Source organism: Sorghum bicolor, chromosome 2 (genome assembly GCF_000003195.3).
Source record: "Sorghum bicolor cultivar BTx623 chromosome 2, Sorghum_bicolor_NCBIv3, whole genome shotgun sequence".
Lineage (NCBI taxonomy): Eukaryota > Viridiplantae > Streptophyta > Magnoliopsida > Poales > Poaceae > Sorghum > Sorghum bicolor.
This window is the reverse complement of record NC_012871.2, coordinates 61,984,733-62,054,965: the sequence shown is the minus strand read 5'-3', so window position 1 is coordinate 62,054,965 and position 70,233 is coordinate 61,984,733. Positions and strand designations below refer to the sequence as shown.

Genomic DNA, 70,233 nt, shown 5'->3' with positions numbered 1-70,233 from the left:
TAAAATACCCCCTACTAATTTATAAATTATCCATCTTTGTTATGGCATGTCAGGGCAACACTATAAGGCAATTACGTCTGGTATGGCACGTCCAATGCCAAACTAATAAGATGGGCGTACGGCCCCACCCACTGTGAAATGGGTCACACGACCCTAGCCTTGACTCCCAAGACCAACCAGGCTCCCAGGAGCCTCAACCTTGAGATCCAGGATCGAGGTCTGTAGCGCCATGACCAGAAAATATGACCCACAACTTAGGGGTGGCTACCTACTCCCTCACTATTGCCACGATGCCACCAAAAGAATAGGAGAGATGATGAAGGCCATGGCAGGAGCACAATGCACAAGGTAGTTGGTGAACCACCACCATGCCAACCGTGTTGTTGTGATCGACACTGTAGCACCATGCCACACCACACAATGGCGTGGGGAGCAAGACCATGACAACGGCCATACCTAAACACATGATGATGCTTACTTATCCCTTCCTTGGGCTCTTGACCACTTGGGTCGGGACAACCCATCACACCACTTTAACCTGGCCCCAGTTGACAGTAGTTAACATCTATCATAACCCGTCAATGTAATTTGTATAAATATATGAATATGATCATCAACATAGGTTTAAGGTATTAAACTGATAAATTCAGCAAGTTTTGGTGAATCAATGATTTCAACAGGGTTTATCCAGAAAACTTTCAAGGAACACTTAATTGTCAGATTTAATCGTGTTTATTCACAACAAAAACAATTCCAGAAGACTCTATAAGGCATCAGAAAGCAACCTACCAAAGCAAACCCCAAGGAGATGACATGCGGGGCTGCGCAACCCTACCTGTAGGCCACCTAGCCTATGGGCCCCGTTGGTGAGTCTTCGCTTCGACGTTGGTTCTTCCACTGCCATTGAGATCCAGTCTACGCTATTGTTTTAAGTCGGTTTGATCCGAGGGCTCGAACTTGATGGCTCCCCTATATATAGCAGCCCCTACCTCCCTCCCCAAGGCATCTTCTTTAGAATCAATCTTCATATCAATTTCTTCAAAGCTTCCACAATTATCTGAGAAGATCAACTAGAGAGAATAAAATAGATCTCCAATTTTTCAAAGTTTTAGTATAGGCTATCTAGTTAGATTCAAGTAGAGTTGGGCTTTCTACTCAGGATTCTCGATTCATCATAGAGTATGGTAAAACCATTGTATCTCTTGTTTTTTGAAAGATCCGGTAATACGGCTTTGGATTATCATAAGAAAGAGTTAGCACAACAGTAGATTACATGCGCGAGGGGCGCGACCAGCCATGGCCTGTCTTTATGCTTAATCTATATTATGTTTCTATCTATTATGTTCCTAGTTTGCTTCACTAGTATGCTTGATATGGTCATAGTTGATAATGAATTTATGCATTGACTAGGGTCTTGGTGCACTCACACAACAAGTTTTAATTATTTGAAAGTTGGTCAAATTTTATTACCAAATCATGAAACCCAGAAGGAAGCATCTCAAGAATAATTTTAAATGCATATGCTCAAACAACACTCTTGGGGTCTACTTGTGCAACTATAGGGGTTTTTCCCAACATGCTCATTAACCAAACATGGGTTCGAATATTTTTTAAAAATTGCCTTTTCTGGTTCTTGAGAAATTTATGATTGTTACACTAAAGTATAAAAAATAGCTTCTAATGTAAAATATATGTACTGGTATCATTATCTAGCATTCTAAAGTATTATCATGCCAAAGTTATACAAAATAGCTTGATGACTTTATTGTAATCTAGGGCAAAAATCATTTTTTTTCTCGATCACATAAAATATTTGCGCGTCTGTGTATTAAAATAGAGAAAAAAAATCAGTACAACATGTCTTAACGGTGCCCTAGGGTCAGAAGAGTTGTACATGAACACTTGAATCCTCCCTAGTGTACTGAAAGTTATGCTATTATATTAGACACATATCAACCCAAAATGCGTCACCGGTAAGGAGGCTATGTCCAGGCTGCCGAATGGATACCCGTTTGCATGGATCCATGTCGCTGTCTGGTGGAAACAACACATAACATCTGCATATTACCATGGTTAAGGGCAAAAATTATTTTCAACGCTGCACTGTTTGTTGGTCTGAAAAGTCATGGCTGAAAGTACCATTCGTTGATACTGTTCGTTAATTTATTGTGAGAGAAAAATACCGCTGGCTGACAGAAAAAATACGGCTTATAAAACAAAAGCGAGTGGCTTGAGAATTGTCAAAAACAGTGACGGAAAATCGCAATGCATGATGACATGAAGTATAGCTTGGACGTGGATTCTGAGAGATTTCGCCTTGGCCTATATGCAAATCTTATATTTTTCATGCGACGGCTGGCTTTACTGTAACAGTGCAAGTAATATCGCAATTTACGCCTAGTTACTTGATGCCGACGGGTAAACTCAGATCAACCATGGACTACAACTAGTTAATGAAATCTCTTCTTGGAGAATCCAGAGAACCTTTGGAGAATCCGAGTCGCATTTGTATGCGTCAGTAATCTCAGCTTGCATTGGTTCTTCTTTTCTGAATACACCTATAAAAACCACATCGGGACCGCCAACACCAACAGTCCAACACAACACACCTCACGGCATTTCTCATTCTGCAAAGATGAGGAGAACCACCGCCTTCTTCCTCCTCTCGCTCACCATTCTGCTGGGCACATCACTCGCCGGCGTCACCGATGTGTCGCAGGAGGCTCAGCTCAGAAAGTTCCTGTCGTCCAGGGCCTTGAAAAGGCTGACGAAGAGGGCAAGCAGCGCGAACGATGATGCCGAAGAAACCGACCCATGGGCCGACCCCAACGCCTTCGCCCACCTGCCCGAACGCTGCAAGGGCCCGGCGAGCGGCAGCAAGGAAGCCGACCGGGTCCTGGGGCTGCCTGGCCAGCCGCCGCGCGTCAACTTCGAGCAGTACTCGGGGTACGTGACGGTGGACGAGGAGCACGGCCGCGAGCTCTTCTACTACTTCGTCGAGTCCCCCTACGACGCCGCCTCTAAGCCGCTCATCCTATGGCTCAACGGAGGTACACGTATGGCCGGCGGGGTCAGCAGCATATATATAGTTGTCGTCGTCGTCCAGGACGACGAGTTCGTTGTCTCACAGTACCGGCCGTTCCCTGGACGGATCGACGTGTGTTTGTGCAGGGCCAGGATGCTCGTCGCTGGGATTCGGTGCCATGAAGGAGCTGGGCCCGTTCCGTGTCAACCCGGACGGCAAGACCCTGAGGAGGAACAAGCACTCGTGGAACAACCGTACGTGAAGCTAGCGAGCGAGCCTGTTGGCTGTGCCGCCGGCGCCGCCGCGCGTACGTAGCATAGATCATGGTAGAATTTGGCAGCCGCGTGACTGATTAGAGTGCTTGCATTTGCATTGCTTTGCAGTGGCTAACGTGCTCTTCCTGGAGTCGCCTACGGGCGTCGGATTCTCTTTCTCGAGGAACGCCAGCGACTACGACACAGAAGGCGACCAGAGGACCGCCGAGGACACGTACGTGTTCCTGGTCAAGTGGCTGGAGAGGTTCCCCGAGTACAAGGGCCGCGACTTCTACATCAGCGGCGAGAGCTACGGCGGGCACTACGTCCCGCAGCTCGCCACAGTCATCATGTACATGAACCACTACCCGGGCCTGCTGACTCGCGTCAACCTCCAAGGCATCTTCGTGAGTGATGCATGCTTAGCCATCTATGCTACTACATAAATCTCTTTGAGACGGATAATTTAGATTAATGGAGGCGGGTATTACAACGGTCTCCAATCAAAAGTCACGGTTAATCCATGATTAACGGAGGCGGCTGCTTTTACCCACCTCCGTAAATCGAAATAAAATAATAAAAAAGACGAGCCTAATGCCTGTCCATACGAGCCCGATGTCGAGCCCAGCCATGCTGCCACCGTCCGCCCCTAGATCCGTGTCTAGACTCGCCGTCGGTGGAGCCCCTGCAGCGGGATCTGGTGGAGATGGGGATACCTCGCGCTGCATCCGCTTTCTCGCCATAGATCCAATGTCTCCGTTGCTAGGGCCTCCGCCTCTAGGACCTTTGTCGTGTCGGGTTCCTCCGTCGATGGAGCAGCTCGGGGGAGGAGGACGCGTTGGTGGAGTAAGTTTGGGGATGACACTAAGGCCACCGGATCCGTCGAAGGGAGGAGGGGCGAGCCGGATCTGCCAAAGAGGAAGGGGCGCCGCCCGGCGCAGGGGAGAGGGAGGGGCGCCACCTTGCCTTACTATTGGCACCGCGCTTGAGAGAGGAGAGCGGAGAGAAGGTGCACCACTCGGGGTCGCGGAGGGAAGAGGGAGGAGGGGCTTCGCTTGGGTTCATGGAGGAATAAGGGCCGCTCGACGGGGCCATTATCGGAATAGGAGGGAGGAGGCATGACAGAGAGCGAGAACTGAACGAGAAACCCTAAGTGTTTGTTTTTATACTCGAAGTGGTTATCAGCCTGGGACGGTTGGACTCAGCCTTTTTGTAGTAGGTAGGCCTATAGTACGCTCGTCTCCGAAAATAAATTTAAGGAGGCAGGCTCGTTAAGACGATCGTCTCTAAAAATAACTATTGTTAGAGGCGGTTGTCTTATAATGCCCGTCTTCGTAAATTGATTTTTCTAGGCAGGTAAAAGTGATTGTCTCCATAATTAAAATGTCTGCCTCCTTTAATCAGTCAGGATTTTAGAAGATGATTAAATTTTGTGACCGTCTCAATTAATAAAACTGCATCATCTTGTAAAATCATCATTTATTTATGTAGTAGTGCTACTTAACCGCGCGCGTCCCTTCGTCGTCGTCTGCTTGCTTGCTCATTCACTTAGGTTCCGTTCACTGCATGTCTCCGTCGATCTGAACTGGTGATCTTATGTGGCTTAACTATATAGTTCGGCAACCCGTTGCTTGACGACTACATGAACGATAAGGGGGAATTCGAGTTCCTGTGGAGCCACGGCGTGGCGTCCGACGAGGAATGGGCGGCGATCCTCGACAACTGCACCTTCACCCCCTCCGACGACTGGCCGTGCGTCGATTCGGCGCTCGCGGTCCGGAGAGGGAACATCGATAAATACAACATCTACGCGCCGGTGTGCCTGCAGTCCGACAACGGCACCAATTTCGCCAGCAGCCACGTACGTAACATATTGATCGGACACCTCTTCATTCTCATGTGATCTCACTACAAAGGCAACAACAACAAAAAAAAAATCTCCATTGTTCACTCACACGTGCTGATGAAGTGATGATTGCAATTTCTGGTGTGTCAGTCGTTGCCCGGCTACGACCCGTGCAGCATCCACTACATCGAGCCGTACCTTAACAACCACGAGGTGAAGCAAGCTCTGCACGCTCGGGTCGACACCAATTGGACAGGCTGCAGGTAAGTGCCGACGACCCCAATCCCAGTGCTTGCTTCGTGGCTGCGCCTTTATTTGCATTATTTACTCCATATTTCATAAAGCGGGGAGCCTTTGTTTGCATTCTCAGCCCCGTCTGATGCCTAGTGTACTCTTTTGTCTTGTTTGGTTCAGTCAAGTAATTTTTGACTGGAACGATGCCCCCGAGTCCATGGTGCCAATCATCAAAAGGCTGGTCAATAATGGGCTAAGAGTATGGATATATAGGTACTGATGAACTTATGCCGTCTGGCATAGACAATGAAAAGAACACATAATAGTCCAAATTTCGTCAGAATGAAGCATACAAGTGCATCACCATTTTCTCCCTGAAATGTTCTGCAGTGGTGATTTTGACTCCGTATGCTCAATCTTGGCGACGCGGTATTCTGTCAATGATCTCAATCTAACCATCACGACTAAGTGGCACCCTTGGTACACCCCTGACAGTGAGGTAATTAAAGAAGGCTTAGAATAGAAAAGAAATAGTTTCGATTCATATGTAATTGGGAATTTTTTTTTCATGTGGGATGCCAATGGATGCAGGTGGGAGGCTATATTCAGCAATACCAAGGAGGCTTTACGTTTGCGTCAGTGAGGGCAGCTGGCCATTTGGTACCTACTTTCCAGCCAAAGAGATCACTTGTTCTGCTCTACGCTTTCCTGAAGAACATGCTCCCTCCTGCTGATCCCAAGTACAGCCTCCCTACTGGTCTGTTGACCCCAAACTAAAGAACTGGGCATTCATTCAATAAATTCCCTGTAGGGGCTTCGACCCCTCCAGCTTCGTCAGAAAAACATTTCCACTTCAAGTTCCTTTTGGGATGATTGATCATGTCCTTTTTTCTTTACTTCCGTATTACAATGTCTCGTTGTGTATACACAAGCTTAAAGAATGAGTTAGTAGTACATTCAGTTCATGATCTTGTGGCTTAAACAACGACGTTTGCTGAGAAGCTTTGTAATGGGTGCCCAGTTGGTGTTCATCTCAAAATGAATAATGATAATTTCACAGCCTTCCTTTTGCAGGATGATTATCTTAGAACCACAGTCGTTGTATTTTTGCCTAAAGTTTGTGATGAGTAAGTTGAATTGTAAAAAAAAGTAATTTTTGGTGGATGTTGACTCCACAATGTTGTAGTACCCCATCGCCTGAGATTCGGGCTATTTAGCCAACAACTTTTTCTTTTTTATGACTATCCCATAACTTTTTTGTGACCATGCGTTTGCATGTTCTTTATTAAGAGGAAGTAGAATTTTAGATTACAGGAGCAGGCTTCCGATGGTAAATGAGATTTACCATCAGTTACCAAGGACCAATAAAACACTAGGCAATATTACAAAATCAAATTTGCCACAAAACGAAAAAGGCTCCCTCCAACTACAGCAGAGAAGCAGTGTGCTCAGCTTCCTGTACCGAGCCAGAGACCACTCTCGCCCCTCCTCCATGATTCAAGGCAACAAATTGACCGGTTGAGTCCATGGGCCTCTGAACATCCTAGTATTGCGCTCCTTCCATATGGACAAGCTGATCAAGAAGAACAGAGAGTCGAAACCCGATCTAGCTATCTTAAGCGTCGATTTCCTCTCCTGCAGCCACCACACAAAGATGTTATCATAGCTTACTGAAATGGCGTGGTCCAAATGCAGCTTCCTGAGCATGGCTGACCACAGCTCACTGCTGAAGACGCACATGAGGAGAAGGTGATCTAGAGTTTCAGGGCTTTGGTCGCAAAGCACACATATGTCAGTGTCCTATAAGTCGTGCCTCACCTCCTCTCAGCAGTCCAACATCTTCGGTGTAAAGTACTATTCTGTCCTTTTCTTTCCTTAGACTTGTTTTCCCCCTTGCCTTTGTTACCCGCTGTTCATTTTAATAAATTTCTGCAGGGACTACGGTCCCTCCAGTTTCCTAAAAAAGAAGAATTTTTTAACTTTTGAAGGTGTGCTAGTCTCTACAGTTGTTTAGCACCCAACGGTTACGATGAGTCAATGAACATGGTTGCGTAAACTGATGACGAAGAGTAGCACCCGTCATTTGACCAACACCAGTAGAGCTCCCAAACATGAACGAAATCTAGAAGCACCTGCGCCGTTAGAGTCCCGTCAATGTCTTGAACCCACGCCCTCTGGTGAAGTGCCTGAGCGATGTACCTACGGTGATGAAGGACCGCAAACAGTGACCAGAGGAGGGATGAATAGGAGCTTCAAATTTCTCTCAAAATATTTGGCCACTATCCTAAAAGCAAACCTCAAAAGCAAACGCATGCTCGAACGAAGAACACACGCACCAAGTGGCTTGGTACCTCTGGTGATGACCAAGAGGCACAAAAGAACAATCAAGAACCAGCCAAACCGAGCACTAGATGAAACACCAAAGAATCAGTGAAAACTATGATTTGCTGGACTGTCCATAATAAATTGCAGGACTACCCGTCTAAACTTGCCGCACTGTCCGTACTAAGTTACCGGACTGTTCATTGGTCAAAAATCATAAACCCGAGCCGAGAGGAAGAGTTTTGTTCATGGTCTGAAACACAAGCTCGGACTGTCCACTGATACAACTGTTATGCGGGGATAGAAGCTCTGAACTCGAGTCCGGACTATCCGGGGTTGAGTCCTGGACTGTCCGTGGGTCGTGTTCCACCAGCCTCGAAAATCGTCTCAAACACAAGATCACCTGATTTATGGCCAAATCAAAACCAACTGCCATTAAATTTGGTACACATGGTCACAAGGTAGTAGGTGAGTTATCTCTAAGAAATCATCGTCCAATTTGAAGCCAATCTAAGAGAAATCAAAGGAGAACGAAAAACATTGGTTTCAAACTCTAGAGCAAGAACCACCTCGATCTAATAGCTCGTGAGAAATTGGGTGATTTTCCTTTGGCAGAAAGATTCAACTCACGTCATAGCTCATTTCAACACAAAAAGAATGGATCAAAATGGTCTCAAAATGACAAATCAAGCCACACAAGAAAGAGGGCAAAGAGGAACTCACGAAGAACACAAAATACAATCTTCACAAACTGAATCCCGAAGGACACAAGGTGGTTAGGGCCATTCCTGCTATCAAATCTAAGTGTTTACACAAATCACATGATTTTGTGGACCTCTCAATAGAACCCTAAGGGGAGGGAGAAACCTAAGAATGACCAAATAAAAGAAGTGGAAGAGCTGAGCGTGATTGGGGCACCCCATCCTTATATATCAGGGCTACTACACACCTCAAAGTTTTCTTAGATATTTTGGAGTTCAACCACATAATCCCAGGACGTTATGGTCCAACCTAAGTAATCTTTATCCGACGGCCACCACATCCTTCATGAGATAGCTTCGCCTGAACGTGAACTCCTCGATGTCGCCACGTGTTGTTCGTTCCTCCTCGGAACCTCCGCCCAAGCTTTGAGGTCCAAACCAGCGGAACCCGCCACCGATGGTTTTGAGGCCCAAACCACTAAATCAGCCACATGTAGCATACTCCATATGCATCCCCATCACTTGACACATGTCACCGCTATTCTCGATCGGCCAGCCGCTAAGTCCTTTGAGCCTCGCTCGACTCGCTCGACCTTTGTCTTGACTCGGTCAACACGATCACTCTCATATACACTTGCGCTTGTCGATGTCCCAGATGTCAACCACCGTGGCTGATCACTTAGCCTCCTGGTCCCTCCGTCCAAGCCTCACGTCCGTTCGTCCATTCTTCACTGTATCAGCACGTCACGTCCCTACTTAACCTTCTCCTTATCGTCGACCACTGCTTCCAAACTCCACACCTGCGGACGATAAACCAGAGACATGTCATGTAGTCCAACTCATGTCATGGTTAGTCATCACATTGAATATTGCGGCACATACACAGGTTACATGTAAATCGCGAGACGAATCTTTTAAGTCTAGTTAGTCCATAATTGGACAATGTTTGTCAAATACAAACGAAAATGCTACATTATCAAAATACAAAAAGATTTTGCATCTAAAGAAGGCCTTAATTGCCCAGGTCATGTACTAGCTGCTACACTTGCTGCAAGCCACCAGCTCAAGCTCGTTCAGCGATCACAGAGAAACGAACACGAACTGCTGCTGCCTGGCTTACCGAAGGTGCACAGGAGCCAATTAGGCAAAGGCAGAGCTCTCCCTGGAAATCAAACCACATACCAACGAATAGAGAGAGGGAGCGATGGGATCTGGTGCCGTGCTCGGCTGCTGGGGAGCACGCACAGCAGGGAAGGCCGAGGGGCCAAGCCTGCTCGGTGCTGGGCTCTGCTCAGCGAGCAGCCCACCAAGGGCGAGCACTCTGCTGTGCTGGTTTGGTCGGGGCCGGAACACAGGGGACCGACGAACGTAAAGACGAACAGAGAAGAGGAGGAAGAGAAACGGACACAAAGACAAAAAGAAGGGCAAAGACTGAAGTAAATAACAAGTGCATAACCATTTCCCCCCTGAAATGTTCTGCAGTGGTGATTTTGACTCCGTATGCCCAATCTTGGCGACGCGGCAAAGTGGCAGCCTTGGTAAATAGTTTTGATTCAGATGTAATTTGGGATTCTTTTTTATGTTGGATGGCAATGGACGCAGTTGGGAGCCTCTATTCAGCAGTACCTAGGAGGCTTTAGAGCATCTCCAAGAGTTTGCCAAAACCACTCGCTATCCTTGTTTTTTTGGCAAAACTAGAAAAATCAAACTCCAACAGTTTGGCATATGGCTTGGCAAATTTTTCCAACTTGCCATCCACCGGTCGTTCACAGAGTGGCAGGGGACTTGCCATCCCGTGAATCGCCGGCCCCGCCTCCTCTGACGCGCGCAGATGGAACTTTCACCCTGCATTTGCTGCGCCACCAGGCCTCGTACTGCTTCATATATCCTGTCGCGACTCGAAGAACCAGCTGCGCCGGCGTCTTCCTCGTGAGGATTGGATCCAGATCCCATCGCGAAGTGCCTCCTGGACTCGAACAGACACAGTCACGGTGGTCGCCCTCCTCCCGATCCTGAGGTACATTATCCTTGATCTGATCTCAGTCCAACTCCATTCTTTGATTTGGTTCCCGTAGGGTCATATGCCTTGATTTGATTTAGCGATCATGGTTCATATGCCTTGAATGATTCCGCTGGCTTGCTGGCTTGCCTTGGACTCGCTGACTCGATGAACAGGATTGCGGCTGGATCAGATATCGATGTTGGGGGCCAGCGGAGGATGAGATTTGGGTGGCTGCAGGAAGCGGCGATGTGTGGCGGCGCGCGGCAAGGCGAGGAGTGTCGCGGGCGGCCAGTGAAGCGTCGAACAAAATTAGTTGACGGAGGTTTAGAAGTAGGCCTACTTTTTAAGTTTTAACAAGCTTATATGGCAAACTATTGGAGAGACTATAAAATTTCATTTGCTATATGTTTTAGCAACTTGTCAAATCATAAGATTTAGCAAGTGAATTTTGACAAACTCTTGGAGATGCTCTGTTTGCGTCAGTAAAGGCAGCTGGCCATTCGGTCCCTACTTTACAGGCAAAGAGATCACTTGTTCTGCTCTACTCTTTCCTGGAGAACAAGCTCCCTCCTAATGATCCTAAGGCCTTGTTTAGATGTGATTTTTTTTGGATTTCGCTACTGTAGCACTTTCGTTTGTTTGTGGTGAATATTGTTCAATCATGGACTAACTAGGGTCAAAAGATTCGTCTCGCGATTTACAGGTGAACTGTGCAATTAGTTTTTGATTTCGTCTATATTTAATGCTTCATGCATGTGCCACAAGATTCGATGTGATGGAGAATCTTAGAAACTTTTTGGGTTTTGGGGTGAACTAAACAAGGCCTAAGTACAGGCCCCCTACTGGCCTCTGACCGCAAACTGAACAACTGAGCATTCACATTTCCACCTCTAGCTCTGTTTTGGGATGATGATCAGGTCCTTTTTTCTTTCATTCCTTACAATGTGTCATTGCGTATACACAAACTTCAAAAATGAGTCAGTACATTGAGCTGTGGCTTAAACAGTGATGTTGCTTGCTGAGAAGCTTTGTAATGGGTGCCCAGTTGGTGTTCATCCCAAAACGAATAAAAAAATTTCACAACCTTCCTTTTGTTAGGGCCGGCGACACACCGACGCTATGAACTTACCGACTCTGGCGATGCCTGGAGCGCGGTCACCTGGGAACGAGAGAGAGCACGAAAGTTGACGCACAATACTTGCTGCAATGGGCGCAGCTTTACCAGATGCAACCTTTGTTCTTTTATCACGGGCTTACCCCGCATCCCTCCGCCGCACAACCAGCTGCACGGTGCGCCGTTATTTTCGAAATGCCCAGTGCGCGGCATGCACGACATGCTTGCTACGGCGGGGAGTTCTGATGGATGCGGTCACGGCGTCAATTGGGCAGTCTCCAACCAACCCGCGATTCCACGCTGAACTAAACATGTTTGTTACAAAACCAAACACCTAATGCATCTACATGCTGATACAAAAACCGTTTGACATGATTACAGGATGAGTTCAACACCTTTTACAGGAGGATTATCTTAGAATTATAGTCGTTGCATTTTTTGCATAAAGTTTGTGGTCAATGAGTTTAGTATTAAAAATGTGACTTTTTGGTGGATGTTGACTCCACAATGTTGTAGTACCCGATCGCCTGAGAATCGGACTACTTGGCCCATAAATGTATTTTTTTCTTCTAATAACTTCCTCGCTTCAGGTAAAAAGATTATATAAAGGTGTTGAGCCTTCAATCATAGAGCTCATCGTAATACATAAATGTGGGACTAATTGTCTCATCAAATGAATTGTCTACATAAATTTGCACATCTTCTTAAAAAAATCAAATGCGCATATCTCCAGAATATGTTCAGGCAAGGACAATGATAAAACACAAAACCGTTCAAGACTTAGTGCGTGAATCTTTTGATATGGATATGAAGTTTGTTATATTACCAATTAGTTTGTGGTTCAATATGGAGTACGTCAGTACGCTCATATGATGACCACCGTCTTCTTGAGAAAGTTAGGACTAATCGTGTTTTATTTTTTTTGAAGAATCAGGAGGAGCCAGCGGCTCCTACTGCGAAACAATATATATATATATAATAAAAGACAAGTTTACAGAAGAGTAATTTAAAGAAAAAAACAAAAACAAAAACAAAAGGCGAGCCTGAAACAGCTAAGAAGCTACAAAGGAGGATCAAGGTACATCAAAAGAAAGAAAGAAAGCCCATGGAGTTACAAATTCGAGAGGGGTAATTCTTGATTTAGTTCTGTGGAGAAGCAATACTATCTCAGAGGTGAAAATCCTTTTGCAATTAGGAACTGAGGGGACTTCATTTCTGAAGATAACATTGTTTCTGATCATCCAGATGGCCCAGCACCAGATGATGAAGATATCCAGGGAGAATTCTACTTGCAGTTTAGATTTCCAGGCCTGAAAGATCTGTGAGATTGTCAGGTGATTAATATAGGTGAAGCCCATTGTGTTCCAGCAATCTTTGGCGAATGGACAATAGAAGAGTAGGTGCATGACAGTTTCTTCAGGGGGGTGTTGACATAACACACATTGGTATGTTTCCAGGAACATTCCTCTTCTTCTTATCATATTTCTGGTGCTTAATCTATCTCTGAGGGCAAGCCAGAAGAAAATTTTATGCTTTCCTTGGCATGAGGTTTTCCAGAGCCATTTAAAGATTGGTGCAGGCTGAGCATGACCAGTTAAGGCAATGTAAGCCCTTGAGGATGAAAATTGTGGAGACCCCAGATATAGTTCCAGCTGTCATTCATTTCGCTGATGGCAAGGCTTGACAGCTCTAGATGAAATTCCTGCAGCTGGGCATGGGCTTCGACAGACATCGGCAAGTTGAAGAGATCATGCATGGTATGCGCATTATGAGCTTTGCTAATGCAGATCCTTTTATTTTTTGCATAAGAGTAAAGCTCAGGGAATTGAATTTTCCAAACTTGGTCATTCCAAAGATCATCCCACAAAAGACAGGTCTGCCCATTTCCAATGGATACACTTGCAAGTCCTTTATATTTATCCAAGAGTTTGAGAGCATCTCTCCACCAAAAGGAGCCCTTTGCGGAAGAAATGTTTGGCAACTTCCCATTTCTGTAGTGTTTGTCCCAAATCAATTCCACCCAAGGTAATTTGCACTTGTTATAGAATTTGTGCAGATGTTTGAGAATTAGAGCTTCGTTGTGAGTTTGGATATTAATGACTCCCAGCCCTCCTTCATCTTTGGGGGTACAGACAACTGGCCAGGCAGCTTTTGCTATCTTTTTTGTATTTGCTTCTGCTTCTCTCCACAGGCAGTGTTTACGATATTTATCTATTTGTTTTGTCACTGTCTTAGGCAGCATTATGGAACACATAGTGTATGTTGGTAGAGCTGATAGGACCGAGTTGGTTAGCTGCAACCTTCCTGGCTGATTGAGAAAGGGGGATATGTAACTTAGTCTTCTCTCACATTTGCTGATTAGAGGAAGGAATTCATCAACTTTTGGTCTGGAAAGCCCCAGGGGTAGCCCTAAGTATGTGAAGGGGAAGGAGCCAGTCTGACAACCAAAGGTTCTGGCCAAATGATGTAACCTTTCTGAGTTCAGGTTAATGGGCACCATCATGGACTTGCTGTAGTTGATTTTTAAACCGGTGGAGTCACTGAATGATTGGAGGACACCTTTGAGGAAGAAGAGTTGCTGCGCTGAGGCTTCCAGCACCACTAGAGTATCGTCTGCATACTGGATTACTGGGAAATCAGTGCTCGGGGCAGGAATTGGGAGTCTGAGGAGATTCATCTCTTTTGCTTTATTCAAAATTGATTGCAGCAAATCAGCAGCTAAGACAAAAAGAAGAGGAGAAAGAGGATCCCCCTGTCTCACCCCACGCTTACAATGGAAGGTTTTTCCTAGGACACCATTTAGCAGCACTACAGATGTTCCAGATTTGAGGATTGCATCTATCCACGAGATCCATTTCTGTCCAAAACCTTTGTGCAGCAGGATGTCTAGGATAACCTTGTGCTCAATTCTATCAAAGGCTTTTTCAAAGTCAAGCTTGAGAACCACAATTTCCTTTTTTGAGCAATGGCACAGATGCAGGTATTCAAAGGACCATGCTAGACAGTCCTGTATGGTCCTTGATCTGATGAAGCCATATTGGTTCTGGTGAACTAAGTCAAGGATCACATTTTGTAGTCTATTGGCTAGAAGCTTGGTTATCAATTTGATGGAGCAGTTTAAGAGAGATATTGGCCTGGAATCTCCTACAAGCAAAGCACCATCAACTTTAGGGATTAAAGTGATGTAGGAGTCATTTATACTTTGAAGGCAAACTGAGTTTTCCTAAAAGGCTGAACAGAGATCATAGAAATCCTCTTTGATGAAGCTCCAGCATTTCTTGATGAATTCATTATTAAAGCCATCAGGTCCTGGGGCTTTGTCATTTGGCAAGGATTTGACTATCAAGTCAATTTCTTGCCTTGTGAAAGGGGTTTCCAGGAAATCTAAGTCTGGGGTGATTTCTATGAGGAAACTCAGGTTGAAAGTCATTGCAGAGAATTCTGACTGTCCCAAACTATCTTTGAAGGCTTCCCATAGGATCTTCTCTTTTTTGGTGTGGCTTAGAACAACTTCTCCATTACTTTTCTGCAACTAAGCAATTAGATTGCCTCTATGCTTGATAGTTGCGCATGCACGAAAAAGCTTAGTTCCTGCATCTCCTTCTTTTACCCATCTGATTTTTCCTCTTTGTTTCCAGTACGTTCTTTGCTGGTCAAGAAACTGGTTCAACTTTGATTTCAGCACTTCTTTAAAGTTCCACTCTGCAATAGTGAGGTCTCTTGATTCTTCAATAATTTCCAAAAGAGAGAGGATAGTTTTGATATTTTCAATGTTTCTTTTGAGACCAGAGAGATTCTGTTGCCATGCCCTTAAGACTTTCCTCATATTCTTGAATTTAGCAGTGATCCTTTTTGCTTTATCTAGCTGAGTACTAACTTCTTCCCATCCTTGCTGTGCAATCTAGAGGAAGGATGGATGTTGAATCCAGTAATTTTCAAATCTGAAGACTTTCCCACTTGGAATTGTTGTTGAGATGGTTACGTTGCAAGGCCAATGATCAGATGTTTGCATGACCAGAGTACTAACCGATGTGGCAGGGTAACTTGTAGTCCAGGTACTTGAAGTAAAAAACCAATCAAGCCTTTCCAGCAGAGGTGAAGGTTGCTTGTTTGTCCAGGTATATTTCCTTCCATACAAGGGTAATTCAACCAATCCTAGGGAGCTGATAGCATCATTGAACATTAGCATCTCATTGATGTCCCCTCCAGGTTTATTTCTATTTTCTGGTTTTCTAAGGAGATTAAAGTCCCCAACTATCAACCAATTATCGTTTTCATGGATGTTGTACTGTTTGATCCACTGAATGAAGTCCCTCTTGCCATTTTGTGTGCAGGGACCATAAACATTTGTTAGGAACCATGTGTCACCATTGCGCTTAGCAGTCAATTTGACCGTGATAGAAAAGCCATTCTGAAAGACCAACTGACCATTAAAGACATTGCTTTTCCAAGCAGTGATGAGGCCTCCAGAGGCACCGACTGAGGGGAGAAATTCAAAAGCGTCATAGTTATATGGGCTGAACTTTCTGAGGAATTCAGAATTAAGTGTTTGTCTTTTGGTTTCTTGAAAACAGAACACGTCACATCCGGCTTCAGTGATGGTGTCTCTTATGGGATTCCATTTTTCATCAGAATTGATTCCCCTTACATTCCAACACAAAATCTTCCACAGTCGTTGACTATGATTGTTCATGGATCAAGATTTGGTTGTTGCATATCATACTTTCTATCATTTTCATGCTTATCACAGCCATAATATTAAGGGCAAGCATAAACACCAGAATGTAGAACCAGTAGCTTAGCACTAAAAACCAGCAGTTCAACACTAAAGACCAGCAGTTTAACATCAAGTTTGATTCCAACCAGACAAACCATAGAACCCAGAGGGTTTCAGATGCACACACTAGCCTGACAAAAGGAGCAAATAGCCATAGAGATAGATTATAGAGAAGTAGCTCTAGATGCTGATAAGAGGAATTAGGTGAGGGGATAAAAGATTCGGTTGCACAGCAGGAAGAAGACGCCCCACTGTTGCAGGTACAAAGCTTCGCAAGCCTCATTTCTTCAGGTTCTTCTTTTGGTCGTTCTTCCCATTAGCACCCTGTCCTTGAACATCAGCATCAGCTTCATCACTTTTTTTGTTCTCTTCAGGCCTTCTGTTCTCCTTAGCATTCTTTTTCCCTCCCTTTTTGCTTGTTTTCCCTTTTTCCACTTTTGAACTGCAGGGTTCTAGGATATTCTTTTTTTGCTTAGAGAGATGTCAGTGAGGAGGTGTTCATCCACCTGACAAAGATTAACCCCAATATCCTTGATCAGCTCTATCGAGAGGTCGGGTGGGGTAGCCAAGCAAGCCAAGCACTTCTTGCTGAAACAGGTATTGGGCTTGAAACCTTTGTTTCGTGCCTTTAGCCTTGGACTCCTTCTAACTTCAGTTTCAACCAGCGGCTGCTTGCTCTTTCTATTTTTTCCCTCATTTCCTTTCCTATTTTCCTGATCCACAATTTCCACCTGTGCATTACTTTTCCCTGCGTGCTCTCCCTTTTCAGCAGTTTGCTCATTGCTATTCCCAGCATGAACTCCATTCACTGACTGATCCACAAGCCTCAAGGTGCAGTTGGGGGGCTTCTACGGAGGACACCTGGTAGGAATAATGATAGGAACAACATCCAATGACTTGCTGAAGAAGGCCCATGCTTCTGATTCAGTGAAGGATTTAGCCCATTTAAAGTTTGCTGGAGATAGCAGGAGAGCTGTGAAGAAGGGGGCCCATTGGGCCGAGACTGTTAGAGTTTTCCCAGAGACCATTAAGAGGACGGGAACTTGGCACTGAGATACTCTTCCAAAGGAAAATATTTTCCTTTTGCAAACAAGGTGCTGGGGTGCGCATCTTCTGTTATTAATGTCCTTCCAACAACAAGGACATTGTTGGCCTCATTGCTATTCTCATGTCCTTCCTGCTCTGAGTCAGTCCCATCCAGAAGCATGTGTTCAGGGACTTCATCCTCCTCATCGTCAATCACTGGTTCTATCGGCAGATTAGGAAACTGGAAATTGAGTTCCCCTTGCAGCTGATTAAAGTTGGGTTCGCCCAAAGGGTTGTTTAGGTCGAAACCTTGGTTCTGATCAGCTGCTTGCCCAATTTCTTCAATATTTTCATTGACAAGATCATTTAGTTGGAAATGGTTTCCATTCAAGTTTCCTGGAGCTGCAACTGGGTTAATGATTACCTCTTGCATATCATCCGGGATAGCCACATTCAGATCAAAATTCACATTTTGAGGGTTCTGGGCTTGGATCTGTTCAGCTGGTGGAACTGGCCAATCACCCCAAGCGATTAAGGGTGCATTTTGGGCAGCAAGGATATCCCATTCTTCATTTGGATTCTCCTCATTTTCCTGATCAGCCTCATCTTCTATCTGAGGGTCCATTTCAAGCCCTAAGACATCTTGCTCTGCCATTTGTTCATTCTGCTGCCCGACCTGTTCAATCTCCTGAGGTTGAAAATTCTGTTGTCCATTAAGATGCTGGATGTTCTGCTGTCCTGCATTTGCATTCTGCTGTCCAGCGAGTGCATTTTGCTGCCCTGCAATCTGCTGTCCTGCATTTACAGGGTTGATAGCTGCATGGATAGGCCCTGCACCCGGCTGCCCATAACCAAAGAAATCAAAGGGAGCCAGATGATCAAAGTGCTGGGGTGCTGGCTCTTCTGGCGGTGGCCCGCCTCCCACAAAATCATGACTAACAATTTCAACTTGCACAGTCCAAGAATCAAGATCATTACCTACACCATCCGAATAAACAATCCACTGAGGAATGCTTTGGAGATCAGCTACCCTTCCTCTAACCAGCAAGGCAGTAAGTTTCCTTCTATTGTTCACCCAGTTTTCGAGCCTACCAAAAGAACAAATTGCATCCTGAATGTACTCTGTTTCCCAATAGTCAAGTGGGAATCCCATCAGTAGCAGCCAGCATTCATGATTAAACTGAGTTCTACGCCAATTTCTACCCTGATTATGCCTAACAAAGGACACTTGAACATCGCCCATGGGCATAGGACTATTTACCACAAGAGCATCTCTATCAACTGGCGAGTTAAAACAAACAATGGCTTGCCCAAGGTGACTAGGTTGAATATCAGTGATAGCAATGTTCCTTTCCTCAAAAAACTCTTCAAGAACCTCTCTGACATTGGGGAAGTGTAAGATATTACCGGGGAGCGGGTTGATTGTGACAATTGCCACCGTCTCATTCCTTCTCTGAGGCCTTGATCTTGCAACTGCACGCACCATCGGCACTCTTCCCGGCACGTTCAGTCGATGCATCCCATTTGGGATGAAAAGAGCAGGATTAGCCCTTTGATAGGCCATGGTGAATTCTTCGGAGAGCCGCCCAGGATGAGCAGCGGAGGAGTCAATCGCCAGAGGAGGTGAAACAATAGAGGTGAAGAGCACCAAAGAAGGATACGAGCTGGGGTTTTGCAGAGAGGAAGGGTTTTGTTGGTGGACCAATGAAGGCTCCTTATATGCGTTAGGAGGAGAATTCGAGGGGGCGCCCCCCAGAGAGAGAGAGCATGAGATGGCGCCCGCCTCCTCTCCAGAAGCCAAAGGGTCACACCAATTTACTACTATCGGCTGCTTTGAAACCCTGGGCTGAGCATTCACGTTCACAGCTAACAAAGCAGCCATTTCTCCAAAGGAGTTAAAAACCAGAGGTTTGCTTGAAGATGGCCCATTGGGCTCCTTTCTGAACCAATTTAATTGGGAAGGCCTCATACGAGAGATCAGACGATCCAAGCCCATTGAGGGTGGAGTTTTATCGGACCGAGAAGATTGGGATGACTTCAAACGAGCAATCGGAGCGGCCCTACCCATTGAGGAAGAAAATCTGGGGCAAGAAGTCATCACATGTCCCCAACCAAGGCAGACAAAGCATGTAATCCTATTTCTGCAGCTGTTTCTCGAATGAGAAACATCTAGACATCTCGAGCACCAAGCTTGGTTAAGACCCGAATTGGGCATCGCAGGAACCGAGGGCGCACGAACCGAGGTTCGTTCATCTCTGCTAGAAAGAATATGGTCAAAAGCACTATTGTTTGGAAACTTGATTCTTCCAAAGACAGATATTCTGGCCGGTGGAACTTTTTTGTGATCAGATGGTGGAGGAAAAACCTTGCGACCCAGCGGAATCGAATTTGCACCCGAGAGCAGAGAGCTCTTAACCACATCAGCGAACGAAGTCTGGGAAACCCTTTTAACTGCTGACCAAGAAGACTCTTCTTCATTAAGGTACAAGGCAAGCTCCTTTTGCCAATTCGGCCCGCCAGCACCCCATAGGTGGAAGAAGAGCTTGAAGAGGTCACATTCAAAGGAGAACGATCGTCCGATAAAGATGCCCACAGGCTTAGAGCCAACACGAAACTTAAAAACACGCGGAGCAAGCTGTTCAACACAGAATAGAGCTGCCTGTCCACCAATCGTGGCTTGGAGAATCGAGCTCACGGAAACCTCAGAAAGATGAAACTTGCATCTACCAAAAGCAACCACCATAACAAAGCCGGTAGAAGAAGACCAAGAACAGCATATTGGTAAACCAAGAGCTTTCCAAACATCATTCTGAAACTTGAGCCCAGGTGCAAAGGAGAGGCCTGGGAGCTCCATTGCCAACCCAAAGAGCAGATCAGGGTGACGAAAAGGACTGACCTCAGCACAGAAGAAGCAGAGAAGCAGAGGCAAGAGCTCCAGCAAGAGGGGGCGACATGCAGCCCATCATGGCAACTGAGCTTCAATCACGGCATCCGTGCTTCAATCAGCCTTGAGAGAACCTTCCTGGAACAAGAGCTTCGGGGGTCCCGAAGATCTCCGGTAGCCCCCAAAGGGGGACCCTGGGGGACCTTCCTCTTCCGGCAGATGCGGGGTGACGCGGCCCCGACCGAGCCGTGCGGGCGCGAGGTCGCCGGAGCTCTGTGCGCGAGGCCGTCGGGGGCGGGCGGCGCGGGTCCGTCGGACGCCGGCTGCCGGGTGGAGGAGCGCGGGGAGGCGCGGGACGGATGGCGCGCGGAGGAGGGAGCCGTGGCGCCTCCGGTGGCCCGTGGCCGGGAGCGCTTCCAGGCACAGGCGGTTGCGGGATTCCGTGTTTTATTTTCAAAGTGGGGACTATTCCTGCTCAAGAATTCCACTATAAATCAAACTGAAACCTTCTCGGACACTGTTCTCACAAACGTAATGACAATCAAGAATAGATAACCATGGATAAATTTATAAGCAACTAGTACTACAAGCCAAAAAATTGTTTCGTTCTTAATTGTATGCTTCGTTAAGCTTGTGAGGAACTCGACAAGGTTCAGCCGCCGAATGGCCTAGTTAATTCATCATGGGCAGACGAAATCTTCTCCAGGTCTAAAAAATGTTGATGCTCATATTTTTATGCTCAGTACGTTCAAACATTCCCGGTATTATACCCCGGACGGCCGGACCTATATAAACAGCTGCCAGATCTTGGTTATCTTCGCAACCACGAAGCTGTATCAGTTTATAATCCTCAAAAAAATATATGAGGGACACCTCCATCTGCCTCTTTTTTCTTCTCGTCTGCTTGGCGGGATCACACGCACATTCGTCACAAGAGGCTCGCCTAAGAGAATTTATCCTGTCCAGAAGGAGCAGTGGCAATGCGTTCGGTGTACATGACGAGCTGGCCTTCATGGCCACTAGCATCCTGAAATCAGAGCACTCTGGTACTGACCAGAACGCTCAGAAGGCGGCCGACAAGATTACAGTGCTTCCCGGCCAGCCGGGCGGCGCCGTCGGCTTCGACCAGTACAGCGGGTACGTGACCGTCGACGAGAAGAACGGCCGTGCGCTCTTCTACTACTTCGTGGAGGCGACACACGATGCCGCGGCAAAGCCATTACTCATGTGGCTTAACGGAGGTTAGAGCGATAGCCGGGCTGCTGCCTGCTGGCCGGCACATGTCTTTTCTGAAATTAAAAGTAGTCAAGAACAGCAACTCATGTTGATGCCTGCTTTGTTTGATAGTTTCTGATTCTTCATGTGATACATTACAGGCCCTGGTTGCTCATCAGTAGGCTACGGAGCAATGATAGAAATTGGCCCGTTCCGCATAAACAGCGACAACAAAACCCTGAGCCGAAACGAGAACGCCTGGAACAGCGGTGAGACTAGCTATAACATCAGTCAGTGCTTGCAGTATTCTTGTTTATTTCCGATTGGGTATAGTAAAACTTTACACGGTTTATTAAGTAGTAAAGTAACTCTGATTCCATTGGGATGAAAATTTGCAGAGGCCAACGTGCTCTTCCTGGAGTCACCTGCCGGTGTTGGCTTCTCCTACTCCAACAAATCTTCAGACTATGATAAGAGTGGTGACCAAAGGACCGCGGCTGATGCATTCGTTTTCCTCATCAATTGGCTCGAGAGGTACCCTGAGTACAAAGCACGCGCCTTTTACATCTCCGGGGAGAGCTATGCCGGACACTACGTTCCGCAGCTCGCAGCAGCCATCCTTAGTCACAATATAAAGAGTAAAAGCGATATCATAAATCTTCAGGCTATATTGGTGAGTGGAGACTGAAGACTTCTCAATGATTAGTGAATATCCTGATAGACATATATTTCATCGCATCAGTTGAGGCATCTTAAAACAAAATTTTAGGTTGGCAATCCATACCTGGACGATAACAAGAACACAAAGGGGCAAATTGACTACTTATGGAGCCATGGGGTGATATCAGATGAGGTGTGGACCAACATTACAAAGAACTGCAAGTTCAGTCCTGTGGATGGCAACACGTGTTCTGATGCTATGGAATCATATGACTCTGGATACATTAGTCCGTACAACATATATGCTCCTGTTTGCATCGACGAACCCAATGGAAACTACTACCCCAGCAGCAATGTAAGAGCATCTCTCTCTCTCTCTCTCTGATGAAATAATGTAAGAGCTTGTTTGGTTACTTCGCATGTGTCCCAAATTATTTTCTTTTCGCTTATGCAGGTTCCGGGAATTGATCCATGCAGCAACTACTATATCGAGGCTTACATGAACAATCCCTTGGTGCAGAAGGCTTTCCATGCTAAAACGACAAAGTGGTCAGGCTGCACGTAAGATTGCTTAAATGGGAGCAGAACATTCAAACAAGAAATTAAACTCTTTCCGCTTATTACTACCAATCCTCCTTATCTGATGTTCCCTGTTCAGAGACTTGCACTGGAAAGATGCTCCAGTGTCCATGATGCCGACCATCAAATGGCTTCTGGGACATAGGCTACCGGTGTGGCTATACAGGTAGCTTCAACGTCACATTTCTTCATTAACGTCTAACACCCGCAAGTTTGCAATGAGAGATGTAACGAAGGGAATACGTTTTCAGTGGAGACTTTGATGCCATCTGCCCACTCACCGCCACAAGGTACTCCATCACTGACCTCTTGCTCTCAGTCATGGAGCCATGGCGCCCGTGGACAGCAACCAAAGAGGTAATAACACCCCAAATCCTGTCCTGGACTTGTTTCTATCATTTTTTTATTCAAACTTTCACAAACTTGTGTGGATCCTAGCAGGTTGGAGGCTATGTTCAGCAGTACACGGGAGGTCTTGTGCTTATTTCAGTGAGGGGAGCTGGTCATCAAGTTCCTTATTTCCAGCCTGAGAGAGCACTAGTACTGCTCAGATCTTTCTTGAAAGGAACGCTCCCACCTTATGTAGTAGAGCAGTAATTTTTTGTTGAGTAACCCCTGTAGGAAGCTCCTAGTGTTGATCCCTGTTGTTTGTCATTAATTTCAAAACTGTCATGGTAAAAATGACAATCTATCAACGCTGCTGCGAACGAATTCATGGTACATTGTAGAGAGGGAGGGGGCTGCTAGAAGCTAATGCTGAAACAAATATTAAAAATCTACACAATTGCTATCTAGATGTGCATAGATTTCTATGTTTTGCTGCTATCACTGCAAGAAATTAAGGAATCTATGACGACATGTTTATGTCATAAATCCTGAAAAGTTCATCATATTGATGAAATTTATGACTTTGTTACAGATCATGTGTGTTATACCATGTTTTACAATGCAAACATGTTTTTTCATCGTAGATTTTATGATGATCCTTAGTGTGTCATCATTAATTTAGATATTTGATCTTCATCACAATTTTATTTTAAAAAGTCACTAAATTTCTTAAGGTTTTGTTAGCCATCTGTACTGAGCAAGCTATTAGTGAGCCAAATGTGCTTGTGGACCCAATTTATTATGGGCCATCTCATTCAATCACAATTGTTACATATTATTATATTCAACAGTTTAAGTTTTTTCCTCATATTTTAATTGGGCCCACATAGTGGCCATCCTATTCATGGGCTAAGTTGAATTGTTGGACCTATTTGTATTTTATCCATTCTCATTATAAAATATTAATTAGGCACAGACCATTACGACGACTTGTATAGAACAGAGATTAGCTTAGCCCATTTAACATTTACAGGCCCAAAACCAATATACTGAATCAATCGGCTCAAATACATCATTTACATATATACATGTATTTCACTAATCAACAAACCTAAAGTAAAAACAAATAGATGATCATATTCTATTAACACTACTTCCTGTGATCAGATAAATGCAGCAACCATCCATCATTTTGCACATGAACCAACACACATCACATATGGGTATAATCATCCATCTATTAATGAAAGATGGTACAACATAATGGTTATTGATTAGTCAACAAGCTAAGCTAGCAATAATAGCTTATGCAAACACATATAATTAAACACATTTGAAATTTATGTTAACTTAAGGCTTGAAGCTACACTATTTTGAGATGCAAGAAAACATTTCAAAGTTAAATGTGGAATATAATATAAATGAAGTATAATTGCAATCAATGTAATTGGTAAATCCTACTATCACTGCCTATTGAAATCAAACTACCAAATAAACTATAATGAGAAAAGCCCAAATTCTTCTATCACTAAATAGTGATACCTTGTTGGACTTTCAAATGGTAATGACAAATCTAGATTCATTTTGATTTTGTTTGTTTACTACAATATGTGTATGCTTGAGGTAGCATTGGTGAGATTGTCTACAAATATTCTCTGGCAAGAAAATACAAAACAACATAGCTCATTTGTAGCCAAGGAATATGTAAAATTCAATATTTAAACATGTCATTGAAGATTAAACAATAAGGATATTCTAGACCACTATTATTGTTAAAGAAACTATTTGCATGAGTACATGCAGAACTAACTTCATCACAAGAGCAAAGAACAAGTTTATGCTCTAAAAGCTAGCTTTTCCACTCCAACCATGGCATTACAAATGAAAATGACTACTTCATGCACTCAAACTAATTGAAGACAAAAAACTATACACTATACACTACGAAACAAAATTGAGGCTCGCTGTAGGGTATGGTTAAGTTGGGACAAAACCATGAGTAATAATGAAATCACCTGAGCTAGTTAAGGATATTATTTCTTTTGCATCAATCATGCACACCTTATTCGTACTTACCACATGCCACCTATGGGGTGATAAGCCTAATAACATGTTGTTAGCGAATCATTCAATAGATTCAATACATTTTTAATGAGGTGTAACTAAGGTGAATCCTAGTACTCCTGTTTATTACATCCATTCATTGGGAACCCTAGCTAAGCTTGTGAAAGCTTAAAGGAATGAATGGACCCTTACCCAAGATCAAGGGTATGGGGATTCTCTCTTACGCTTCATGTGGGAACAGTGGTACACCCATGTAGAGTCTTGAATCTAGAATTGCCACGCTTTCAACCATGTGCACTCTCTATGCACTTGGCTTCACTATAGGGTCATGTATGACAACTTGTGGGAAATCAAGCTAAGACATGTTACTCTTTATTTGATTACTTTAAAATTTTTTCTTTAATATCTCAAGCATTGCTTGTTTACTTATCATTTTTTTACTCAAGACATTATTATGCACTTATGCAACTCTACTTACCTATGTTGTTTAGCCATGCATCCACCACATAGATGGTATTATTGATAATAAGACCTGCGAATACTATTATATTCACAATGTTGTTTATAGTTGTTTTGTAGGTTGCCAGAGTTCATATTGGCCATGCAAGTTCACTCATGCGCGATTAGGGACATTGCAGAGTATGGCATCCAAAGAATGACCTCTAAACTCAGTAACAACTATGTGAGCTTTGAACCCTAGAACATAATGCGGCGGTACCCATTATGGTCTAGGTTGCTATTTTTTCTAATATAAAACTTGTTGAGTGTATTGTGCTTTGAATTGTAGTGTTCACATGTACAGTATGCAATCTATGGTTCCTTTGCGTTTTGTTTGGGATGTGTATGACACAAATATCAGGGATTACAAGGTAGTTTAGCTTGAACTGAGTTGATTGAGAGGACAATACTTGAATTTTGTTAAACAATTTGTGCCAGTCCTCACATTATATAAGAACATGCCACAAAAAATAGACAAAGATTAGTGTCAAATCAAGTAGGCGCACAGGAAAAGCCAAACACATGATGATCCAGAGCAATATTTGAATTCAAAGACCAAAAAAATTTGGTGCCAAAGTTGCACACACTAAGTATTGCGTTGGACTATTGAACAATACTCCTTATCCTGTACACGCGACGCCTTGGATGGGATGCAAGATGTTACGGCGCCGCTCTCCCGTTTCCTTTATTAGGGCTCCATTATTTCATCGCTAGACTGCTCACCCGTTCATCGCTCCACCTTGCTATCCTTTCCATCGCTCCACCTTCATTGATGGATGATGAAAGCGTCTCTGTTGAGGAGGCGCTGATCCTTGGAGTGAACTAGGTTCCATATTCTTGCGACGAAGAAGATGACTACAAGCCCATCCATCGCTCCACCTTGCACTTGTGTCCTATCACTTCTCCTTTGATGGATCATGAGGAAGACCTGGTCGATGCAGTTTGTGCCCGATTCACTTGCCAACGACACCGAGGTGCCAGACTCCCAATTGGCCATGGATGAAGGCGATGAACAAGATGAACCTGACGTCGTTGATGCTGCCCTACTAGAGCTTCTGCTGTACCTGGCATCGTTGATGCCCTATAGAGGTGGAGAAAAAAGACCATGTGAGATAAAACGTTCGATGGATTTGGTTGGGCGTTTCCATCCTGTTTGGCGACTTATATAGGCCATGGAAAATTGAAAGAGAAATTAAAGAGTGGTGCCAATTGAGGTTTGATGCTTGAAATTTGGCTGCCAAATTTTTGTTGATAGACATTGGAAATTAGGTGCTAGAATGATATCAGTAGAGAAGAAGGGAGCGTGGCGGACGCGTGGCATCTGCGCGAGCACGGGATCACACAACGGGAGATAGAGTTTTTAGCAGTGTTATGGTGATTCATCGAGGAAGTGAAGGGTCGAGATGGCGGACTAGAGGGGGTGAATAGTCCTTTCTAAAACTTAACGCGTCGGCTAGTCGAAACAAATGCGGAATTAAAACTATCGGTCTAGCCAAGACTACACCCCTCTATCTAAGTTCTCTAGCACCTTGTAAAGATCCTAAACAAGCAAACGAGGTGCTACCTTAGCAAGAGCTCACCTAACCAATTTTAGGAGCAAGGTCACACAAACCTATGCAACTAGTACTTTGCAAACCGGGGGAGCTCCTACACAAACTAGTGAGGCAAAGCGCACAAAACCTAAGCTCACTAGCAAGCTCAATAATAAGGCAACTAATGCCAAATTAGAGAGCACAACTTACTTAGCTACACAAACTAAGCAATGTGACTAACAAGGTTACACAAACCAAATTAGTCACGCAAGGGAACTACTTCTAGCTACACAAGCAAGAAGGTAACTAGCAAGCTACACAAGCTAACTAATTACAAGAGCAACTATGCAAGCACAAGTATATGAATGTAAAACAAGCTTGTGTTAGGGACTTGCAAACCAATGGGAAGAACAAAGTTGACACGATGATTTTCTCCCGAGGTTCACTTGGTTGCCACCAAGCTACGTCCCCGTTGAGACAAGCTCCAAGGTTGCCGCCGGTCCTCTTGCTAGTGGTGACCCGCAAGTCACACTCTCCCACGTGGAGTGCTTACCACAAGCTCTAGCACTTGACCTGGCCGGACCACTTGTCGCTCTTCACGTCTCGCTCAACTAGAGTTGCTCTTCGCGATCCCCGCGGGGTGAGCACCGTACCCCTCACAATCTCTTCTCCGGAGCACCGCACAATCTCCTTGCGTGCTTCGACGGAGTCACAAGCCACCAAGCCGTCTAGGAGGTGGCAACCTCCAAGAGTAACAAGCACCACCGGCTTGCAACACGAACACCTAGTGCCACTCGATGCAATCTCTCAATGCAACGCACTAGAATCGCTCACTCACACAATCGGATGATCACTATCAAGCATATGTGAGTTAGAGGCTTTACTAGCACTCCCAAGCATGGACACTAAGTCCCAAGGGTGCTCAGCACCGGCCAAGGCCGGCCACCACTTCTATTTATAGCCCCAAGGGCTAAACTAGCCGTTGCCCCTTCACTGGGCAAAACACGTGAGCACCGGACGCTCTCAAGGAGCCACCGAACGCTCAACACCCAGCGTCCGGTGCTCAGCTGACCGCCACGTGTCACTAGCCGTTTGAATTCAACCGTTGCCGCCAACGGCTACTTCGCACGCGCGCCTGCACAGCACCACCGGACGATGGGCACCGGACGGTCCGGTGCTCACCGGACTCGTGCGCAGAGAGTTTGTCAAACTCGCGACCTCACCAGACGCTAGGCACCGGACGGTCCGGTGCTCACCGGACTCGTGCGCAGAGAGGGTTGCAAAAACCCCTCACACCGGACGATAACCACCGGACGCTCTCAGAGTGCGTCCGGTGCTTAACCCTAGCAGGGTCAAGCTCACCGGACGCTGAGGCCAGCGTCCGGTGCCTCCGCACTCAGCGTCCGGTGAGTGTTTCTCAGTGAGAAAACACTCCCGCGACTTCTCTAAATTTCCCACCGGCGCAATAGAGGAACCCACACGCCTCTCAACCCTAGGAACTCTACCTCCTTTGTAAATGTGCCAACACCACCAAGTGTACACCACCATGTGCATGTGTGTTAGCATTTTCACAAACATTTTCCCAAAGGAGTTAGCCTCTCAAACTTGCCACGCCACTCGATCCTAACACGTATGCAAAGTTAGATCGCTCAAGTGGCACTAGATGACCGATATGCAAACAAGTTTGCCCCTCTTGATAGTACGGCCATCTATCCTAAATCCGGTCATAAACTTCTCTACACACCAATGACCGGTGAAATGGAAATGCCCTAGGTTATACCTTTGCCTTGAGCGTTCCATTCCATCTCCTCCAATGTTGATGCAACACATGCACCAACCAATCACCAAATGATATGATCCACTTCATATCATCACGTGACCGTATTGGTTCATCGATCTTGACCTCACTTGCTCTTCACCGTTGCCTCGGTCCATCGGCGCCAAGTCTTGCTCAAGCTTCACCGTCACACGCGGTCCTTCGCTTCAAAGCCTCCGACTTGCCCTTCGCTCTTGCAACCGGTCCATCAAGCCAAGCCTCATCTTGATCTTCTCCACCTTGGTCACATGACTCCATGTCATGTCTCATATGCAATGAGCTCCTCCATCATCACATAATCACCTGTGGACTAATCTCCTGTGTATCTCACATAAACACTATTAGTCCACCTAAGTTGTCACTCAATTACCAAAACCAAACAAGGACCTTTCAGGAAGCTAAGTGTCGCACAGTAGTAAGTACTCTGGTTACGGATATTCAATGAAAATCCCATGGGCCTCTGCTTCTCCTTGGTCTGTGCGCACAGGGCTAAGATGAAAGACATAGATGGACGAAGGGAGTAGTAATGAAGATGCATCCAATGGCTATGTGTGGTAGAAATCCATGCACCACATGATCTCTTATCACCATAAGGGTATCACTAGATGATCTAGCCATTAGGTAACTGGTAGTTTTAGCAGTTCTGCCTATTTATAACCCCTTACTTTAATTTGGGATTGATGGAGTTATTAAAGACAAGACGCAAGGTTAGACACTTGAAAAAAGTGCTCAATTGACCATTCTACACTATCAACACAAGTGTTAGGTGTGATTAGAGTTCTGTGCCAAGAGAAGAGTGAGAGCTCAGTTTCATACTAGTTCAAGGCATGAATAAAGATTCCCAAATGGGCCACATGAAACGGGTTGGCCCGAGCTTGGTGCTGAAAAGCACGACCCTAATCTGGTGCTGGCCCGCCCCAGCCATGCCCGAGCCTAGCTGGCCTGTTGCCATGCCCATGCCTTGGCTGAGGAGGCGGCCCATAGTACCGGCCCGGGCACAACCCATTCCAACGGATGGCACGGCGCCAGCATGGCTTCCAGCCGTTGGATTAGGGAGGAGGAAGGAGAGCCGTTGGATTAGGAAGGAGGAAGGAGAGCCATTGGATTAGGGAGGAGGAAGTATATAAGGAAGCCACCGCGACCTCATCCCCTGTCCCTCCCAACCCTAATCCCCTCCGGTCTCAAGCCGTCGTCTCCCTCGCGCTGCTCCTCGCTCGCTCGTCTGCTCTCGGCTCTCGCCAGCTCGCCATCGCTCCTCGCTCTCGCTTGCTCACCATCGCTAGTTACTCACCGTGTCCATGGTGTTTTCCAGCGGGTAAGGGGTCATCAGATCATGTGGGTTCTACCCTCAATCTCCCTCGTTTCCCTTCCCTCTCTGCCCTCAGTCTCCCTCTTCTCTCTCAGATGTGGTGGTTCCCGCCCTCAATCTCCATTTGTTCCCTTGTTCTTCATCCCTAAGAGTCGATTGAGAATCATTCTTGGCATCCTTGACTCCTCTCCGTCTTCTGTCTGTTGTTCTTATTGCCGGCCGCCGCCACCTCTAGGGCTTCGGTCTCCATTGAGGTATCGGCGGTGTGCACCCCGTCATCGTTTCTGGCGCTCCGGCTCTAGAGGTAAGTGCAAACCCTAACCCTAATCCCCTTCGTCTTCTATCCATCATTCTCATTGATGCCTAATACCTAACCATGTTTGTGTCCTTGAATGATGCAATTCTCGAGGAACCAGAGATGGCTAGGGCTAGTATGGCCCCTAGTGCACGCGTCCACGATGAAGGGGAGTTTGATCATTCCTAGAACAACGAGCCATGGATGTGCGGGTTAATCGGGGATGATGAGGAGGACAATGTTTGCAAGGACTGCGCCGAGCTATTTGGTCGGACTGCTGCTGATGCCCATCCCTGTGACCAAGAGGTCGTCCCAGTGGAGGTGGATGCGGCCGATCCCAATGGCGATGGTGCTGAGGGCGACAGTGAGGTAGCAGGCTCCAATCAGCCTTCTACCTCTGCTGTCTGGGATTATTTTGACAAGCTTTTCAAGAAGGTGCTAGGTAAGAAAAATCTCATCAGGTATGCTGCTATTTGCAAACACTGCAAGAAGCAATACTCTACTTATTCTATGCTTTCTGTTCTTGCAAAAGATATCTTTACTGTGCCTATGTCAACCATCTCTTTAGAATCTTAGCACTACTAGTAGGATCATCGAGGAGCATCACCGGAGGCTGAACCTTAAGACTACGGAGGCACTTACATGCATCAAAGACTAGGACAATGTTGAATCAAGACTGCAGCACATGCTGGAAGAGGCCTTTGAAGCACTTTATCTTGATGTTGATTAAGTTCTCCATTTATGTAGTGGTTTTGTAATAGCTGTTAAGACTTGGAAATACTGGAGGATGGATGTAATGAACCTATGAACAATATTTGAAGCTGGATGTACTCTTTTCCTGTTTAGGTTTTCTTATAAGGATGAGTTTTACCTAAATAGGTTTTTAATGAGGCAATCATTGCACAACTCCTTTTTGAATTAGTTTTAGGTTTGTGTTCTTTGTTTGCTATTTTTTTTTCCTTGAATTATATGATGATTTTGATGACTTAGAAGTTGTCTATGTGAAATTCTAAGTTCAATCAGTGTTTTTGAGAATTTAGTACCAGGGCTGGCACGAGCATGATGGGCTGGCATGCTGGCATGGCAGACTAGGCATGGCTCAGACTCGTTAGGGTCATGCCTGGGCCAGCTTTGCGACACGACGGCATGGCACGCTTCATATACCGTGCCTGCCGAACCGTGCCGAGGTGTGTCGTGCCCAACCAGGCTAGGACCATGTAGTGTCGTGCCAGAATGTTTGGAAAACTTTAGGCATGAGCCAAAGCTTGGAATCTTTGTCTTTCTAACACTTAGGGCCTTGGTGGATTAGTATGATGTTTTATGACCCTCTGGCTTGATGTGGGGTGGCGACTATATCTTGTTTGGGTGTCAAGACACCCTTTCCTTAGAGAAATTTGATAGTGGATACAACATAAGATGGTTGGAAGAAAGGTTAAGATGGCAAGTGGCTCAACTGGCTTGGTCTAGTAGTGTATTCTTGGTCTAGTAGTGTATTCTAGAAGAGACTTGGCATATAGAAATCCAAAGCCTTTGCAGTAAGCTTAAGGCCTTTACTAGAAGAGACATGGTCTAGTAGCACATTCTTGGTGGACCTCTAATGTAAACTAGGTGTGGCACTTTGCCTATCGATACCATAAATAAATCTATATGCCGAGTGTTGGACCTCTTGTGAACGATTATTGCATCTACGTTGTTGTACTCGTCATGAGTTCTTGTGTTCTTTGCAATCCTAGAGTATAGCTTAATAGATTAGGAGATAGTGTTCAGATTGCAATACCCTTTGTAGTACAAATGGCTTGCATGTAGAACCATGTGACATGATGACACAAGAGTTGCTCAATAAGATTTAAAATATTTTCTCTAGTTTGGACCTCTACTTAGTTTGATCTAAGCTTCATCGTGATCATGAACACATTACCTAGGTTTAGGACCATAAGCAGTGACAATTGCTCTATGATCATAACGACTCGCTTTCAATACAGCTCTGGTGGGTTCCATTCCCTTAATCAAGCCACTTATGAGTCAATGATTTATTCTTAAACCGGCATACAGTCAGAGATACTTTCCTCTCACCTCCCATTTCTATTTCACTGCTCAGTGGAGGTTCTTGGAGCACTTCTCCTCAGCGATTTCCTTTGTGTATTATAAATTTCACGTGGTAAGATCTAGAGTATCTTAATATGAGTATATAAACATACTTAAACCGATAAACAAGTATGAATACATACACAATATAGTTTATTGAAGATGAGAGTAACTACACGTACGTGTAGAAAGAGTAACTACAAAGTACGTATAGAGAGAGAGAGAGAGAACTATTACTCTGTAGCTGGCTACAAAATAACTTATTTTGTAGCCACTTTGAGTTACGATAATTACTATATTAATTTATAAGATTATAGTAACTCCTTACTAAGTGGTTTACTAAACATTACGGTAAATATCTCTATGTGTTATAGTAACCCAACTATCGTAAATTAGTATATAAAATTATCGTAAATGGAGGTGGCTACAGAATAACATATTTTGTAGCTAGCTACTATCACATGATTTTGGAAAAATATTCATGCCAAAATTCCATTTCCACTACATATGATATTCCTGATAAAAAAAATAAATATGACAAAATAGATCCTTGGCAAATATTCCCACGCCATGGCCGCCGCTGCAAGAGTACTATGTTACCAACTGTGAAAGGTAATCTGTTCACGGGCACCTTTTAGTAATGTAATTTTTTTTCTTGTAGAAATAATTTTGTGAACAGTTCCATGGCTAAGACTATTTAAAAATGGACAATATAGAGGATACATAGAAAAAAGAGGATAATAAGTATGTATAAATGGCAAATATCCAAATGGCCAAATCTCATCTCATACGGCCATCTGGCAGGCAAACATACAATGTATCGCCTCTTGCAAGTTTTGCCAATAGTTAGCTTCCAAAACATCATTTGAAATTTCAAAGCAAAGATAATTAAACCAATGGAAACACAACTCTATGAGCAACCATCGTTACCTACCAAATACTCATAGCTAGCATATCCATCCGAAGAAAAATTGGCGGCACGCCCTATACCAAGCGGCACATTGATTTGAGAACTTCTTGAGTGCAGGACCAAAAACAGAGACAACTTAAACGGAAGGCATGTAAGCATCAACTCTCTTGTTCCAAAGTTTGCCGGAACAAGTGTACGACGATAGCAACAAGAGCCGGCTCATACAATCACTCTGAAACTGTTACCCAGAAGATACCCATAAGCATCCAAAACTGCTTTGTTTTGGAGTTGCACGTTCAAAGCTCCTGTGCCTATATATAGAAACCATATCCAATGCGTTAATCACATCGAACAAATATGATACTCGTTAACAAGATGAGGATCGATGCTTACCTCACTCACCTTATGCTCTTGCTTCTCGTCTCTGTGGCTGTGTTACACACTAATGCGTCGCAGTCGCAGCAAGCTCAACTTGAGAAATTCATCTTGTCTCGAAAAGCTAGAACTAGTGGGAGTAATAAGGCTAGTACACATGAGTTTGGTGTTAGAGCGAAGAGCAGCCTCCAGTACCTCCAGGCACAGGCAGGTTACTTGGGTTCTGACCAGAGCACTCTGAAGGCGGCCGACAAGATCACGGCGCTGCCGGGGCAGCCACACGTCGACTTCGACCAGTACAGCGGGTACGTGACCGTCGACGAGAAGCACGGCCGCGCGCTCTTCTACTACTTCGTGGAAGCGCCGCAGGATGCATCGTCCAAGCCACTCCTCCTGTGGCTTAACGGAGGTTTGCAAGAAATTCGCACGCCATATATATTGCCACGGTTCTCTGACCTTACATGTTTCCTGATGATTTTTTACATGCATATATGGAATTATGGATATGGTGCAGGGCCTGGATGTTCGTCGTTACTCGGAGCAATGCTAGAGCTGGGCCCGTTCCGCGTGAACTTCGATAACGTAACACTTAGAGTAAACGAGTATGCCTGGAACAAAGGTACACTGTAACACTGACTCATCAAGCATCTTCCCATTGAAATTTATATTAATGTCAAGGGCAGCTACATGTACTACAACTAAACTCATGAAAATTACAGAGGCTAATGTAATCTTTCTGGAGTCGCCCGCTGGTGTCGGATTTTCTTATTCCAACACATCATCTGACTACAATGAGAGTGGGGATTCAAGGACCGCCGAGGATGCGTACATCTTCCTTGTCAATTGGCTTGAGAGGTTCCCTGAGTACAAGACGCGTGCCTTTTATATTTCTGGTGAGAGCTACGCTGGTCACTATGTGCCACAACTAGCTGCCACCATCCTTAGTCACAACTTGTACAACAACGGAACGATAGTAAACCTTCAGGGCATCTTGGTACGCATTATTGATCTCTCTGTCTTGTATTGGTCGTCGTAGCATACAAACAAGGAAAACTAACCTTTTTTATGAGTAATTTCGTGTCTTGTTCGGTTCAGGTTGGCAATCCATATCTGGATGACTATAAAAACCAGAAGGGACGATTTGAGTACCTATGGAACCATGGGGTGTTGTCCGATGAGGCCTGGGCCAACATTACCAACCATTGCAGTTTTAACTCTTCAGATAATGAACTATGCTCGGAGTTCTATGGGTGGTACGATTTTGGTCCCATTGATCCCTACGGCATATACGCTCCCATTTGCATCGATGAACCTGACGGATCATATCACTCCAGCAGTTATGTAAGAGAGAAATTTATAAACTCACCTTCTCACTGTTTGTACTCTACATGTACTGATGACTTTCTAAAGCAGTCAAATTAATCTCCGTACCTATGCATATGCATGCAGCTACCAGGGTACAATCCATGTGACTTCTATCCTACCTGGACCTACCTCAATGATCCTGTGGTGCAAGAGGCTTTTCATGCTAGAAAGACTGAATGGGATAGCTGCGCGTAAGATTGCTTTACTATAACGAGCTACATATAATACGGCTCATTTATATTCTTTAAGATGTTGGCTATTTTCTGATGCTACTACGTTTTTGTATGAGTAGAAACCTAGATTGGAAAGATGCGCCAAAATCTATGGTGCCGACCCTCCAGTGGCTAATCATGCATGGGCTGCCCGTATGGTTGTTTAGGTAAATCCTTTAATTTTCACGCCTCTAAATTATCGAAATTTAACGAGGTACTGGTTGTTGACATAAGAACTGTTGCATCAACAAAATTTTAGTGGCGATTTTGATGCCATATGCCCACTCACCGCCACAAGATACTCGATCCAAGATCTGAACATCTCAGTCACAACACCGTGGCGTCCATGGACAGCAAAAATGGAGGTAATAAGTGAACTAATGCATATTCGTGACATATTTCAATAAGGTTTCTACTTGCTAAGTAAATAACTTCACTGATATGGCTACAGGTGGGAGGTTATGTTCAACAGTATGCAGGAGGCTTCACATTTATTACTGTGAGGGCCGCTGGGCACATGGTTCCATCTATGCAACCCGGGAGAGCTCTCATATTGCTCAACTATTTCCTCAAAGGGGTGCTTCCTCCTTATATACAAGAACAATGATTTACAGTTTATATAACCAAGTCCATACTAAGAAAGTTTGGCCATTAATCAACAATGAAGTTGGATAGCATGAGCACGATGTGGTGGCACTGCTATTAATAGTCAATTGTGCTTATATACACACTTGGATACTTAAAAAGAATGCTATTATTGGTTTCATCGTCGTTCACTTGTCGCCTTAGGTTTGTTGATGTTGCATTGTTGCTTTGTTGTATGACCAAGTAAGGGCATCTTTTTAATAATCGGCATGTCTCCTGTCCGATTCGCTTAAAAATGCTTTTATATGTGATCAGTTACATTTGATCAATTTCTTAACATGAGACAAGTCTTTATATGTGATCATTTCACCGTAAAGATACTTCATAAAAGGTTGTTCTCATGGTAGTTGTAATCCTCAAATATTTACTCTGTTTTTACATATCATATTGCTGAGACAAATTCAAGGCTCCTCCACCAAATAAAAATGTAGAATGGAACTATGAAGCAGGAAGGTCTTCCATATTTTACAACTTTACTGTCAACCTTAAGTTCAAAACCAATAAGATGTATCCATGTTAAGAACGATATATACAACAACCCCCTTCCCCCCTATAAAATCATTTGAAAACTTTTATGGAAACCATAACCACACAGAATATGCTTCCATGATAATTTTTAGGTTTTTCCTTACCACTTTTAGATATTATTATAATTACTTTGTGGTAATTTGGAGATAAAAGGTCAAATTATTCCAACAAAATAATTGATTTTTTCATCTATCACGATGATAAGAGCTTGAGTGGATCATATGAGCCCAAATATATAAGAGAGCTTGGTCATCGATCAACAATGAGGCTGGATAGCTTGAGCATGGTGTGATGGTACTGCTATTAAAAGTCAATTATGGTTATGCATACTTTGAATACAATGAGGCTGGATAGCTTGAGCATCGTGTGATGGTACTGCTATTAAAAGTCAATTATTTCTATATGTGATCAGTTACATTTGATCAATTTCTTGACATGAGACACAAGTCTTTATATGTGATGATTTTATAGAAAAGATGACTTCATAAAATTTTGTTCTCCCTAAAGGCAATTGTAATCCTCAAATATTTACACTGTTTTCCCCATATTATATAATGACAAATTCAAGGCTCTCAACTACCAGATAATTGAATTATGGAGCAGGAAGGTTTTGCATAAACTTTAATGTTGATTTTTCAAAGCATATGTGGAGTAAACATTCAACCTTAAGTTCAAAACTGATGAGGTGTATCCATATTGTGAATGATGTAAAGCCACCATTATCAAAGTCATTTAAAAGTTTCATGAAATGCATATAGACACAAAGTATGTTTCCATGCTAAGTTTAGATTTTTCTAACCAATTTTAGGTATTATTAGAACTATTCCATGGTAACTTGGAGATAAAAGATCAATTATCCTAGAAAATAATTGAATTTTTATCTATCTCGGCGATAAGGGCTTCAATGGACCATATAAGCATATAAATATATATTTTTATATATTTTAAATTTTATTGGGGTACACATAATTTAGTTTAGATTTTTTAATAGGTAAAAAATTTATTTAAATTGTAAAAAATAGTGAATTATTTCTAAATTTTTTGAAATTCCCAAACAACAAAATATATGTCATCCATTGCATGTAAAATATTTTTTGTGGTAGTTAAGACAAAAGTTTTTGTATACCTTAACACTACAAGATTTCAGCTATTACAAAATCTAAACAACAACAGTGTGTTTAATTAACAATCAGGGCCTCATCGGAATCAAGTCGCATGTAACTTGTTTTAGTTTTCTCACTCCCTTTGAAGATAGTTAGGTCGATGTCCACCTCAAAAGGAGCCATTTCCTCATAGCCATTGTAGACTTCCTCGTCTATCACACCTTCAATACCGATGATCTTCCTTTTCCTCTAAAGTACCACATGTTTTCCATCATGAGCATTGTCCTTTACAAAGAAGACTTGTAGTACATATTTTACAATAACCAACAGGTTATCTTTTGTGCGTGATGTTTTCAGATCTACAATAGCCATACCGTCTTGGTTATTGCAGACCCTCCCGAGAGTCAAACTCATTGGCACCAAAGAAGAGGCACCTTCAATGCATTTTAGTCTTTGGCTTGATCTTTTCTATAAATCGATAGTACGTATCCACCTAACCATTTTTGTTGTAGCCATCAAAAGACACTATTTTTTGTTGATTGTTTCCTTATCTTGCCTTCTCGTGTAAGTATAAATGCATTTATGTCACACCATTGGTACTTGAACTATATATGTAGTGGGTGGGCTGAGGGCCAATACATCCACTTGAGGAGAACATATCAGTTTCCCATCAAGTGTTGCCACAAACCGATCATCGATCTCTATATATGTATTTTTGCAAGCCAAGCCTCTGACCGACCTGGGTTCTATCTTTGTTGTTCATGCTTGTGCTCATCAAAGTATGGCGAAACTATAGTTGATTGTTGGAGAACAGCAGAGTGTGCTTGCTTGAATGCAACAAGGTTGTCTACAAGTATAGAATCCTCACTAGTCGTTTCTTTGCCTTGTAGCCTTCCCTCACAAGGAGAAACAAATATAATATGTAAAGAACTCTATGGCCTTATCCATTGTCCATCCTTCAACTGAAAACACTCATTAACCACTCAAAAGAAAACATTGATGCAAGAAAAATTAGGCCAATACCTTTGAATTGGATAAGAAGGTCAACAGGCAAATAGATAGATGTATCAAAGAATGTTGGCAGGAAATACATCTCAAGCCTACATGGAGTATAGACATGAACAATTCTATTCTATGCTAAACTAAAACGAAAAACTAAATGAACAAACTAAACCATCACATTTGATAGAATCAAAAGCAATCTAATGAAACAAGAACGCTACAAAGTAAATGGGTTCATAGGTCTTAAACTTAAATTGCCACTATTATATGGATTCACCAAAATTCGGTAGCTTTCGTATGAAGAACTCTATGAAAAAATCTCTCTAAAATGGAGAAACAAGCATGAGGATAAAAAACAATATAACCAACAAAATAAGATACAAGTTCAAAGGATGCTCGTTACCCACTTTAGAGTAAAGAGATCATGTCCATCCAGAGCATTTTGGTGAAAAATCAATGCAATAATAGAGAGAAATGTAGGAAAAGGCACCTTCTTAGATGGGTTTGCTCAAGATGGGTGGGAGGAGCCAGGCATGACTCTAAGGGAGGGGCAGGTAGTGCGACTGTCAGGGGCCCATGGAGCTTGGGGGCCCAAGACAACATAGGTAATTAGTACATATAATTTTCTATTTGATATAATAAGCATTTGAAGATCCATGACAAACTAGTCAAAGTCGTAGATTACTCTTCCTTCCGATCCTATTCTACATAACGGTAGGGAAACATCAGATGCACATACCATCATAGTAAGCAACACACCAACAACCATTATGGATTAGTATTTTCAATTTTTTTTTCTCATTTGTTTTATGTATTCGCTATGCTCGCATAGTGCTAGGGCCTAGCATTATAAATTTATAATTTAATGTAGTTATCTGAATATATTAGATGTTGCCTAAGAAGTATTTGTCAGGTACTTAAAAAATAAAAATAAAAATAAAAATAAGAAGAACAAAGTATTGTTATGTTTTATGAATTATACGTATATTACAAAGTATTTTTTTATTATCCGTACTATATACAGTAATTTTGATATAAATGTTAGTTGAACGAGTCTTTGTCTTCTTATTTATCCAAGAACCCTTAAAATTATAGAGCCGATCAGCCAGCCTTGGGAGGAGCACGAAGGAGGCTAGGATTTTATAGTGTAGTTAGGACACTGTCAAGTCAGTCCACATGGCATTGGTATCGTGTTCTCTGTCAGAACAAGCAATGACATGGCATTGGTATATCAACCCGGTTGTGATCAATACCACTACTCGTGACTTAGTCTGCAAGGCTCAAAACTTGGTAGTGAGACAGGACCTATGTCAACATGATCCTAATCATTTTTCGGATACAGGCTTAAGATCCTAATCATTATTGTCTATATGACCATATTCTAGACTTACGACTTAACAATGAAGCTAGATCACTGCAGACTCCAATACACTGTACACCCGACGGTAATGGCCGGTAGGAATTGTGTGTTGTAGGCTTACGGCCTGGCAATGAAAACAGATCACTGCTAGCTCCAATACACCTGAGTCCCGACAGTGGCAGGCCGGTAGGGATTGTGTTCTACAATGGCGTCAACCAAAGGCCTCTAATCACATTTTATATACATCTTTGAGGAAACTAATCATCTTGTATCACTCATCGTATTATATAGTCATAATGACAATACACCCTCCATCCTAAATTATAAGTTATTTTAAAAATGTTAAAAAATCAAAATATTTTAAATTTGACCAAAATTATAGAAACAATTAAAAAAAGTATGATATCAAATAGTTAGATTATAAAAATATAATTAATGATAATTAATATTATAAATATTATTATTTTATTATATAAATTTGGTCGATGCTTCAACTCTACAAAATTCGAATAACTTTAAGTTGAGATGAAGCATCTGAAACTTGTCGAGCCTCATGTGGCTGCATGCCTCCGGCAACCAAACCAACCCACACTGCATTAGTTACTCTTCGTACTAATATAAACCGTCGTCGCATGATCACTGCAAACTCAAGCCAAATCGAATAGCAGAGGCAAAGGATTCCATTAGCTTATTGTTCTGCTTCAAGGTAGCATATGCAGCTCCAGGTCATCAAAAATTCTTTCTGTCGTTGAATTCGACATACCGTGGCCAGTCAATAGGCGTGTCGGACACTCGGACTCTCGGCGGCGCTAGACCCTAGCACGTGTAACAAAACGCACTATACGAGAACTAGTCACTGTATCTAGCTCACCTAAGAAACCGTCGTCGTCTACCTTCTTCATCTTCTTCTACCAAGAGCTACTACACCTAAGCGTCTAATGCCTCCAGGCTCCAGCTTCGAGCGAGGCGTCGCGGTCGTAGTCCAGGTCAGCTCACTTGCTGCTGGTTGCCATAGAACGGGTAGGCACCGTAGGCTGGAGCAGCGTACATGCCTGGATCAGGGAACGGCGCCGCAGGGTAACCGTAGCCGTTGTAGAACGGGGACGCCGCGTAGTACATTCCCCCGTTGTTCCACTGGTTGCCGTTGTCGCCTCTAAACTGTAATACAACGGAAAACAGTGTCAAAGTTTTTGCTGCGGAGTTTTACAGTATGTTTGCTTGTACTGTAACTCAGAGCAAGGCCGGCTAATAGTACATTAGTACCTGCTTGTTTGCTGGGTTGCGACCCCATGAAAGACGCACGGTCTGTTTGCCAATAGTACTGCCATTTAATCCTTGCAATGCGTCCTCCGCGTTCTTTCTGGTAAAAGGGAGAAGATCAATTTATCAGATCTCATGACGGTAACAGGTCCACTACACCTGACATGGATGGAATTGGGGAGCTGAATTGTGGGAAGTATGGAGGCTCATACCTCTGAGCAAACTGCACGAAGCCACATTGTTTCCCAACTGGAATCTTTACCGAAGAAATTTCTCCATACTGGGAGAAGGTTTGCCTAAGGTCCTCTTCACTAACATTTGGGTCGAGCCCACCCACAAATACCTATGCATAGTCAGACAACTTTGATTAAAAGTGAAAATTTGATGGACAACGAAACATGAGTTGCATGGAATGCATCTTTACTCACTGTTGTGTTTGTCAAATCTCCTCCGTCTGATCGAGCAGATGAACCATTTGATCCAGAAGTACCTAAAACCAACATGATTTTAGAGAACTAGAAATAAATTATCACCATCGTCCAAAAGGTGTGTATGTCTGTATGATTCTGAAAGCAGGACATTATCCAGTACAATGTTAGTAGCAATTCACGAGGCATTGTTCCACTATTATTCTCAGGTATAAATAAATCAATGGTCTCCTGTAGTATATCAGCTTGTCTCAGTATCTTTCAAAGCAGTCCATATCTTAAAGTTAAATATAATTCTTCTTACATGATGTTATATAGTCTTTCAAGTATGTGTTGGATTAATCAATAAATAACAACCATGTTTATTTGGAATTAAAAAACCAAACGGCCACAAGAATATGATGTTCGTTCTGATCCCAGAACAGAATAGAAAGAACAAATAAGAAGCTGTTAGCATTGTGCCAGGATAAAAAAAACAAAAGAGTAAAGTAGATAAACTAAACAAGGATGAAAAATGCCAAGTTTTCTAAAGTTCCAGTAAAGTGATGCTTCTCTTCCTTTTTTATGTGGCAAATGATGCTTTTAAAGTATAAGGAAGGAGACCATATCATACCTAATAAGAAGGAAAACAGACAGGTACATTGTAAGCAGTTGAATTGAAACATGAAAGACTAGTCATTGATCAAACAAAATGAAAACAAGTCAAGAGAGCTTTGAAAGATAAAAGGCTAAGGCAATGCTAAAGGACAGACTAATGTCAAAAGGTATATTTCCACTTCCCATGAATGCTCAAGTCACTAGAATCTTGCACGATAATATAATGCAGAAGCCACATTCAGATATTTCCTAATACCAATAAACTTCCATAAATATGATCCCTACTCCCTGATAGAACGTCAACATTTAAAATGAAGTGAGAAAATTAAGGAACATCCATTCAATTGGATTTAACAGTTAAATGCAACTTCCATCAGATGAAAAGTGATAAGAGGATCACAATACTCTCCAAATGACCACTGCAACAATCAATAAATAATTAAATCACATATGCTATGTTTAGTTTTAACTTACAACGGATTATATAAAAAGCAAAAAAAAACTAACAGCATAAACTTGGGCACTAAAAAGACAAGGATTTGTGAAAGAACACCACTGTAAAGAAAGTAGAAAGTTAGTAGATGTAATAAATGGATAGTTTGAACTGAACCTGATGATTTTCTTGGAGTTGCTGGGCCAATTCTCATGGGCCTAGAAGAGCAATACACACCATTCATCTCAGTCATGGCATGTGTCTTCTCACTGTCATCTCCAAATCTCACGAAGCCATAACCTTTCGATCTACCAGTGTTAGCATCAATGACAACTTTGGCACCTTTGACAGAGGAGTACCTGCTGGAGAAAGCCTCCAGTAGTGTGGCATCATTGACATCAGAAGCAAGATCGCCTACAAATATGGAATGATCTGAAGCAACATCTGAGCGCCTATCTCCCATGCTAAACGATGCCCAATTTAACCTAAAAGGCTGGTCGGTATTTGGCATAATATGACCAGAAAACCCTTCAAGAACTTTTTCAGCTGCAGCATGACTGTAGAACTCAACAAATCCATATCCTTCAGACTGTCCAGTCTGCTTATTGCGAATGACTTTAATCGCCACAACCTACAATGTATTATGAGCTATTAGTGCAAGTTTGGACTTTAGGTATCCAAAAGAAAATAATGTAGAATTGCATCACAAGACAGGTTTCACTTAAACACACCAAATATCCATCGAAATGGCAGAGTAACACAGGGCTTAAGGCTTAGTCAGCAAAAGCAGCAGCAAAAAATTAAAATGCTTAGTTTGGACTTTAATTATAGGCTTATTTTTCTTTGTTGTTACACCCAAAGTTACTATGCCTCAGTAAATATTTCTCCATGACACTCACGTTTCTCTATATTTTCTTCTAAAGTGCTACCATTACTTTCCTTTTTATTCATATTCAGTCCACTGAAAGACAGCATTGATTCTGACATTCTGTAGCTATTATTGTTCGGTATCCAAATAAACAATCCATGTCATTTAAGCATGTTTTTATCACGAAAAGAACAAAGCACCCTAATAAACATGATGTTAGAAACCCAAACAGCTAAAAGGAAATCTGCCAATCAGAACTGTAACAGGTGTGGCAATGGCACATCCGACATCTATCACGGGGTACCCATACATCAGGCGGAATATTTTCGCAGACCAGTACAGTAAGGGCCAATCTAACGAGCATGAGGTCTGAGGCACTGGGCACTGCAAGTTTCCAGTTCCAGCTCCAGCTCGCAGATCCATGTCTGCCGTTTACCCAACGGTTGCCGAAGCCGTTTCCTTTTTCAGCACAGTGACGGGAGTGATCCAGTCCCACATCTGTAACTGCAACCACCACCTAGGATAGGAGTACTCTCTCTCTCCTGCTCCTGCTCGCGCAGCCCGAGAAATGGGGCACATTTTGGAAACGAACGAACGCATCAAGTTGCCATTTTTAGTTGGCTGGAGCATGAGCTGAGGGAGAAAACAACACGCGCGTTTGTCACGTCAACAAAAGAAACAAAGATTCATGGGCGGGGCGGGTGCAAAAGAAACATCTTTTTTTTTGTTCCTTTTTTTCGTGGAGCTAGCTGACTCGGGAATATATAGCACGGCCGTGGGCAAGATCTGAGCTCGCGAGGGCGCGCGCGCATCCGTGCTCACCTCGCCGGTGTAGCCGAAGCAGCTGTGGAGGTAGTTCTCGTCCATCCAGTAATGGAGGTCGCCGACCCAGATGGTCTTGTTCTCCTCGTGCCCGGCCTGATGCGGTGCGGGGGAGCCCAGTGCGACCGCTGGCACGGGCGCCGCCCGCGGCGGCGGCGGCGCGACGGCGTGGAACGGCACGAAGTGGGCCGCCGCGAACTGGTGGGGCGGCGCCGGCGCCATCTGGTGCGGCTGCATCACCATGGCCGCGGCCCCGGGAGGCGGCGCGAACGGCATGGCAACCCAATGGGACGGCACCACGGCCGCCGGCGGAGGCGGCGCCCCCACCACCACCGGCTGCTGCTGGTGGTGGTGGTGGGGCTTCTGCACGTCGCCCGCGCCATTCACCGCCGCCGCCTGCATGGTCGGTCACTCTAGCACTGCTGCACACCCGCGCGGCGCCGGATGGAGAGAGAGAAAGAGAGGTGGCTGTGGACCTGTGGTGGTGAGAAGAGAAGAGAAGAGGAGGGGAGAGAGAAAATTTGGAGGCGAGTGGAGGGAAGAAGAGGATCGGAGCAGGACAGGAGCAGCTCGCGGGAGAAGGCTAGGCTAAATAAAGCAGGCGGCGGAGGAGGATGGATATCGGTGAGCGGCGGCAGCTAGCCGTCCGATGGAACGCGTGGACGGCTGGCAGGCCGTCGGTTGGGGATTTTGACCGGATCCACGCCGATGTCGGCCTGCCTGACCCGGCCCCTGCGGGCTACACGTAAGACTCGTTTCTGACTTTCGATTAGGGTGCGGATGGGCATGGAGGCATGGAGCGGCCCAGATGATAACCATAAAATAAAAACCAAATATATTTTCTTACTAGTTTTCATTCATGACACTATGCCAGGAGAGAGAAAATAAATAAAACTTGGAATCAGAAAAAAAATTAACATGCAGAGAAATACCAGAGGAAAAGCTTTGGTCGTCTTGGCTACGGAATCAAATAAATGAAGTTTTCCTTTGGATGATGAGCATGCAATATCTATTATTAGATCAAGCAAGCATGTTGATCAACATGCACCATTGAAAATTAATTTTCAGAGCGTTTTTCATCTGTTTATTTATCAGCATTGTTGCAAGGCATGCAATAAAGATGTGTATAACTTTTTTGGGAACGCTGAAGAAACAAATCAAAATGGACCCAAAAAAAAAAGAAACTCCATGTTCTTTTACTGAATCTGAATCTATCGCATGAACAGGCAGCGCCCCGGCCTGCTGTTTGCCGGATGGTGGATCGGATATGCATCGCAGTCGCAGAGGAAAACAACCGGGGTGACTGCAAGTTGCACCCACAGATTCAGACTCTAGCACCTGTCCACTCTGCCGCGCCGAGCGCCACGGACAACCAAGGCCATATCATCATCATCATCGCATAAAAAAAACGGGAGTGCAGGCATAGCATGCGAGACTACTGGGACTCGGCGGCCGAGGATAAAACCACACACATGTCAGGGCGTTCCACGGCGCTGCGAGTAGCATAAGCGGCCAAAGGCTGCTCGGCTGGGTGCACCTGCGGGCTGCAGGCAGGCCGCAGCCCTTGCGCTGGCATCATGCAGGCTTGTTTACTTCCAAAATTTTTTACAAAATATAAATAATAGCACTTTCGTTTGTATTTGACAAATATTATCTAATTATAGACTAACTAGGTTTAAAAGATTCGTCTCGTCAATTCCGATCAAGCTGTACAATTAGTTTTTATTTTTATCTATATATAATACTCCATGCATACGTTTAAAGATTCAATGTGACTAGGAATCTGAAAAATTTTGTAAAATTTTTGAGTAAACAAGGCCGGCTGCTTCTGCCTGGCTGGGGACGCCGCCGTCCCTCCTTGCACTGCTGAGTGGGTACTGAATCTGATGAGAATCTCCATGGCCGTGTTTAGTTCTCGTAGAAATCGTGATACTCTAGCACTTTTATTTGTTTGCGGTAATTATTATTTAACTGTAGACTAAATAGGCTCAAAAGATTTGTCTCATAAATTTCGACCAAACTGTGTAATTACTTTTTATTTTCGTTTATGTTTAATACTCCATATATGTGTATAAAGATTTAATGTGACGGAGAATTTTGAAAAATTATAGTTTTTAGGATGGAAGTAAACCAGGCGCATCTCCAAGAGTGTGTGGGGAGGGGGGGGGTTGTTTATTGTTGTTGGCGCCTAGCATTAGCACTCTAGCAAAAGCAAACAAACACGGCGCATGTGGAGTGAGCAGTTTTTTGGAACTGCTTTTGCAAGTTGCATGTGGTCGCCTGGCCTGTCGCTTCGCCCCTTCCCCTTCCGCAAATGATTTCGGGGGAGAGGACAGGCATTGGCCACTGCTGGTGTGCCATGTCTGAGCTTTGATTTGAGGTGGAAGGATTCTTAGGGTAAATGATCAGTACTGTAATGAGGTGTACGGATTCTTCAGGGTAAATGGTACTGTAATGAGGTACAGTACTACTACAATTAATACTGTAACAAGGCACAGTACTACTTCTACAATACTGTAAATATTGTCTAATCATGGATTAACTAAATTCAAAATATTTGTTTAAAATTTATCTTACAAATTACAGACAAACTGTATAATTAGTTATTTTTTATTTATATTTAATGTTTCATACATATGTCGTAAAATTCGATGTAATGAAAAATTTTGAGAATTTTTTAAAATTTTTGGAAAGTAAACAAGCCTAGACCGGGGTCTGTAAATTCTTTCGTCAGAAACTGATCAGGGTGCAGTGATGCTGTTGCTGTCTCGTCCTCTGCCTCTCTGTTTGAGGTTCCCATCAATCAGAGAAAAGCACGGGCCTAAATGAAGTGGGCCTGCCGCCGGCCCGATGCTGTAACCCATAGGTGGTCCAAAACCGAAGCACGAATCATGTTGAAAGCCTTTTTTGGCACGTCAAAGCCCATAATCCTCCTCTTCGTCGCTATCCCTTTTCCTTTACACACTGCACAGTTCCTGTCTTACTTGTTGCTAAAAAAAAAAAAACAGTCACCTAAAGCGTCGTTAAGGCATGTTGTATTTAACTTTTTTTCTATTTAAAACAAAAACGCATAAATCTTTTACATGATTGAGAAAAAAATAATTAAAATGCAAAGTTGATTTAATAGCAAACTAGTGTACGAGTCATGTATTGCACCCAAATGAAATGGAAAATGGTAATAATATGGACCGAGCGTCTGTAGAGCCGAACGCACCGTCACACGTGCCTGCTCGTTATTCTATCACTAACACGACTCATCTGAGCTGCACGCTGCCTCCCTCACTTCTCCTTATTCACTCCTACAGACAGACACTGCACGATACTTCGCTGCTACTCATCGATGCTCCCTCCCTCCCTTTCTCTTCCACGACCTCCATAATCATCGGCGCTCCCTCCCTCTCTTCCTCTTCCACGACCTCTATGATCATCAACGCTCCCTCCCTCCCTCCCTCCCTCCCTCCCTTCCTCCCCCACTACCTCCATGCGACCTTGCTTCTACTCCCTTACTGGACACGAGGACGACGGCAGCGGCTTTGACAAGGTAGGTCGGTTTTCTCTAGATTTGAGTCCTTCTCCTCCTCCTCCACTAGATCTGAGTCCTTCTCCTCCTCCTCATCCTCTGGATCTAAGCTTCCTTCTTTGAATCTGAGGGACACAGCGGTGGCTACGGTTTCGATGAGCTATGAGATCCTATTTTCTTCTTTCTTTGGCGAGCTCGAAGGTGATGGGCCAGGGCTAGAGCATCCTGCACCCTAAAACCCATCCCCTTGCTATTTTATACGCTTTTTTTGTTGTTTCTCCGTGTTGTAATAGATTTTTAGAGATGTTGCAAAAGATGATTTTGAAATGTTGCAATAGGTGTGAATCATGTGTTGCATGAAGAGAGTACTATTGTTGAGATTGTTGCAATAGGGGATTTTTTAATTATTGAAATTACCTTTTACAAATGTTGTAGCACTAAAAGGTGATTATTAAGTTGTTTCTATCTTTCCATGTTTCATGTTTATTTTTTACCATGTTGCAGTACTACTGTATGAGATGTTGCGTTAGTTTTTTTATGTTGCATCTTGCATTGCGCTTTTTATTTCTGTTGTTGCAATAGCTTTGGTTTGATATTGTAACAAGTATTTTTTTCTCTAGACATGTTGCAAGCGTTTTGATCTGGATGTTACATGGTGTTTTTTGTAAGTGTTTTATTAGCATGTTTCAAGTGTTTCAGCTGTTTCGTATTAATATTGCAAATGTTTCATCTAGATATTTCAAAAGTATATGGTGTTGCGGATAGTGTGTTTCAGATGCATATTTCATATGTTTCATCTACCTTCAGATGTATGTTGCATATATTGTATCCGGATATTTCAAAAGTAGATCGGGTGTTGCATCCATGTCTTTGTTTTTCTGCTTCCTCACCTTCACCTTGTGTCTCTTCCTCCTCTTTTCGGCACCGATTGGTCATTTGTTGCCTCTCCTCTTTCTTTTCTAGATGCTGGCTTAGCCATCTTTCTGGCTGTGTGCATGTGCGTGAGCAACGGAGGAGATACAAGCGAGGACTCCCTAAGAAGCAGTCGAGGCAGTACGGGTGGGTCCGAGCAGTTTGCGGGGGCACATAGGTAGGTATGAGGTGCGGGTCCCTGCTACCGATGCAGGCGTAGATGCTTGGATGACATATGGAGACCCAGATGTGGAGCACGATGCGGACACGGAAGCAGCGTAGTTGTTGTAGCCGCGTTCAGACGTGACATCCCGTTCGGACGTCCGGACCCTAGGTGTACCGACCTAAACATCCGTGAGCCGTCGCTTTTTTGCCATGGCAAGATCTCCATGGAGGCTTGGTCACTACATGCATGTTAGGCTGTACCTCACGATCGCCTGCATGCCTGCCTCCCTCGAGTTCATTTTATACGCCCAATTGCGCCACAAAGGCATGAGATCGATGGTTCAGGGCAAGAGCTGCGGACCAGTGGAGCGGTCCTCTCCTTTTCGTACAATTTGACCGTGCGTGGATGCAGATGCAGGCAAACAATGCTGGCCGGTGAACGTTGCAACAGAGCAGGAGTGCCAAAGATGGCCATCACAAGAAGCTTAGCTGCCGGCCAATGCTTTCAACCTTTTAGGAATATTCTTGATAATGACATTACCTGTGACTATATAGCATATACTATACATTAAAAGTAGTCCCTAATGCATGGAGGATCTTTTGTATGTGTGTGCCTTTTCCATCTAACGGCTGTTGAAGTCATTGGCTCGCGTCCAAATCTTTCCAACGTGGCAAAGCGTACAAAAAATGATCTCGCCAGTGAGCAACTAAGCGCTAGTCTCGCTCGTCTCCCAATGAAAACTGTGGCCTTGTTTAGTTCCCAAAAAATTTTGCAAAATTTTTCAGATTCCCCATCACATCGAATCTTTAGACGCATACATGGAGTATCAAATATAGACGAAAATAAAAATTAATTGCACAGTTTGGTCGGAATTGACGAGAAGAATCTTTTAAGCTTAGTTGGTCCATGATTGATAATATTTGGCAAATACAAACGAAAATGCTACAGTATCGATTTTGCAAAAAAAATTGGAACTAAACAAAGCCTGTATCTCTACCATTCTGCATTTTCAAGACATGCACAACTAAGGGCTAGATAAGCCAGCTCGGCTCAGCTCGTTCTGACTTATTAGGATGACAAGCTAGTTCGACTCGGCTCATTATGAGCTCGAGATAGCTCGTTAAATTCGTGAGTCAGATATAAAAAGTATATAAAATATAATATTTATCTAAAACTTAAAAATAATAATAATATATCTAATATTCTTAAGTTAAATAAAATATTTATAGAAGCTAACATATCAACCACTTATAAAATGTAAGAGATGAAGTAATATAAAACTGATATAAACTATGATGACTTTTTTCTTGAAATTGTAGTTTGTTTGACTTGCGAGCGGCTCGCGAGCTCAAGTTGGCTCGTTATAGCTAACAAACTAAAATCTTAACTCAACTCGCACTACTACAGAATAAGGCATTGGTTGATGCCCAAAATCGCCAAAAACCTCGGCCTTTTTGCGTCCCGGGGTTAAAGGCCCCTTTAACACAGGTTCGTAACACGAACCAATGCTAAAGGGTCCTGCCCAACGACTACTGACAGGTGTTGTCGGGGCAGGGACCCTTTAGCACCGGTTTGTGTTACCAACCGGTGCTAAAGGGTCCCCTTTAGCACCGGCCAGTGCCATGGACCGAGGTAAAGCCTTTAGCACCGGTTTGTAACAAGGATGACCCTTTAAGCACCGGTTTGTGTTATGAACCGGTGCTAAGGGTCTGGTTTATAGGCCGGCTACCTCCTCCCCTCTGCCCATTCGAAACCGAGAGCACCATTGTTGTGAGCTTCCATTTTGTTGTTCTTGCTTGGTCTTCCTTTGTTATTCATCTCCGATGCCCATTGTTGATCTTCTTCGACTCTGTCATCGTCTCTTCGTGTTTGGAGATGACTAACTGCATCCTTTCTTGTCTTTGTCATGTTGTTTTTGGCTTGTGATTTTTCCATTATTGTTAGCTCAAATCTACTTTGTTATTTTGAATCATTCACTTGATTTAGTGTGTATATATATATATATATATATATATATATATATATATATATTTCATGGTTGACCTAGTATTAATGTAGTTTGCAAGAATGAATTATGAATTATAGTATCTTTTTATGATCTTAGCAAGTAGGATAGTTCAAATTAATTGGTTTGTTAATATCACTTGATAAGTTTTTATTACTACATAATGTCCATTGTATAATTTAAAAGATTTGTTGAAGTAACTAGACAAATAAAGGATATTATTATGCTCTTCTTTAATCATACATGTTTACTAGTAAATGTGTAATTTATAATTGTTTAAAAATTGAGTATGAATAGTAGATGGCAACCGTGACCGGGTCTTCAGTCTCTCAACGGGTTCAAAAGCGATACCGGCCGGAACTCCCTCTCATTAATTGTGGCAAGTGTGGGCAGAAGATTGTGATGGAGTACAAAGTGTCGAAAGTGGGAGTAAACAAGGGTCGTATATTCTACAAGTGTCCGGATCGTAATGTGAGTTATTTCCAGACATTTGCTTATATATGTGCTTATTTTTTAATGATATTAATTAAACTTTTGATTCTCTCTTTTAATTTTAGTGCATGCACATTTTATTTTACTTATTATTACTCGAGACGAGTTTTATATAGTTATATATAGGTCTGACTATATATATGTGTGTGTAAACAACTTTCATTGGATACTCATGGTCATTGAAATTCCCAAGAACCGGTTGATAATCTTTGACTCAATGAGAAAACCATAAGAAAATTATCAACAAATGGTAAACATTATTCAAAGGTAGGTAATGTCGATCTCAGCTAAAAGAATATCATAATATGACTCTGTAATTATTAGTTCACGATCCACAATGGCTGTGTGTAGGGTTTGGGAAAGATTTATTGACCGTGAACATCTCAGTGGTTGTAAAGATTTATTGACGTGTGTAAATTCATGATGACACAAGTCAATCAAACAACCACAGAGATGCTCAGAGTACGTTACATGTCTTTTTTCATTATCTCCTAAATTATATTGAATAACTTAGATAACTAATACTTTTTTATTTATTTCAAATTAAATATGGAATGGTTGAGGGAAAAGGTCATGCAAAAAGACCGAATCAAAGCTATCCAAGAGACCATAGCAGGATTTCTCCTGCGAGCAAGTGATCAATCCAAACGGTGAGTTTCACTTCAACGGCAACGAAACTCTTATTCCAAACAACGATGATCATTTGTATCGGTTTTAGACATTGGGAGAACTCTATGTATATATGTGTTACGAATTTTATACTTATAAAACTATATATAAAGCTTTTTACATATCTATTTAATTTTTGATATGGCATATTCATTTTATTATAGGCAAAGCTTAATTATAAAGCTAAGCCTATAATTTTTATTTATATATGCTTAATATGTGTGTAATATATATATATATATATATATTATTGTATCAGCATAAAATATGTATTGAAAAATCTATTATTATTATTATTATATAAAAACAATAAACAGAACCGAAGAAATGAATCAAAAAAAAGATCCCTTTTAACACCGGTTGGTACCTGCAACATGGCAACCCTGGCAGGACCTTTTAACACCAGTTGGTATTAGCCCCGGTTCCCCGAACCAGGACTAAAGGGTGGGCCTTTAGTCCCGGAATGGCAGCACCGACTCGGGAACCGAGGCAACAGGCTGCCCGAACATGCAGCAGTGTCGGCTCATTATAATAACGAACCGAGCTAGCCATAAACTAACGAGTTTCGAGTTTTTCGTCCGACCTTATACACACAACGAGCCTGTTGCTTTCTTTTTTTTATTCTATCTTACGTCCACGTAAGCCAACAACCGCTGCGGACGCCCTAACCGAAATACAGCTGATACTCAACCACTTTGCCCCCCAAAAAATACAGATACTCTACTGACTAACTGTGCCTCTCGACGATATTAGTTCGAACTTGGGACGATATTAAAATTATCCTGAGATTCTTCATGCACTCAGCTAGCTTGAGCTTGTCCAAGAAAAATATCATTTAATTGATCAGTGATCTTATTCATAAGAAATCGTCGTTTCACGTACGGTGAGAGAATAATCATGCATGATAAGGATCCTTTGGTGGACAGGGACGGCAATGCAGCCATGCACATAGACTAATCTATCAAGCTATCTAAACCTAGGCATCTCTCTGCACAAATATATTATGGTCATTAACTTTTCGATGGCTGTTTGCTAGATTCCTTCTCTTCGTTCTCCAAGCAGCACACATCGTTGCATGTTTTTGTTTGTTGCTAAATATATGGTCGTGCCGGGGCGTCGGCCGCGCGCGGGGCACTTCATTTCCGACCTCTGTATGCAATAATCGTCAACATTAACTATTTGGTCAAAAGCGGCCGAAGATCCTATATATACATATATGAACTCTCGAAGAACTCGAAGAGAGAGGAACATAGAGTATTTTTTTTATACACAAATAAAGAGACGGGGGCCGTACAAAACATGAGTAACTTTATTACAAAAGAAAGGGAAAGGAAAAGGAAAAGGAAATTTGCATTACAAGTTCATGATCGATGCACTATCTCATGTACAACCACAAGGAAATTAAAACAAAGAAACATGCATGTACATCAAGCAAATAAAGGCTTCTCGTTGATGATGTATATTTCAACGGGCTGGGTGTTGCCAGCGATCTTGTTTGCCGATCCCTGGACTGCGTAACGAAGGAACGCGCGCAAATGATGATGGTCATGATGATTGATCGATCGATCGATGAATTAGTGGATTTATAATTTGGAATGGAGGGAGTATATTCATTTCAACGGGTGTTGCCAGCGATCTTGTTGCCAATGCCTGGGCTGTGTCCGGGAGCCGTGGGCCGCCCGTCGGTGGTCGCCATCTTGCTGGTGGTTGTCGCCGTGAGACCTTGCACCAGAGGACGGCAACCACCGGCGCATGATCCCTCGACCGCGTGTTTCTCCGCAACCAGCAGCCTCCTCGCCTCGCCGGTCGCCGCGCCGCTGGACGACGTGACGATTAAGACGATGATGGCAATGCACGCCCACGACGGCTTGACGAGACCGGCGGCCATCTTTAGCAAGGTGTGTGGAGTCTAGCGAGGCACTGGAGTGTAGCGTCAGAAGGGAGATGCTGCTCTGGTAGTCTGGTGCTAGCTCTAGTAGTTTTCCTTAGGAGTTTGATTCGAGAGGGGCGATCTCAGTGACAATTTATAGGGAGAGGAGATTTCAAAAAAAAAGAGAGAGAGAGAGAGAGAGAGAGTGAGAAAGGAGAGATAAAGTGTTCCGGTTTGCAACATTGTGACGCTCGAAACAAAAGGGCTATCAGTATGATGGGGCAGAACATGAAAGAGAGAGATAAAAGAAATGGAAATGCAAGTGTCTACTCTTCAACCCATGTTTTTTTGACAGCAACTCGAACACCCATGTTAGTCCACCATGGCGCCATGTCACTTTCACCGCAATCGGGGGGTTATAGTCACATGGTGATAATAACTAATAAGACTGCAGTCAAAAACTCTGTTCTTGTGCACGCGCACGTCGCTTGGAAAAAGGAAAAGGAACTTCTAAAGCGCAATGATTCGGATCGGAAGGTGCCGCTACACTCACGTAGTAAATAAACTGTTGAAAATTACCTGAAATGCCAGACCACTGCTAAAAGTTAGTATTACTACAACACATTATGTTTACTGTCATGTCTCCATCAGAAGAGGTTTCAGAATCAGGGTTTCGCCAACTGAATCTCTGCATGGAACGCTCTGGGAATCTTCCCGTCTCTGACCAGCTGTGACCACGCACAGACAGAGACAGTAGCTAGGCGCCCATGGCAATGGCATCTGTGTTCCGCTTGCATTGTGCTCCATCGAACACAGCCCTTTTGACCGGCCACGCACATTCGCCGGCGGCAGAGCTCCCTGGTCCTAGGAACTCACCTTTTCATCATTAAACCTTTCAGCCTATGGGCGCCTGAGCTCCCAGGGGAAATAAAACATGGCCGGCCCGGCGACGGCCGACGGCCGACGGCGTTGCAAAGCCACTTGCTCAGGATCCAACCAACGGTTTAGGAGACCCAACCGGCGAAGGCCACTAACATAACATGCTCCAAGAAAAAGCTCACGCCTGTCCTGTCAGGGGCAGTGCGACGGAGATCATTCTATATTGCCGGAAATACTTGTCAAATGGGGCCTTTTCAGAAACGATGGTCCATGGGGCGCAGCCATGGGGCACTAAGGGGTGACCAAATGCCGCCATGGCTGGCTGGCCGGAGCTCTGAGCTCTAGTTAATTGCAGCATATTTAGCTGCCATCCAGACAAAGGGGAGGGCACTCCGATTCCAAATGCCAACTGTCCCTGCTCTTTCTACCCAGTGCCACTCATCTGATCGTAGCTATAAGCCTATAATATTAACAAAGGACTAGAGATGTGCTTGTCGACAATTTGTATTCCTAAAGTTGCATGATACACACCTACTTCTGAGATTGACGAGATCTTTCGGTGCTCCAAATCGATTGGTGATGGATGTTCAAGTCCTTTTCTTCAAGTTGCAGCCATGCAGGGGCTAATGAGTGTTCTGTAGAGCACCACATGGCTACCTCGTTTTGGAAGGCTATAGACGGTCTGTACACGTACCCATATCTCAATCCCAGCACCCTTGCCCCTTGGTTGCTGCAAAGGTCCGCGATCTGATCACAGCTACATCAGTGTTTGAAGTTTTATTTGGCAGCATTGTAATGAGGTGAAACTTTCATCAGACAGATGATCCTCTTGCATTGACTATCCATGAAGTACGCCATAAAATATGAGCAGCTTTGCCTTTGATCCAGTGAGCCCCTTGCTACACATTTGTCTAGACTCTACACGCTCCAAATCGAATGGAATTGATGTCATTCCGCCCATGCCCAACGGCAGAAGCCTAAGTAAGTACCAAAGGCACAGCGATCTTTCTGAAAAACAAGGTCATCTTGCCTGTTATTCAAAGCAAAGATCGATTAGCCTATTTCTCTGAAGAAAGCGAGGCACAATCGTACCAGGTGCTTGTTCCATGCAGCACTGCGGGGTATCTATCTGCTCCAATGTTTAAGTGCATGGCCAACCTGGAAACTTTTTCTTCCCTTGTCGGCTGAACCGCTGAATTAAAACCAACAACACTAATAACAAAACAATGATGCAAGTAATTCAATACTGATATTTATTAAAAAGAATTTTAGTATTTTTCTAATTTTTTTACACGCTACGAAAGCCAGATGGCAGAAGCTAACATCATCAATTCATAGTGTCAGCCTGATCACCTACGAATTGTTTTATTGTTACAACGGAACTTCATATCAACAAATAATAGCAACCATAATTCCTAATTGAAGTAATGCAGGGTTCTCTCAGTGTGTTGAAACAAGCATGAGGGCTTTCTTCATTTTGGCGATCTTGCCTTGCGAATTCGCCTTTCATCAGACAGTAGCTTCGCAAATCTGTAAATGTTAAACAGCTAAGTACATCCTAATTGGGTGTTCCAATGCAATCATCATTATGATAGGAGGTGTAGAGGTAAAACTAACCTCTTTAGAGCTTCTTCATTAGTCATCTCTGTCCTATGACAGGCAGGCACCATATGGCCAGTTTCCAAATTCACATGTGACACAGGTTTCTTTAGTAGCATATCTCCAACTCTGGCAAGTTTCTCCATATTTTCCTTGGTTGCAACATCAACCGAGGACAGTGTCCCTTGTAGAGTATCATCCTGTTATTTTGAAATAGTAATTTTTGAGATAAAGCAAATCTATTAGCTCTGCAAACTAAATGTATCCACTGTACTCACCTGAATCCTCAGATAGTTTTGCTCAGAATGCAAGGCTTTGAAAACAGCAGAGATATGGATATCCACCATATCTGCACTTGCCTGTGTGAAAATATCTACCAAGGGAGTGGATCCACTGCCAAGCAACCAACCCAACACTCCCCATGATTTAGCCTTTTGTGCATTGTAGTTTGCTTCAAACTTTGCGGAGCCTGTGCCTAGTGAAATGACCAAAAACCGGCCATAATCCATAGGTTTTATTGGGAAGAAATCTGGGTTTTCCTTGAATATCTGCTTGGTTACTTCTCCAATGGCAACTAAAGCCTAAACAACAGAAAGGTATATTAGGTTTCCTTAAAAAGTTCAAAGTTAATTTTAATTTCTGAATCACATATTATGTTGATATATTGCAAGATTTTACACATAGAAGAACTGTAAATAATGTATCCGCCTTGCATCATGATTGAAGTGCAAATTTCTGATACTGATGCATAATTACTGATAAATATCGCACCGGATTATTGGCAGCTACTCCTCCATCAATAAGATGGAACTCCTTGGTGTTCCCATGGCAATCTTCTGTTTTGAAGTAGTGTGCAGGAAGATAAGTTGGAGCAGCAGATGTGCTGATACAAATATCTGATAGTAGAGCATCCATTGTGTTGTACTTCTCATTCTTAACCTATGATATAAAAAGAAAGCTCATGTAAATGTTTAAGTTTAAGCATGGAGGATCAATGGAAGTCTCTGTTATTCACTCCTAGATCTTTCCCCTTTTTGATATATTCTAACAACCAGTTGAAGTGTTCTCATTTGAGTAGAAGCATTTCATATACAGCTGAAGTTATTTGGTTCTAACTAGTTGTCATAAACATGCAGAGAACTATTCATAAGTCATACAATGTGTTATGGTATGAATCACCACTCTTTACAGGCTTGAGAGGGATGGATAGGGTAGGGGTGAGAGAGAGAGAGAGAGAGAGACACCTCATAGGACGAGAAAATAATAGGTTGTAGCCGCTTGATGTCGAAAGTTGGTATTACCACATCTGTTAAAGTCTCATGCAGCCTGGTGATTCCTAACTTCTTTCTGACAACATCATGAAGGTACTTACCATCATAGGAAGGTCCTGACAGCGATCGGAATATCCTCATTATCTTACCAAATGGACCCCTAAAGAAAGACCAAAAATACATTGGCCGGAAAAGTTTGCAATCCAATCAACAAGAACAATATTCGGTCAAAAAAAATTAACAAGAACAATAACATATTCACCTCTGCTGTGGGAAAATCTTGGGAGCATGGTTCATATAAAATGCTTGAATATCCTTGGCTGCAAAGAGTGGCCTGTTTGTATTGTTTGGTGCAACCAGCATTGAGGTCACAAGCCCCCCTGTGCTGGTCCCAGCAACGACATCGAAGTAATCTGCTAACCTGGCTTCCTCTCCATCAAGTTTCTTTAACAATTAAGAACAGTTTTACATAAGAATCAATCAATAGAACATTTAGCGTATTAAAAATAGGATGGCACTCCTAATTCTGACTGCAATGCAATTGCGACAGGCTTTCAAGATTTACTCAGGTTTTATGAAAGTCATAATCTATTAAGGTTTAAGTTAACAATACTTCTCCAGAATTATCGCTCACGATGGATTATAGTTGTGAATTGGGTTTAATTCTAAATGGTTTGTACTTTGAACTAGCATATCAACAAACTTTGGACTCTACAAATGCATTTATCACCCTCATGCGAGCAACATATGCAGTAGGGAGTTCTAAACTATCATATCTCTCACTAAGTTAGTGTTGCCTAGGCAATCATACGACACATGAAACCACATTGCGCAGTTCTGCTTCTACAGATTTACCTGCAACTCTGATTCCAGAAAGGTGAGAACAACAGCCGGAATGATTCCTCGAATGCCTCCACCATCAATAGAAAGAATCGTTACAAGGTTGCCATAAGTCGGTGGCTGGATGTGTTTTCCTTTCTCCATATTACAAGTCTCTCTAAGGGCCAGTTTAACACAATTGAACCTTCACCAAGGACAATCAGGATGCTGAAATATATATACAGGACAAGTTTTTATAGGCTTCAAGATGAGAAATTTCAAGGTATTGGCAGGCAAAGGAACTGGCTAAACATAAAGAGACGAGATGTTTCCAAGAAGATCTATACATTCAGTGGTTAACCATTATGCGCAACTTAAACGTGGGATAATATCGTGCCCAATATGGCAACATGTCAATTGTCAAATACTCCATTCCTAGGTGCAAACGTACAAGTCAAATGTTTGAAACATTGTTAAGGGTTAGGGTGTTTTAAAGGAACACAAATAGTCACCTAAGTAAACTTTTAATGCGTATTATAATATTTCTAGGAATGGAAAATGTGGTTCTCTTTATTATTGTAACGACTGAGATGCTTGCATTTGTGAGAAACAATAACCATTTTTTGGGGGAATAAGCATCCCTTTCTGAGTTGCCCTTGAGCTAAGGGATCTACTAATGCCCTGAAGGCACTGCTAGAAAAAGGAAATTGTTACAATTCAATGCTTTAGTTATGATGGAAAAGTAGTACTCACTTATTCAGAACCAAAAGAAAGCAAGCCTCTGTGCACTATTTCAAGTTTTCAACCTCAGCTTGCGCTGATGCATGCAACCCTGTCAAAGGTGACAAATTACATATGCTGTTTCATGCTGATTGACTAAGATACCAAGATCAGGAAGAAGCTCGCTGCTGCATGACTGTGGACATCATGCGGTTATAGGGGAAACAACCAGAATAGCATATTACATTTAATTTATCACGGATTTTATTACATGGATAGTTGTTGCATCATCGGTGAGGTATGTTCATTCCTTTTATACGCAAATGATTGTTTTCTGTTCTCCACATCACATGAACTAACAGAAAGGTTATCATTTTTTTCCTTGGCTCAATGAAGGGACAAGTTGTAGACTTCCAGGTTTCCATATCCTAAAGGTGTAATCAAATTCCATATATTATGTAAGGTCACATGCTAAGACAAGATATCATCTCATGATTAAGGATTCAAGACTCTTTGGGTAAAGAGAAATCTAAAGGATAGATGTTTGATTTCCAAAAGGTATAAAGAACAAAAGAATGAAGATGACTGTGCAGGGAGTATTGTGGATCCAATAGTTAACATTAGAACATAAAATTAATGCAACTGATAATGCAAACTTAGGTGAACCTATATGCACATCGTTTCAAAATGGACGGTGGATGGCGTCTACACCACCCATTCAGCTTACTGTGCACAGTTCTTTGGGGTGGTCAAGTGGGATCACACAAAACTCATTTAGCGGGCAGCGGGCTCACACTGAAAATAGATGCAAGTTGTTCGCCTGGATCCTAATTCAAAACAAACAGCTAACAGCAGATAACCTCACCATCAGGGGTTGGCTGCACCCAACCAGCTGCCCATTATGCAATGGACCTCCAGAAACAGGCCATCATCTTTGCCTCCTTTGCCCCTTTGCGCAGATGGTCTGGTTGCAAGTGTCCACCTGAGAGAATTTGGTGATCTGGCAGCAAGTGCTACCTGCTGATTTCGACAATATCAAAGACTGGTGGGAAGATGCAGCACATTCATTTCATCAAAGCCAAAGGCGCATATTTAGGGGCCGTTCGTAACTATTTCGGGCCTGGAACCATTCGATATTTTGTACTGGGCTGGAAATGTTCCGGGCCGTTCCAGGCCAGGAATGCCTAACCGAATAGGCCCTTAATGGGATGGCCATTTACGTCATGTGGAACTTATGGAAGGAAAGAAACCGAAGATTCTTTCAAAATTAGTATTGCACTGTGCTGCAGGTCGCGGAGTTGGCAAAGAAGGGCGCTAGACCTTGAGGAGTAAACTTTTGTTGCTTTATGATTTGGGGGCAGGGGGTCGGGGGGAGAGCCCTTAAGCTGCCCCAAGCTTGAGCTTTTAATTCATTCCTCTTGTACATGAACTTTTTATTCCACTCTTAATTGAAAGGCAAAAGGACTGTGGCCCAGGCCTTGCACAATAGAAGTTGGACCCAGGATGTTAAGGGAGCTCGTACAGTTGAGGTGATGCTCGAGTACTTCCAGATTTGGGATATGGTGGATGGCTTCATTTTGCATCCAGAAACTCCAAACCAATATAGATGGAAATTAACGCAGGATGGTTCCTGCAGCAGTAAATTAGCCGATGCTGCCTTTTTTGAAGGATCCATCAGGTTTGGCTCCTGGAGAAGAATCTGGAAAACTTGGGCTCCTCCGCGCTGCAAGTTTTTCATCTGGTTGGTCTTTCACAGCCGGGTTTGGACAGCTGATCGTTTAGCAAAGAGGAACCTACCCCATCCTGAGGCATGTCCGCTATGTGATCAATAGGATGAAACAATAAATCATTTACTAGTGGGCTGCGTTTTTGCTCGACAAGTTTGGTCTCTGATTTTGCATCAGTTAGGGCTGCTGCAGTTGGCTCCTCAGCCTACTGCAACTCGTTTCTCAGGATGGTGGAAGAGAACAACTGCTGCTGTCCCCAAGGAGGCGCGTAAAGGACTCAACTCCTTGATTATTTTGGTGGCGTGAGAGATTTGGAAGCATCGCAATACTTGTGTCTTTGATAATAAGAGGCCAAGTATTCAGGACGTCCTTTGGGCTATTAGCTCAGAGGGAGGGCTCTGGTGCTTGGCGGGTGCCTCCAAACTCCAGGAGTTGGTGTTTAGGTTGCTGCCTGGTGGGGTTTAAGGCATAGAGATTTTTTGGTCGTTCCCAGTTCTTAGTGTGGCGATTCTGTAACCTAGTAGCCAGTGTGTGGGGTGGGTGAGTTTTGTGTGTGTGAGTTGGGTCTCTTGACCTGTGTACCTCTTTTCTCTATCTTAATGAAATGACGCGCAGTTCTCCTGTGTTGTTCGAGAAAAAAAAAGAAAGGCAGAGCTCCTGCCAATTTCTTTCAAAAAAAAGTAGTAAGAGGTAAGAATTTAAGTGAAGCAAGCAGTGGGCTTCAAAGGAAATCCATCATATCTTTTTGAAATTTTGAAAAATGTCTGATATCTTTACAAGATAAAGAAGATTTGCATATAAATCACAAATACAAGAAATTTGATATGATAGCTACTAGTAATGTGAATGGTGATTCGGCTTCTGGTCAATTTGCTGTCAAGTTTGGCTCCTGCCACCACTGGAGTCGACTTCTTGTGCAGTTACTTTTTCGAAAACATTTCTTTCCTCATGAGTCAACATAGATGAACGAACATATGCACGATGGTCAACCCTAACTTGATTGTTGATACTGCAACGGATCAAATCACTACAGCATTTCTCTGTAAATTCTACCAAGATCCTTCGGTTCATGCATACCACAAAATTTACGTGTATAACTTATATCTTGCTCAAACAGCATGCCTTTTGCAAGATGATAAAGGAAAGTGTGTTTGGTCAATGAAAGCAAAAAGACAAGTCAAGGAAGCAGTATTTCTCAAAGCCCCATGATGCAGCAATGGAAGTAAAAGATTGACAAAGACATCATGCATGCCTTGTACGACAAACAGAACACACCTAGGATACCTGAAGGTGGATATCAACGCAAGAGATATCATCAAATAAGTTGGTCCAAGAGAAATTCTCCCCATATTGATTTGTTTTACAACTGTTGGGTTATTCCATCGTAGGTGGCTGCTCCTAGACTGTTGCATGTGAGACTACCAGCCATTTCTCCAATTTGTGGAGGAACAATGCTCTAGTATGAGAAGCCTCACGACTCATGTATACTAAATGACTGCTCATGTTATGCAACAATGTCACCAGGGCTGTACTAAAGAGAATATTAGCAATGCTAGGATTTTGTCATAAACAGGCAAAGCAAATACAGATTGCATAGGTATACCCAATCTGGGTCTTGCACCAATAGACATTACCCAAAGGTAAGTCTAATACAGCTCAGTTCATTTTGTCCTGATTCAGTAAGCCCTTCTTCTGATGAAATTTGAGAATCTGGAACCCATACCCAAAGCTTATGAAATATCTAGTAGATACAATAAAATCTAGGACTAACTGTAACTCAGCACGCAACAAGATAAGGAGTATAGACTATATAGACTAGACAAATCTATGAAAAAAAATTCAAAACATGCATGTCCTTAATCAAAACTCGAAACAAAAATGTAACCAAACATCAGATTCGAGAACAATGCACCATGGCCGCGTGAAGGAGTGGATAAACGGAGATGTCATCCATAGCTCAGAAACTCAGCGATGACCCGGACTTGCGCCTCCGCCTCTGCGCTCATGGCGCACGAGAGATGGAAACCGTGTCCCTGACCGTCCGCCTCCCAGTCCTCCACCTCCCCGCGCCACCCACTTCCCTTCAGCTTCTCACAATACAGCCTTCCTCTGCCCCTCATCGGGTCCTTTCCCCCGACGCACACCAGCACGCGCCGGCACCCCAAGGTAGAGAGATTGGGGGCGCCCTCTGCCATCGGATTGATCAACGGGTCGCCGTCGCACCCGCTCGTGCCCGGGCACACCACCGGCCACAGCCGGACGAGCTCGCGGAGCAACGCTACGCCCATCTCGTCTGTCTCGGAGCTCTCGCCTCCCAGGAAGTAGGGATGGATCAGCACGAGCGAGCTGAGCTTGACGCCGTGGCCCAGCTCCTCGCTGCCAGCGCGCATCGCGGCGTGGTGCGCAATGTTGGCGCCCGCGCTCTCTCCGCCGACGTGGACGCGCCCGAGGTCCGCGTGGGCGGTCAGCCAGGGCTCCTGCCCCCGGCCCGCGGCGTGCTCGGCCACCCACTGGAGCGCCGCCCATGCGTCCCCGTAGAGCGCGGGGACCGGATGCTCCGGCGCGAGGCGGTATTCCACCGACACGACGATTGCGCCGGCCGCCGCGGCGAGCCGATTGGCGTGGGCGTGCACCGCCGCGTCGGACGCCGAACCGAGGCAGAACCCGCCGCCGTGGAAGAACACCAGGACGGGGAGCTTGCCGCTGTAACTTCCGGAGGAGGGGGCCGCCGGGAGGTAAATGCGAGCCGATACGCAGGCGTCTCGGAGGATGGCGACGTCCTTTGAGGAGACGCCGGTGGCGGCGTCAGTAGAGGGCGGGGCGAAGTCGACCGGAAGGAAGCGCTCGACGCGGCCGCTCTTGTACACGCGTATGAAGCCGGGGGCGTCGAGGACGACCTCGTCGCCGTCGCCCACGTCGGCGTTGGACATGGCGTTGGGCCACGGAAGGGATCGCAGAAGTCGAACCCACGAGCTGGGAAAGTCTACTTCAGACCTTCAGTATTTGGATTGGATGTCTGCGGCGAAGAGCCGGAGACCCAGCGGCGCCGGGCTGTCCGCCGCCGACGCGGACGCGGCGCAGCCGTGGCCAGTGAGCGAGTATGGGATCTGATCTGACCTTTCGAACCAGCCTGTTCGAGAGTCCAACACTGTCCAAATCCAACCACTCACTGACGTGGGCCACATGGGTCATTCTCAGCTGAGCCCATCCCAACCAGGCCGCTGATCTGTCAACGCCTCCCGCATTCAACACACGCCAACCGCTGCTGGCGGCGCTTAGACGTGAAGACGTGCAACCTGCGGCGACCGCACTTCAAACCTGCTCGGCCCTCGCCTTCCCTTCGGCCTTCCCAGCCACACCCCGACACCACCCATGGCCGGCTCCGGCGCCAGCGACGATGAGGTCATCTTCGAGATGGCGCAGTTCATCCGCGTCTACAAGAGCGGCCGCGTGGAGCGCTTCTTCGGCTCCGACCCCGTCCCGGCCTCCACGGACGCGGCCACGGGCGTCGCCTCCAAGGACCACGCCGTCTCCTCAGACGTCGCCGTCCGCCTCTACCTCCCTCCGCCCGCTAAGGAGACCGAAGACAACGGCGGAAGCAGGAAGAAGCTTCCAATCCTAGTGTACTTCCACGGCGGCGGCTTCTGCCTGCACACCGCGTTCAACTTCGTCTTCCACGCGTACCTCACCTCCCTCGCCGCGCGCGCCCGCGCCATCGTCGTCTCCGTGGAGTACCGCCTCGCGCCCGAGCACCCGCTCCCCGCCGCGTACGACGACTCCTGGCGGGCGCTCGTCTGGGTCGCCTCCCACGCCCTCCCTGGATCCGGTGAGGAACCCTGGCTCACCGACCACGGCGACTTCTCCCGCTTGTGCGTCGGCGGCGACAGCGCGGGCGCCAACATCGCGCACCACATGGCGATGCGCGCCGGCGCCGAGCCCCTCCCGCACGGCGCCCGCATCAGCGGCGTCGCGATCGTGCACGCCTACTTCCTCGGAGCCGATCGGGTGGCCTCCGAGGAGACGGACCCCGCTCTGGTCGAGAACGTGGTGACCATGTGGCGCGTGGTGTGCCCGGGCACCTCGGGCCTGGACGACCCCTGGATCAACCCGCTCGCGGCCGGCGCGCCTACGCTGGAGGGGCTCGCGTGCGCGCGCGTCCTCGTGTGCCTCGCGGAGAAGGACGTGTGCCGCGACCGGGGGCGCGCGTACGCCGAGGAACTGAGGGCCAGCGGATGGACCGGGGAGGTGGAGGTGCTCGAGGTGAGCGGGCAGGGCCACTGCTTCCACCTTGTCGACTTGGCGTGCGCCGACGCTATCGCGCAGGACGACGCCATTGCCAGATTTGTTAACCTGTAGGATCCTTGCGATCTCGTGGCCGTCGTGCCGCCGTACGTTGCATTTGCGCACAATTGGCTGATGTGTCTGAAAACTGAAAACCTGCCGGCGAATTCATATTGTCGTTGTTTGCTTTTACGTTTTTGCAGTCCGAAACTTATTATTGTTGCTGATACATTCGGTGGAGGATTTTCGATCACCATCTGATGAGTCCAAACTTGATTAAAATCTTGTGTGTGTTCTGATCAAAACGAGGCGGTTTAGGCCACGACTTGTGGCTAATAAGCCGTGACAGAAAGTACCGTTGGCTGATTTGTTGTGAGAGAAAAATATTGCTAAATGGCTGACTGATTTAGCTGATAAGCTCAAACAAACTTAAATGAAAAAAAAAAGGACCTAGCTAACTAACGCCCTTCAAAAAAATTCTTCAACTAGTAACTTAGTAAGTGCAACCGGATGCCATATGATCTGATATAGCTTCAACTCCATCTAAAAATTCTTCACTGAACATTTGATAAAATGGTCGTTCCTAATAGATAAAATATATGAAATGTCACAATGTTCTTCTATTTGTTTTCTCTTTTCTTTGTTTTTGTCCTTTCTTCTTCCTTTATTTTTTTCTCCTTTAACAATTCCATTTACCCTTCAATTTATCTCTTCCTCTCATTTTCCCATCCCTCTACACCCACCAATCTGTCATGCTCCCCTGCCATATCTTCCCAGCCACGCTCACCCACCCGCGCCTCACTCCTCTGTCACGCTCCCATCTCCATCCCAATGTTCGGCTTGAGCCATTGCCTACCCGCCGAAAAAAGGCTTGTGTTGGTTTTATAAGTGTTTTGAGCCTTAATTTTTTAGTAACATAATTCAACCCCCTCTTTGCCGTTACGGTCACTTCAATTTCATCTATTTCGATACAAGCCTTCTGCAACTACAATAACTAAAAATTCTTCTTCATGATGTTGAACTCTCAGCTTAGCTTTACACTTGGACATATATTTGGATCATCAGTATACACCTTAACTATATAAAGCCTACAAAGTCTTAATTGGTCATCGTCCAGTGCATAAAGCAGCTTTTAAATGGCTTAGCCAAAAAATAAGGTAATCTTGCAGGTACTTATAAAAGACAGACTTACTAACAGAAGTCTTCTAAAGCAAAAGAATATTAAACTTTTGGGTTACCACTGTGTTCTGTGCTCTAATAATGTAGAGGAGTCTCAGTTGCATCTCTTGATAAATTGTGATTTATCATAACAGTGTTGGTCCCTTTTGAATATTCAAATACCAAATTTTGATGCACTTCAAATGACAGAATATTGACGCACTTCAAACGACAATTATCAGTACCTTCTATATGGTACTGATTGTACCAATGAGTTGGAGTACTTGGACTTGTATGAATAATCATATTTTCATGAATATCCAAGGTTAGAAGGCTTCTTGCTATTGTACTCTTTTGTTTGTATACATATCGTGCAAAATGCAAGCACTCACGTCCAAGTCTACCACCATAAAAGAATAATAACATTAAATCCTGAATTAAATCCAAGAAGATACTAGCATCCACATTGAGTTAGGCCTTGTTTAGTTCTAAAATTTTTTGGGAAATGGGCACTGTAGCATTTTCGTTTGTATGTGACAAATATTGTCCAATCATAGACTAACTAGGCTCAAAAGATTCGTCTCGCAAATTACAGCTGTATAATTATTTTTTGTTTTCGTCAATATTTAATACTTCATGCATGTTTCCAAAGATTCGATGTGACAGAGAATCTTGAAAATTTTTGAGGTTTTGGTGAGGAACTAAACAAGGCCTTAGAGATTTAAACTTGTGTTGGTAGCTTCCAATATAAAGACTACTACACTAACTTTAACGGAGGCGGGTGAAAAATGCTTAACCGAGGCGTTTTGGCCAACCGCCTCGGATCAAAGGTCACGGTTAATGCGACCTTTTTCGAGGCGGTTTAATGTCCGCCTTGGTTCATAATATAAAAAAAACAAGAAGAAAACTATGGATAGGCCCAGTGAGTCCATCCACGAGTCCACCGAGCCCATCCACGCGCCGCCACTTGCCGGTGAACCCATCTGCCTACCGGCCTCTGGATCTGGTTGCCCCGCAGCCTGATCCGGCCTTTGGCCACCAGGATCCAGCTATCACCGCCTGGATTCGCCCTCTAGGGACGAGCCTGCACGGCATCCGCCGTCGAAGGGGGCGCGACCGACCTTGATCCACCGCTAGAGGAGCTTGCTGCCCTCAGGCTCGTCGAACCCGCCGTTTGGTCGCGCCCCCTCCGACCCGCCGTTTAGAGGAGCTTGCTGCCCTCGACCTCGATCCACCGCTAGAGGAGCTTGCAGCCCTCGGGCTTGTCAGAGGGGGCGCGATTGACCTTGATCCACCGCTGGAGGAGCATTAAACATACAGAAAAGACATGTCAAGAATGTGGAAGTGAGGATAGGGGGTGTTTTGACTGCTCCACAAACTCCATCGTAGAGCAGTTCCACAAAAAACTGAAGTTTGTGAAGTATCTTTTTAGGTGCTCTCACAACTCCACCATTTTTTCTCGAACTGGGTGCGTGGAGCTGAAATTGTTTGACTAAAAAACATGGAGCAGAGCTGAAAAACATGGAGCAGAGCTGAAAAACATGGAGCAGAGCATTCCCAAACACCCCCTAACTTGCTCACATGACTGGACTCTATAAGACCTTTTCTCAATGCTCCACCGTGGAGTACTGCCCCAGCTTCCACATCTGAATTGAGTGTCCAAGTCATTAAGAGCAATAGCCCTACAGAGCTTTACCGTGTGTTTGGTTGGGGGTTGGGTGGGTTGGGTTGGATCCAATCCAGTTTTTGGGAACGGAGCCAACCCGTCCAGTGTTTGGTTGCACTTCTGCTTTTGGGGACGGAGCCAACCCGTTTCAGTGTTTGGTTGAAGGATTGGGGACAGAGTGGCTCCGTTCAGTGTTTGGTTGAAGAAATTTAGTGTTTGGTGGGAGTCAACCCGGCTGGAGCGGCTCCGTCCACCAAATTTTGACGGACGAGTCCAACCCGCATCTGAGAGGAATATTCTATCCTGGAGCCAACCCAACCCTCCCATCCTCCAACCAAATAGCCACAGGAACGGGCTCGCTCCGACCCGGCTCGCCCCGCTCTCCAACCAAACACACGGTTATAGTAGCTTGCAGGAGAGTCGATGGCCTTGTCAGAGATAAATGTGAGGCTGTTTGTAAAAGTTGCGTTGTGACTACAGAGCAGCTGCATAGAAGGAGATAGAAGGGAAAATGTTGTGCTACTTCCAGCTTTTAGCTCTGACAAAAAGAACGAGATGGCCTTGTTTAGTTTCTAAAAAATTTTGTAAAATTTTTCAGATTCTTCGTCACATCGAATCTTTAGACGTACACATTGAGTATTAAATATAGACAAAAATAAAAACTAATTTCACAGTTTGGTCGGAATTGACGAGACGAATCTTTTGAGCATAGTTAGTCTATGATCGAACAATATTTGTCAAATACAAACGAAAATGCTACAATGTCGATTTTCTAAAAATTTTTGAAACTAAACAAGACCATGGTCTAGTGGTTTCAATTCGTTCGTGTACAGATGGCGCGTTACTTTTCTATGAGGCTAATGGTTGCATTCGCTTGTGTTGGGAAAGCCCTAAGCCGACTTGCTCGAGCTGTCCTAAGGCCCAGTGCCGGCCCTAGGGGGAGGGTAGGAGGTGCGACGGCCGAGGGCCCTCGCGAAATGGAGGCCCAAACCTAAGTATATAATACAATATATCCTTTAGCTATAGTCTTTGTTTATTAGTATATGCATATATATGGTGTAATGGTTTTTCACAAAAAAATCATGAGCCAAAAGGAGTCAAGTCACCAATGCTCATACACCAGTTGTCACACATAGCGATCACAAGTCGCGATTTCTAGACTTTTGGTGACACAGCGAGACCACGAGAAGAGACGCAGCGGCATCAACGACACACTCACCAGTTCACCACGCGATCACGAGCTGCAATGGATAATACCAAAACCTCTACACCCGAGTTCTAGCCTTCCAAAATCCAAACGATAGCGGCGACCAGCTGGCAGGTCTCGACGAGGACTACGACATGTGATCTTAGTTATTTCCTTCTACCCTTTTATTTTTTGTGATTTGTGAATCTTAGTTTTGTTCATGTCCCAATTGTCTAGGCACTAGTTTTTTTTCTTGTTCAAGTTTTGTCTAGTACTTTATACTCATATAATTATATTTTTCTTGTAATTTAGGTCAGGTGTTAGAATTTTAGAATGTTACCTAAGAAACATTTGTCAAGGACCATGAAAAGAAAATAAAAAAGACAAGTAGAGCAGTTTGTCTATATATGACTGGATTTGCTTTCTTTTAAAAGAAGCTAATTTATATTATTATAAAATTTTATAGTTTAGAGATTGTCGCAATATATTAGCTACCTCATACAGGACCGGCACTGCTAAGGCCTGAGGTCGCGCGAGCGCCGAGTGGGGGCTAGCTAGGAGGTGGAGGCGCTCGAGGTGGCTGGCCGGGCATGGCACCGCTTCCACCTCGTCGACTTCGCGTGGCGCCGACTCAGGCGCGCAAGACGACGCATCGTCGGTTTCGGTAACCCGTGAAGCCATTTTTCTTCACGAATGCATTGCTCACCGATGTTTGCATCTGCTCGATTTGCCTGAAAATTGTGGGGCTAGGTGCGGCTGAATTCTTCTTCTTTTTGGTGATGCGGAACGGAGGAGAATATAATGTTAGGATCGCCGTAGT

General features: G+C 44.2%; 7 protein-coding genes across 9 annotated transcripts; 4 read left to right on the top strand and 3 right to left on the bottom strand.

Moving 5' to 3' along the window:
• LOC8063716 (serine carboxypeptidase-like 28) lies at positions 2,636-6,136 on the top strand. The gene is made up of 7 exons (XM_021453552.1): positions 2,636-3,050; positions 3,172-3,279; positions 3,409-3,686; positions 4,895-5,140; positions 5,276-5,388; positions 5,750-5,858; positions 5,951-6,136. Exons 1-7 carry the CDS (start codon positions 2,636-2,638, stop codon positions 6,134-6,136), a joined length of 1,455 nt encoding a protein of 484 aa, XP_021309227.1.
• Positions 21,048-23,236, top strand: LOC8063714 (serine carboxypeptidase II-3). Its single transcript, XM_021452893.1, has 8 exons — positions 21,048-21,426; positions 21,562-21,669; positions 21,799-22,073; positions 22,170-22,415; positions 22,515-22,621; positions 22,719-22,805; positions 22,891-22,996; positions 23,081-23,236. The coding sequence occupies exons 1-8, from the start codon at positions 21,048-21,050 to the stop codon at positions 23,234-23,236; spliced, it is 1,464 nt and encodes a 487-aa protein (XP_021308568.1).
• Positions 33,881-36,034, top strand: LOC8083238 (serine carboxypeptidase-like 28). The gene is made up of 9 exons (XM_021454817.1): positions 33,881-33,973; positions 34,094-34,259; positions 34,365-34,469; positions 34,570-34,844; positions 34,946-35,191; positions 35,300-35,406; positions 35,508-35,594; positions 35,687-35,792; positions 35,879-36,034. Exons 1-9 carry the CDS (start codon positions 33,881-33,883, stop codon positions 36,032-36,034), a joined length of 1,341 nt encoding a protein of 446 aa, XP_021310492.1.
• On the bottom strand, positions 40,725-45,050 carry LOC110433017 (polyadenylate-binding protein RBP47-like). The gene is made up of 6 exons (XM_021454552.1): positions 44,474-45,050; positions 42,961-43,414; positions 41,754-41,815; positions 41,538-41,668; positions 41,329-41,425; positions 40,725-41,223 (listed from the first exon to the last, which is right to left on the bottom strand). The coding sequence occupies exons 1-6, from the start codon at positions 44,873-44,875 to the stop codon at positions 41,053-41,055; spliced, it is 1,317 nt and encodes a 438-aa protein (XP_021310227.1). The 5' UTR covers positions 44,876-45,050; the 3' UTR covers positions 40,725-41,052.
• On the bottom strand, positions 56,208-60,396 carry LOC8083237 (patatin-like protein 2). Of its 3 annotated transcripts, XM_021452883.1 has the most exons (9): positions 60,261-60,349; positions 59,429-59,507; positions 58,712-58,903; positions 58,119-58,300; positions 57,830-58,016; positions 57,357-57,524; positions 56,864-57,166; positions 56,604-56,785; positions 56,208-56,516 (listed from the first exon to the last, which is right to left on the bottom strand). In XM_021452883.1, exons 3-9 carry the CDS (start codon positions 58,838-58,840, stop codon positions 56,459-56,461), a joined length of 1,209 nt encoding a protein of 402 aa, XP_021308558.1. In that variant the 5' UTR covers positions 58,841-58,903; positions 59,429-59,507; positions 60,261-60,349; the 3' UTR covers positions 56,208-56,458. The 3 variants fall into 3 exon arrangements, with proteins under 3 accessions (XP_021308558.1, XP_002460354.2, XP_021308559.1); XM_002460309.2 differs by lacking the exon at positions 59,429-59,507 and having other exon boundaries at positions 60,261-60,396; XM_021452884.1 differs by lacking the exons at positions 58,712-58,903; positions 59,429-59,507 and having other exon boundaries at positions 60,261-60,390.
• On the bottom strand, positions 60,294-64,259 carry LOC110432446 (2-hydroxyisoflavanone dehydratase-like). Its single transcript, XM_021452886.1, has 2 exons — positions 63,035-64,259; positions 60,294-60,412 (listed from the first exon to the last, which is right to left on the bottom strand). The coding sequence occupies exon 1, from the start codon at positions 64,050-64,052 to the stop codon at positions 63,069-63,071; it is 984 nt and encodes a 327-aa protein (XP_021308561.1). The 5' UTR covers positions 64,053-64,259; the 3' UTR covers positions 60,294-60,412; positions 63,035-63,068.
• Positions 64,384-65,688, top strand: LOC8083236 (tuliposide A-converting enzyme 1, chloroplastic). The gene has a single exon (XM_002462453.2). The coding sequence runs from the start codon at positions 64,495-64,497 to the stop codon at positions 65,476-65,478; it is 984 nt and encodes a 327-aa protein (XP_002462498.1). The 5' UTR covers positions 64,384-64,494; the 3' UTR covers positions 65,479-65,688.

Excerpts from the sequence above, each read along its gene's own strand:
- LOC8063714 (XM_021452893.1), top strand. The coding sequence starts at position 21,048 with ATGAGGGACACCTCCATCTGCCTCTTTTTTCTTCTCGTCTGCTTGGCG. Across the intron at positions 22,074-22,169 it reads TAAATCTTCAGGCTATATTG|GTTGGCAATCCATACCTGGA; the intron begins GTGAGTGGAGAC and ends ACAAAATTTTAG. Across the intron at positions 22,622-22,718 it reads ACAAAGTGGTCAGGCTGCAC|AGACTTGCACTGGAAAGATG; the intron begins GTAAGATTGCTT and ends TTCCCTGTTCAG.
- LOC8083236 (XM_002462453.2), top strand. The coding sequence starts at position 64,495 with ATGGCCGGCTCCGGCGCCAGCGACGATGAGGTCATCTTCGAGATGGCG.
- LOC8083237 (XM_002460309.2), bottom strand. The coding sequence starts at position 58,840 with ATGGAGAAAGGAAAACACATCCAGCCACCGACTTATGGCAACCTTGTA. Across the intron at positions 56,786-56,863 it reads AAAACTATCTGAGGATTCAG|GATGATACTCTACAAGGGAC; the intron begins GTGAGTACAGTG and ends TCAAAATAACAG. Across the intron at positions 56,517-56,603 it reads AATGAAGAAGCTCTAAAGAG|ATTTGCGAAGCTACTGTCTG; the intron begins GTTAGTTTTACC and ends TAACATTTACAG.
- LOC110433017 (XM_021454552.1), bottom strand. The coding sequence starts at position 44,875 with ATGCAGGCGGCGGCGGTGAATGGCGCGGGCGACGTGCAGAAGCCCCAC. Across the intron at positions 41,816-42,960 it reads AACTCCAAGAAAATCATCAG|GTACTTCTGGATCAAATGGT; the intron begins GTTCAGTTCAAA and ends TGTTGGTTTTAG. Across the intron at positions 41,224-41,328 it reads GCAACCCAGCAAACAAGCAG|TTTAGAGGCGACAACGGCAA; the intron begins GTACTAATGTAC and ends GTTGTATTACAG.
- LOC8083238 (XM_021454817.1), top strand. The coding sequence starts at position 33,881 with ATGCTCTTGCTTCTCGTCTCTGTGGCTGTGTTACACACTAATGCGTCG. Across the intron at positions 34,845-34,945 it reads TAAACCTTCAGGGCATCTTG|GTTGGCAATCCATATCTGGA; the intron begins GTACGCATTATT and ends TGTTCGGTTCAG. Across the intron at positions 35,407-35,507 it reads ACTGAATGGGATAGCTGCGC|AAACCTAGATTGGAAAGATG; the intron begins GTAAGATTGCTT and ends TTGTATGAGTAG.
- LOC110432446 (XM_021452886.1), bottom strand. The coding sequence starts at position 64,052 with ATGTCCAACGCCGACGTGGGCGACGGCGACGAGGTCGTCCTCGACGCC.
- LOC8063716 (XM_021453552.1), top strand. The coding sequence starts at position 2,636 with ATGAGGAGAACCACCGCCTTCTTCCTCCTCTCGCTCACCATTCTGCTG. Across the intron at positions 3,051-3,171 it reads CATCCTATGGCTCAACGGAG|GGCCAGGATGCTCGTCGCTG; the intron begins GTACACGTATGG and ends GTGTTTGTGCAG. Across the intron at positions 5,389-5,749 it reads ACCAATTGGACAGGCTGCAG|TGGTGATTTTGACTCCGTAT; the intron begins GTAAGTGCCGAC and ends AATGTTCTGCAG.